Below are 72089 nucleotides of genomic sequence, written 5' to 3' on the forward strand. Positions count from 1 at the left end.
GAAAAAAGGAAAAATAAAGATAAATAGAAGAAAATGGGGGGGGGGGGTGTCAATCAAGACAAAAAGGCAAAAATAAACAAAGGAAGATAGATAAAAATGAGTGGGGGAAAAAAAAGGGGGGGGGAATGGGGAAAGGACAGTATTAAAGATATGGGAGCCACATGTTAGAAAAATATGGAACTGCACTAAGATCGTTAACTAAGTTAGAACTGTTCCTCAAAATATGAAAGGATTCCCAAAAGTCAAGATCTGATGAATTGGGGCATTTTTGGATAATCTGAAAAGAGTTAAAATCAAAAGAGTGATTCGAATCCCAACAATGTTGAGCAATACTAGACAGTTTATTCTTTACTTTGACATGTCATTAGTTTTTCCAAAATATTATTTCAGTTTGTTAAGCTCTAACAGTCGAAAATTGCAGAAAAACTTCAGTGAGAAAGCTTTTTTTTTGAGCAATCACGATTGCTTTTTGTTCTCATTTGACTGTTTTTGACGTTCCTTTGATTTTTCCCACCGCCACCCTCCGCACCATCACCGTCGACGGGCTCCTCACGATGCTGCTCCTATAGCGAAAACCGTCTCCAGGTTGCGTTCATGTCCTACACACACGCATACATACACAACTACACACACACATACATACACAACTACACACACACACATTCATGCCTGCACACAGACACAAACACATATGCCTACACACACATACACATACCCCCCCCCCCACACGCACATTCATACACACAACTACCCACACACTTATGCCAGCACAGACACAAACACACATGCCTACACACACACACATACCCCTACACACTAACACACATACCCCCCACACAAACACACACTCGTGATTGCGAAAAGCATAATTTGAATTCAAGATGTCAAAATTCAAATTAATTTATTATTATTATTATTATTTTTTAATGCTGCACACAAGCTTTTGCATTAAAGTTAATATTAGTTTAATACAGTAAAACCTGTCTACAATGATACTGTTGGGATCTAAAAAAGTATCGTAATAGACAGGTTATCGTTATAGACAGTTTGATTATTCATGCTGACATTTTGCTGGGGCCAAAAAAAAATATTGTTATAGACAAGTTATCGTTATAGACAGGTTATCGTCATAGACAGTTTGATTATTCATGCTGACATTTTGCTGGGGCCAAAAAAAAAAAAATTGTTATAGACAAGTTATCGTTATAGACAGTTTGATTATTCTTGCTGACATTTTGCTGGGGCCAAAAAAATATATATATTGTTATAGACAGGTTATCGTTATAGACAGTTTGATTATTCTTGCTGACATTTTGCTGGGGCCAAAAAAATATATATATTGTTATAGACAGGTTATCGTTATAGACAGTTTGATTATTCTTGCTGACATTTTGCTGGGGCCAAAAAAATATATATATTGTTATAGATAGGTTATCGTTATAGACAGTTTGATTATTCATGCTGACATTTTGCTGGGGCCAAAAAAATATATATATTGTTATAGACAGGTTATTGTTATAGACAGTTTGATTATTCATGCTGACATTTTGCTGAGGCCAAAAAAAAATATTGTTGTAGACAGGTTATCGTTATAGACAGTATCGTTATATACAGGTTTCACTGTATACATTTTCTTCCTTTGGCGTATGAATTTTTCCCCAATGGGAGGAATTTAACCCATAAAACCCTCTCATTAGACAAGGCCCTGACGTTTGATTGCTGCATTTCTTTTCTATGATTGAATCTAGTTTTATGTTCTTTCAATTACAAAATAAAATGGTGTGTATGTATATTAATATCTGTTTACATTTACATTGTATAAAATATTTTAGCTAAGCTTCCTATTCGTTGGATGGCCCCAGAAAGCATCAACGATGGCTTGTTTTCCCCTATGTCTGACGTATGGAGCTTTGGAGTGGTTTTATATGAAATAATAACATTTGGAGCTTATCCTTACCAAGGCCTGTCAAATAACGAAATTTTGGAGCTGATGAAGCAGCATTGCACTTTACGTATTCCAGAAGGAGTCAAACCAGAACTGTAAGTTGTCTTAGTAATAAAATAGATGCTATTACCACTCTTATGCTTTTAAAGTTGTTTCAATATGCAGTCAAACCTTGTTAATGCAAAATTCACTAGATCATGATAATTATTTCATGTTAATCCGATTTCATTTTTATCATTTTATCCAATAAATTATTAAGTAATACTGATAGGACCAAACAAGTATTTTGTGTAAAGCGATATTTCGGGTTGCGGTTTGACTATATATAGAAAATTCAACAGTGTAACTTTTAGTGTGTTTCAATCGTGTTTTATCAGCAAACAATTTTTGCTGTTGATTTTCAACCGCTGAGCTGGTCATATGAACACTATGGTTATGAATAAAAAAAAAAGAAACCTATAGTTGAAATTAATGAATTGTTTGATACATAATCAGAAAACTACAATTAACGTAAAATTCTTAAAAAACAATGGCATTAAAAATTCTTAAACCTTCTCAGAGTGAAGTTGAAATAAACTTCAGGTTCAAATATTCATGTTTTGTATTCTCAATACAGTTCTGCTGTTGATTTCACCTCTCAAATAGTAAAAATTTCTGTCCTCAATCCTCAATGTGTCAATACAAGTTAAAAGTAATGTATGGCTGCAGAGCAATTTAGTTTTAAAATTTTATTCATAAAAATCATCCTTCCTGTCATGTATTTGAAATAAAGACATACAATATTTACAGTGATATCCTCTGCTTAGGAATGAAGAAATGCAAAACAAGATCATATCACTGCACAGGGATTCAAACTCACATCGTGAACAAGAAAATAGTTCCCTCCATTCAATTACAGACTATGCACCAGTTTCTTTAAGAGTTTCTTTGTACATCCACTTTAAAAATTTCAATTAAGTTTTTAGGCAAGAAGAAAAACGTTTTCTAACAAGCACAGTTAAGCTTTTGTTCACAGTAACATAACCAGGATGTCATTGCATAGGAGGTCCAATGGAATTTGTATGAACTCAAATTCAAGTTTTCATACCAAGATGAAAATTATGTGTGAGGAAATGGGACATCTTCATCTTTGAATTTTCTTACTCATTTCAAGAAGGGTTCAGACCCCATCGACACTAAGCCACTGTTTGTTCAGTTTTATTTAGGCAACAGTTTGTTACTGAGAGCATAAGAGTTTTTAGAAATAGTATCTGAAGATAATCTTGTTTAGTCATGTGTTAAGACTATTGTCAATGTGTAAACGGATAGAGTTTGTTAACTCTCAAAATTCCTTTAATAAGTAACCCTAACCAAGTGTCACTCATTGATTAAATACAACTTTGCACATTGACAGAACACTTTAAAATATTGAAGTCATGTTTTTTATTGGCAATAAACACTTTTAACGAGATGGAATTTACCCCTAAATAAAGAGTTACTGGGACATTAGAGGATTCAATGTATTTTTTGTCTTAAATTTTGACTTCAAAAATTCAGTTACATAGCTGCCAAGTGCTCCGTTTTTCCCGGAGTTTCTCCGATTTTTATTGCGTACTCCGAAAATCTGATTTATTCCAATATACTCCGATTTTTCGACTTTTCTTCACTTATCGATTTCAGAAGAAATTTTCTTATCCTTAAAGGCAGGAATTATGTACAAACTCAACAAAAGAGAAGACAATTTGATGTTTTGGAAGCATTAGTATCAGGATAAACACTGAGGGGAGCGCCGATCGGAGAACATCAGTTTTTGATCGAGCATATCAGCTGCACGCGTGTAAAACATCGCCGCCATGTTTGGTCATTCACAAGATGGAAGTCGACGATGCTAAGTGCCTAAGTTTTCAAAGACGAAGCAGATTTGGGTGTTTTTCTTAACTGAAAAATCATTAAAGTAAAGTAAAATGTGCTACAATTTTTTTTAAAAAATATTTTAAATAATTTTCTTGAGAAATGAAAAAAATCATACTATTTAATTTCATCTTATCCTCACTGCTTTGGAAGCTATTGTGCTAAATATTTTCAATTAAATTGTAGTTTCATGAGGATTTTAAGTTACTTGTATGCAACAAGTTCAAACATTTATATCCTAATTTTTGACTTAGTCGCCATATTTGGTCATTTTGTGAGATTTAAGTACTTAAGTCTCTTTTAATGACCTAGTTTCCAAAAACAGAATAAGATGTTTATTGCAATGCAAACTATTGAAAATAATTGAAAATGGGCCTTTTTTTTCAGAAAATTCTTAATTATTTTCTTGAAATATGCAAATTTTTTTCTCTAGAATATTATTTTATCCTCATTGTTTTAGATGCTAACTACTAAATACTGATTATATATTTTGTCTAAATTATAGTTTTTAAGGATTATTAATTATTTGTAATTACTTTTATACAACTAATTCAAAAATCTATTACCTTAATTTTTTGCGTAGTCGCCATGTTTGGTCATCCGCAAGATGCAAGTAGACGAGATTATTAATTGCCTAAATTTCTGAAAACAGAATTGGATATTTATCTCAATACAAACTATTAAAAATAACATACAATGCAAAAAAAAAAAAAAATGTTTTTTTTTTAAGGGAAATTTCATCTGTATTTGATCCTCATTGTCTTGGAGGTTTTGCTATAAACTGAAACTGTTTTATTTGAACTGCCGTTTCCTGTTGACTTCTCATTTATTTCTTCTTTTTTTTTTTGCAAAAAGATCAGAAACCTATTTTAACTTAAATTTTCCGTGTGTAAAAAAGAGTATTGAATAATACTCTTTTAGAATGTGCAAAGTCCTATTCATTTATTTACTTGTGAAAGTTGTAAAAACTCCCCCCCCCCCCGTTTGTATTTCAAAATTTAGCGATAGTGTTGGCCACTAAAACTTTGGGGTCTAGTAGCCACTTCGAAAATTCCTGAGAATTGACCTTTACTATGAAGTTACATAAGAGCTTTACTTCCAAGCATGACAAGTATATTGTGTGTTTTATTCTTCAATATGTTCTTATGCAATGCATTTTTAATACACGTATATGCATTAAAAAATATTTAAAAAGAGGTTGCAGTTTTATTAAATCAAACATTTATGTTTTTTTACTTCTCAATATGTAGCTACGTAACGATGCTTTTTTTTTTGGGGGGGGGGGGGGGTAAAATAATTTTATTTTAATCTTGGTTGTAGTTTTGCTGAAAATCAAACATGAAAATTCAAAAAAGCATTATAATGGTGCTTAAAACTTAAAGAAGCTTATGGTACAGAAGGAAGGCTTAGCACGGGCCACAATTTCTTGCTCCTATTTTAACCCTCGTTGCTCCTATTTTTTTCCTTCAGTGCTCCTATTTTTTTTATCTTGAGGTTGGCAGCTTATGATTAAAAATTCAAAAACAAAATTACAATAAAAAAACGAAATAAATTTGACGACTATAGGATTTTTCTGAAAAATTATTTTCCTTTCATCCAAAGGGTTTGATTATGAGAGATGATTTACCCCTGTAAATAGTATTTAAAAAAAGTCCTATGTGACATCAACTTAAGTTTTTTTTATATCCTAAAATGAATTTTTTTTCTAATTTTTAATCATTGTTTGAATTTTTGTAATTAAAATATAAAATCAAAAAAATATATTGCACCCTATAATATTTTCCCAAAAACCCAATACATTGGGGCGAATTTCACCCTGTTGAAAGTATTTATTGCTAATTAAAAAAAAGGGGGGGGGCAGTATTTTTAAATGTTTGATTGATGTACAACCTACTTGTCCTTTGAAAAAATGTATAAGTCAAGAAGATTTATACTCTATTTTATTCCTTTTTTTTTTCAACAGTTTAGCTAATTAATGCATTTATTTTCTTTTAGATGCAGCCTATTAAGACGTTGTTGGGCAAGGGTACCTCAAGCTCGCCCGCAAGCAGCAGATATTGTCGAAATACTAGGAACTAATTCTGAGCTTTTATCACCATGCCTTGAGACCTCTACAAAGGACAAGGAAGCTAAATGCTCGGGTGAGCATAAAAGTGAATGCCCTAAGCATGAGTTCCCTTCATCTCCTCACCTTGTTGAGAGCAAGCCTAAAGCGCAAGTCAAGTCGCAAGTCAAACTTGTCAAGTCGCAAGAGAGCCAAATGTCACGAGTGAATGTCAGTCCAGTGCGTCAAGTACCTTACAACAACTTGATGAAAGCTCATGCCAATTTCACTAGCGAAGTTCATATCGGATATCATCGCTCGAGAGTTAATTCTTTGTCTTCGACGTGGCAAAGCAGGAAAAATACTGCATCACTGGTGCAAAATTTGTTCGGAAACATGGAAGCGTTGCAAATGATGTCCAAAGTGAAAAAGAGTACAAATAATACCGAACTTCCTGAACTTAAATGTTCAAATAAAATTAGTTTTCATCAAAGCTTCGAGAATATCACAAAAGCTAACCTGAAATCAGAGTTTATAAATAAGACTACATGCTTGTAAGCTAGCAAGAGAAGCTATGTTTTATGTTTGAAATTTTTTTTTTTTTTCTGTACCTGAAAATCCAAAATTTTAATATTGATATATTTTCATATGATCTTAATTTTATCTTATACAATAAGTTGATCTATTAATAATTGTATTATTTTTTTCTCAAAGTTGTCTGCCATAATTTTAACGGCACTCTTGATTATGAAAATATTTATGCAAGTATTATCTGAAACTTCTAGTCTTTTGTATTTTGCATATCATAATTCAATGGATTGATAATGGTGCCGTTATATAATGTTCAAATGTGTACTAAATGTATTTATAGTTTCTACATTTCTTGGACAGTTTAAACTTAAGTTTCATTTATTCACAATTTTTCTCCAAATATGGCAGAAGCAATGTTTGATATTGTTATTAATTACTTTTATAACAACATACATCAGTGTAAATAGTGCGTTTCCATGTTATAAAAAAACTTACTCAGGCATAACATTGTCTGTGGTGTGCGATTTGAGTTCCTAAAGATATAAATAATTAAAACTACTAAGATTTTAACTGTGATAAATTTTGCTCTTACTGCTACATTTTACTAATCATTAATACAATAAAGTAATTTTCGTAAAGTAATAAATGTTGCGCAGTATCATGAGAGCTGTATTCATTTACTTTATTTATTTTTGAAATCCATTATTGGGAAGACAAAGATAATTATGAAGTAAGGAAACATTCCCAATATTTGTATTTTAATTTGTATATTATTGCATGTGATATTTTTTTAATTGCTCTTGTCAATTGTTCTTTATTAATTTATTTATGTGTGTGGTTCTTAAATGCACAAAAATTTACTTTTGTTACTACAGCTGTTAAGCAGGGGTTTTGCAAAACACTTATTGATTTTAAATAAAATAAATTAAAACATTCTTGTTTGGTTTTGTTTGAGTTAAATGTACATAAAAATGCTTCATTTTTCATTTTCCAGTTAATAAGTAAGAAAATATTTAGATTTTTCTAAATTATAATTTAATTTCTGATTTGATATCCTAAAAAGAAAATCCGTGAGTATGAGTTTTATTCTGTGGAAAATGCTTCATTATTTATTTACCAGTCAATAACTTAGAAATATCTAGTTTTCTTCAAATCCTAACTTAATTTCTGATTTGATATTTCTGATTTGATTCTGAAAAAAAAAAGGATTCTTGAGTATGAATTGTATCCTGTTAAAAATGCTAATTTTTTCATTTGCCAATTAATAATTAATAAGTATTTAGTTTTTTTCAAATCCTAACTTAATTTCTAATTTGATATTCTGAAAAAAGGATCCTTGAGTATGAGTTATATCCTGTTAAAAATGCTTCATTTTTCATTAGCCAGTTAACAATTGAGAATATATATATATATTCAAATCCCAACTTAATTTCTGATTTGATATCCTGAAAAGAAAATCCTTGAGTGTGAATTGTACCTTGTTAGAGTGACTTCTGTACCTGCTCATGGAATGACAAAAACAAGAAATTAATGAACTCAAAATTGAACTCTCTCTTAATGATATCCAAAACCAATGTTGGATTTATCTGTAAACCAAAAAATTGCATTGTCGGTTCCTAAAAAAATTTTTAAGTACTTGGAAAAAAAAATTACTTTCAAGTGCTCAAAAACCTGGAAAATGTGCCAAATTCATTTCTTTGCTATATCCTGCAACAAAAATGTAAAAACATCATGGCTGTCAAATTTTTCAATCATATTGCTTGATATAAATTATTGCGACTACTGCATATTGTCAATCTATTTAGTATGAAAAAATTACACTACCTCGATTTGTTTTCATTTCCATTTTTGAATTCTACCAAAAGGAAAAACTCTAACTTTTTCCTCCATACTCGCCCTATGAATCAAATGCTTGAATAACTGAAACTGAGGCTGAACTGTCTCTAAAAGGCTCTATTCAACCAGTAAACCACATCTCTGGTAGGTACAGGGGACCCTGGGGTATAATGTAATGTAATATTTGTTTTTGTTTCCTACACTACTTGTAGTTGGGGGAAAAAATGTTATGAGAAATTTATCATTATTTTTTCAACTTAAAGTAAGTGTATTTCAGTAAGTTACCGACCATTAGCCCGGGCTAAGGCAGAAATACTTATTTTAGGTTTACTTTAATAGGTAATTTACTGAAAGTACCACAGCCTTGCCTTCAATCTTCGAGTTGAACCAAACCATTGCTTCAGTCACTTGCCTGGTCAGTGCTAATTCTTATATTAGCTACCAGTTTGTTTGGCACTATAGGCTTCCTTAACATGTTTTCCACCTTCAGCTCAGTCACTTCCTATGCCGGGCTGATGAGTGCTAATAAGCACGAGACATCAGTCCTCGGCTGGAATGACTGAGCTGGCGGTGTATTTCATGTATTAAAGTAAGTGTCCCTAACAAAATTAAAACAATTTTTTTCTATATGACAATACAATCAAGTATTAAAATGTCAGAATGTGGGAAGTGCTGATACGATAACTGACACAAAGTATATGCTTTTATTTAAATTTTTAAATCAAGTTACAGGCAAAAGTGCTCAGCCAGTACTCTATAAAAGTACTGCTTTAAAGGTCCTAGATTTTTCAACAAAAAAACACCCGCCAAACATAAAATACACCGCCAGCTCAGTCATTTCATCCGAGGACTGCAGTTTCGTGCTTTTTAGTACTCATCAGCCTCGGAATAGGAAGTATCTGAGTTGGAGTTTTTTGACACTTTTGGCTCTTTTAATAGGTTTTTCTCCTCCAGTTCCGTCACTTCCTATTCCAGGCTGATGAGTTCTAAAAAGCACGAAACTGCAGTCCTTGGATGGAATGACTGAGCTGGCGGTGTATTTTATGTATTTCTGCCTTAGCCCTGGCTTAGGGCGGTAACTTACTGCAAAAAGAAACAATAGTTGAGGCAAAGCTAACTCGGCAGCAGATCCTAATCATACTATTATGATGCTGTCAGGTTAGGTTTGTTCCAACTATAGTTATTGCAACAGAAGACCTTAGAATTCTTTGCATTAATAAATGGGCTCAATAGCATCCTTGAAATAGCTATTTGCAGTATTTTCTTTATAATTTATGCTTTATTTTTGTTGATTTTTTCAGGGTTCGTACGGGTCATGGAAATCCTGGAAAAAAGATAAGAGATTCAAACCTGGAAAAGTCATGGAAAATTGAAGTTTTTATTGAAAGTCTTGAAGATTTATTTCAAGTCACGGAAAAATGTCTTGGATAAAGAGAAAATAACAGTAACTGAAGGAGCATTAGAAATCTTGAGTGATTTAACAGTATAGCACATAAAAGCTATTAAAAGTGGAAAATTGAAGGATCCAAAAATCAAATCTGAATTTTGAAATCTCATTGCATCCACTTCTGTCGCAGATGCTTGCCTGTTTTTGCAATGAGATTTTACAGCTTGGACATCACTTATTTTTAATTTTCTGTTATTTTCAACACTTGTTATGTTTCATATTCTGAGTAGCAAAATTTCACATTCTTAGTTTTGCCACACATACTCAAAAAAAGCAATTCAATTGCATCCGAATTCGATTCTATCACTCGTAAGAACTTTATTAATAAATTTATTAGAGTTTATCTTAATTTGTTGAAGGTTGTAGAAAATAAAGATCTTTAGTCAGGCAATAGAATACAGAAAAAGAGGAATTCTAATACTCTAAAACAGTAGTGCCCAACATACAGGCCACAAAACTTATCTATGCAACCCACTGCTACGTTCAATGTCAGGAATCAAACGTGTTCTGGAATTTCTGAACCTATTAATTTATATGCATTTGAAAAAGTGCAAATTTGTAAACAAAACAAGTATACTTTTGAGTCAGTAGATTGATTCATTACTGAATGGTTTTTTCAAAAAAGATATGGTTTAGAAACATAAAAACTAAACTATGTGGCTTTACTTTAAAGAACCGAAATACTGTCAAGTTACATGAATGATTAAAGGCACTGTTGACACTAAAAGGCAACTTTTGAAGCAAATTTATTGAAACTTAAGTGATGACTCATTCAACCATTGTCCCATTCAATATCATTCTGCCTGTTTTTAAAAAAATATTAGACATTTAAACATCATCATATTCGTTTTATTGAATTTTTATTTTACTTAAATTTATATGATGAAGACAAATAAGAATAGTTTGTTTTTTCATTGTACACTTATATTTTTTTCCATTACAAGTAAGTGCTTCAGTGAGGCTGTGGCATTCATGTAGACGTTTTGCTAATGCTCATTACCAAAAAATTAGCAAGTTTGAGAATAAATAGTGCTATTGTCTTTGTGTAACGAGGCCATGAAAATTTTTATTGAAGTCATGAAAAAATCTTGGAAAAGTCATGGAATTTTTTCATCCAAATAGAGTATGAACCCTGTTTTTTTCTTCTATTCGCATTAAAATAGTTCAGATTATGAGTAATATAAAACTTGGGGGGAAAGAGAGCATTAAATTTGAAGATAAATTGAATTGTTCAGTGAACAAAAATAATAATATTTGAATGCTTTTGCTCTTATCATGGAGGAGGGGAAAAAAACCACTCCTTCATTTGAATAAGTTGTAGTATATTATTATTAGTTTGTATTTACATCATAAGCAAAACAAATTTCAACTTTTTACAACTGTATCATTTTCAACTACACGATTTATTCAATACGACATTTATTTAATCATATGGATGTAAATTCCTCGCAATTTTTTACATTTCTTTGGGTAATTTTTTTGAGACATTTTTACGCTACTTTTGCTATTTTTTTATTGCATTTTTTTTTGTGGCAGCCCTGAAGAAAGGTTCTTTGTAACTCCGATACTCTTCTCTGCGATTCTAAATAATGCCATTTATGCAATTTCAACGTTCATTTGTTCTTAAAGAAATGTCCAAGAGTAAACATTTTATTTGCATGTATTTATTACGTTTTAGAAAGTAAAATTTGTAAAAATCTTAAAGGGATATAAAAAAAAACTTCTCTTTTTTTATTGCTTTCATTTTTACAAAGACCTTAACTTAATTTTCCTCGGTATTATGCTATAACCCCTCTCCCCCCATATCAGCTAACTAGATTTTAATGAGTTTGAAAGTTTACTTGGCAATTAAAACAAATTGCTATTGAAAAAGAAAAAGTGATCTTATTTTCTCTACTTTTTTTAAAAACAAGATACATGTTCAAAAATATTTATTCCTTTGTCATTTGTGAATTCAGCCGCCAGTCTTTTGAATGAAGCTCACATTAATTGTAACATAAAACATGAGTTGCCAAGAGATGATTCATCTATATATCGCTCATTTCGAAGAAGGATACCACAATGCAAAGAAATGAAATTTTACAGGAGAAGCGTTTGTAGATGAACTCTTCTGGCAATTTGCATTAAGAAAAATAAGTTTGCTGTGTTCTCCAGTGATTAAAATTGGAACAAAAGACCTGTCATTATTTTCCAATGAAGATAACCTCCTTTGAAGGCCTTTAAGCGAAAAAAAAAAGAAAATTTAAAATTTCATATTGTGACACTCTTTTTCCAACACCCATCCCGCAAAAAGTACGAAAGATTTCTCTGAAAGTTTAGTATGTAGTAGTCAAAACATTTCACCCTCTTCAGAAAAAAAAAGTTTTCAAAAACATGCAATAGCTTTTTTTTATATATATATAATTTTTTTAATAAAATTTTGAAGAGAAAAAAACCCCATCTTTTTCGCTTTTTCTTGGTTTTAATTCTTTCTAAACGCAGCCTACTAAAAGTATGAGAGATTTCTTTCCGAAAATTTAGCATGTAGTCCTCAAAACATTTCACCCTCTTCAGAAGATCTTTTTTTTTTACTATTTTTAAAATTCAGATCAACACGTCGTATCTTCTATCACTGGCCCATCGGGAGGAAAAAAGCTTTTTTCGGAACTGCTGCGACGTCACAACCCGGATCGAATCTTATTCCCTAAATGGTTTTTTTTTTTTTTTTTTTTTGCTATTGCTAACAGTAGAACTTTCTTTTTTCTTTACTTTTTTTTTTGTTTAGGAATTTCATTTCTTTCTCTTTTCGATCCCCCCTCCCCCGCCGGACGTTTCGCTGTAACTATTTTACGTTACATATTTTTGCGCACTTAATTTAATTAAAATAGTGAGAGTTTTTTTTTTTGAAATCGCTGCTTTTTGCACACTAGGGGAACAAGGAGGGAGCTTTTTTTTGGGGGGGGGGGGGCTATTTACAAGAATAAAGCGCACAGTTTTTTGAAAATGATCTTTGTTTAGACTAGGAAATGGGCGGGGAGGTTAAAATAAATAGAGACGGACAAAAAAATTAGAGATAGATCGTATAAGGTAGATAGCAGCCAAAGGCGGCAATTTTGGCGTAAAAAGGTGAATGACACAAAACGCAACTGGAAATAGGTATAGAAAATATGAAAAAGATAGATATTATATAGATCGTAGCGGCTGTATAACGGATCGTATGGATGTTATACGCCAGTTATACGGCTACAAAGAAAAAAAAAAGTTTTAGAACTGCGTGTTTTAAATTCGTAAAGATTATGAAAGCAGCGACAGAAGCCAAATTGGGTTCGCATGCATCTTCCTTCAAATTTTACCACAAGCAAAGCCATGGCGGGTATCTCTAGTATTTAACAAAGGGATGGAATGAAAAGTTAAAAGACACAGGCAGCGTTATTGATTTTCTCAGAAGTCTGGGAGAAGTCCTTTCTTCTGGCGTTATATCAAGGGTAGAGACAATTGCCGTACAAATCGCTGACGCTCAAGAACTAAACTGCACTGTGTCTTGTGCAGAAGAAGGCTCTAGCACACTTGGGGGGGGGGGGGGGGGGACTGAAATATCGCTTAGACATCCTCCCAGCTACCAAGTGGGCTACAGTTGAAATTTACTCAATTAAGTGGTCTCATAAAAAAACGTGTAACTACAGTTGGCTCTCTGCGTAACGACGCTCCATTTAACAACTTTCTCTATTTAAAGTTGGCTTTTCACGGTCCCAGATGGTCCACTATAGTTTTAAAAGCATTCTATTTAAAGACGCTTTCTACTTAACGACCCTTGAAAGTCGTTAAACAGACAGCCAACTGCTATCTAAACAAAACTATGTGATAACAATGTAGTTAAACAACCATATGCTATAACATTGTAAACAAACATATTCAGAATAGTTTAAGCACAATAAATATTCAAAAAAGGGAACAGACTTTTGGATCACCCGGTATTTACCAATCCGTTTATTATTTCTGGACATGGGAAAACGGATAGCGAGAAATTTCATATTACCTTTTGATTACCAGCATGTTGTCTCATGTGATTTCTAAGTAAAAACTTTTACGCAACAGTCTCACGAAAGCGGTTTTTTATCAGTATGGACTTTCATATGTGACTTTAAGCCTGATGGTTTAAAAAATGTTTCTGAGCAATGTTCACATGCATAGGGCTTTTTGCGAGTATGGACAATATAGTGTTCTTTTAAGTTTGCAGCTCTAGAAAATGCCTTCAAGCAATATTCACAGATATATGGTTTCTCACCAGTATGGAGTTTTAAATGCGTCTTTAAGTTTCCAGATTGAGTAAACCTCTTTGAACAATGTTCACACGCATAGGGCTTTTCGCCAGTATGGACAACCAAGTGTTCTTTTAGTCTTGAAGCAGTAGAAAATGCCTTTGAGCAGCGTTCACACGAATACCGTTTTTCGCCAGTGTGCGATACAATATGTAACTTCAGGCTTAGAGCATTTGAAAATGCCGTTGAGCAATGTTCACACACATAGGGTTTTTCGCCAGAATGAATTCGTACATGCGACTTTAAGCTTGAAAAGGTAGAAAATGACTTTGAGCATTGATCACAAGAATATGCTTTTTTTGTCAGTATGAACTTTAACATGTGCTTTTAAGCTTGCAGAATTAGTAAATGCTTTTGAGCATTGTTCACATGTATATGGTCTTTCCCCGGTATGAACTCTCATATGCGAAAGCAATCGCGAAAAGACAGGAAATGACTTTGGGCATTGTTCACACTTATACTCACCAGTATGCACTTTCATATGTGACTTTAAAAGTGACGGGTGAGAAAACGTCTTCGAGCAATGTTCACACGAAAAGGGCTTTTTGCCAGTGTGAACAATATAATGTCTCTTTAGGTTTACAACTCTAGCAAATGCCTTCGAGCAATGCTCACAGGTAAATGGTTTCTCGCCAGTATGCAGTTTCAAATGCGTCTTTAAACCTCCAGATTGAGTAAACTTCTTTGAACAATATTCACACGAATAGCGCTTTTCGCCAGTATGGACAACCAAGTGTTCTTTCAGTCTTGAAGCTGTAGGAAATGCCTTTAAGCACTGTTCACATGAGTACGGTTTCTCGCCAGTGTGCGATACCATATGTAACTTTAAGCTTAGAGCATGTGAATATGCCATTGGGCAATGCTCACACACATAGGGCTTTTCGCCGGTATGGATTCTACCATGCTCTTTCAAGCCATAAAATGTAGAAAATGACCTTGAACATTGATCACACGTATATGATTTCTGATCAGTATGGAGTTTGACATGTGCTTTTAAGGTTGCAGGATTAGAAAAAAGTTTTGAGCAATGACCACAGGAATATGGTTTTTCGCCAGTATGTGCTTTCATATGAGAAACCAATTGTGAAAACTGAGAAAACGACTTTGAGCATTGCTCACACGTATACTCACCAGTATGGACTTTCATATGTGACTTTAAACGTGAAGGCAGAGAAAATATCTTAAAGCAATGCTCACAGGCATAGGGCTTTTCGCCAGTATGAAAAATATAATGTTCTTTTAGGTGTGCAGCTCTAACAAATGTCTTTAAGCAATATTTACAGCAATATGGTCTTTCACCAGTATGAACTCTCAAGTGTGCTTTTAAAGTTGAAGACTGAGAAAATGTCTTTGAACAATGATCACACGAATACAGTTTTTTTCCATCATGGATATCTAAACCCGATGCCATTGCTGAAAAGCATGAAAGCGCACAATATTCAAATTTGGATTCCTAATTGTTTAGAGTGTGAAAATGCCATGAATGAAAGACCGCAAAGGTGTCGTTTTCTTAGAAGGATTCCCCGAATTCGTTGTTACAGAATACGTTAGTAAAAAAGTGAACAAGAACAAACCTGGCGACTATGATTTGCCATTTAAAAATTTTGAAGACAGCAAAGGCGGGTACGTTTTCTGCAAGAAACAACTTATTCCAAGAAGGTTTTTTCCAAGCTCTAAAAAATTTTTTTATGTAGGTCACAAAAATGTTTTTTTTTTTTTTTTTTTTTTTTTTTTTTTTTTTTTAGCTTGTGAGTTCTTTACTTCCTGTGATGATGCAGTTCTGTTGAAGCTTGTGACCGAAAATTAGCAAATATGAATTTCTGCTGGGTTTTGGTTTCATAATAAAATTTATAATCCCGGTTTTGTAAATAAGCTTTTCTGTATGCTTCTGCACAACATTTAAAAAAAAATATATTTAAGTTTCTGCTTTTTTATAAGCATACAAAAGGGATTGCAGTATTGCAAGGTGGTTATTTGTTAGTGGAGTGTTAAAAAATTTTGATAGTTTACATAGTTCTTCAACTATTTTGACAATCAACAGTTTTATTTTTATATGCTCAGCAAAAATCTTTTTAAAATTCACAGTAAATTCTTCTAATGTACGAAGTGTATCAACAACTCATTAATTTAATAAAGTTCAAAATCCTCTAACTGAAATGAAAAGAAATAAAGACAAACCCATATTTTCAGTTCATGGTGTTGGATGAAATCTAAAAGTCTGGGAATGCTTTACACATGAATGGTAGCCATATTGTACTTTAAATATCCTCTAATAACTTCTGCTGGTCTTAATCAGCATGGCTAAGAAACATGAAACTTCGTTTTGCAAAGAATAACTATAAAATGTACTAAAATTTTACAAGGGTTGCAGTTCTTTAACCATTCAGAAATTCCACGAAAGGACTGTGAGTAAGTATCCAGTTTGCTTCTTGAAATCCTGTATTGCAATTTCTGGTTATTACATCGTTGTCCACAGGTCACAGCTGTAAAGAAATGTGAAATTAATTTGTGTCCCTTCAAAATTTACTTTAATGGGTAAAGGACATTCAAAGTGTATACTCAAAAAAAAAAAAAAATGCAGTCTAAAACAGGGTTTGTTGATTTAAATCAGCTTGATTTTAATCGTGATTAAAACCATGATTTAAATCAAGTTTTTTTTTCCTTTTTAAATCATTGATTTAAACCAACTGATTTTTTAAACAAAATCATTGATTAAAATCAGTTGATTTTATTTTTGTAAAGTAATTTTGCATTTTTAGAATGTTTGGCTCTAAATTTAACAATACTGCATTATACAATCTTAACTCCAACTGGCAAAACTACATAGCTCCCTCTTTCCGTGTGTGCTACAGGTTTTCAAACTCTTTCAATATTGCTTTTACTCCAAAATTAGTTGTTCAGAACAAAATAAAATTTGCAGTTTCTCTCATACAGCTTGACAAATATGTTATAGGCATATCGTCGCCTCAGAGCAACAGTAAGATATCTTAGTGTTATTTCTGGGATTAGATATTTTACTGTTGCTTTGAGGTGACGATATATGTTATAGACAAATATATTATAAGACCAGAGGTTCTCAAACTTTTCCGGCTGGCGGTACCATTTAAAGAGTTAGGGTTTCTTCACTCTCGTCTATCGCTATAATGTACATATATATATATCAAAATTCTTTCCAGTGCTTGGAAGCCTTGTTGAAGCAAATGTATTACCAAAACAACATTAACGCTGACTTTATTGGAGAATGAAACTGAACAAATTTTGGTTTCCGAAATGTTCGATACATGTACCCTTATTATTGCGGCTGAAATGAAGTCTGAAGTCTAATTCTTGTTTCAGTCGCTGCGACATAACACGATTAAACCTTAGAAAATGCGATTGGGATCTTTTTGAGTAAATCTTACAAGTCACCTGGCCTATGGAGCACAAACTGACGATCTTTGATGCAACACAATAAAAAATCGTTTGGAGTTAGGTCCGGTTAGAACAGCGTCTGTGGAAGAAGGTGATTGTCGTAGTTAGAACTCCGTTTAATCTGAAAACTAGGAAGCTCGTTGTTAAAGAAATGGGGGACGTCAGTCAGATAATGTGGGGTGCCCGATCTTGTTGGAAAATGAACGACCATGATCGTAATATGGTGCAGCACGAGACAGAAGAATTAGTCTTAGGAAGGTTCACATATAGAACATTTGGGACATAAAACTTGTACATTTGCTTTCTCCAGTAAAGTCAACGTCGTTGCTGTATTAGTAGTTTGTTTATTTAACAAGTCTTCCTATCCCTGGAGGGAATTGTCACAAAACCTGAACACTTCGCGGCACCCCTTGCCAGTCTTTGCGGGACCCCAGGGTGCCGTGGCACCCAGTTTGAGAATCCCTGTTATAGACCATGACAATATGAAAATGCAAATGATGATAGAAACCTAATCGTTTAGCAAAGCGTAAAACAAAATCACATGTTATCTAAACATTATAACATATTGATAAATCTTTAAAAAATATTGGATATTTAAAGTACTTTTCCTGTTTTTAAAAGAAAGCTGAATGGTTATATTAGTTCAGATTGCTTTATTATCAATGGTTTTTTTTTTTTTTTTTTTTTTGTGTTCTTTATCCCAATTGAACAATGAATCAATTTCAGAACTTTTGTTGACTCTAAGCTAATGAACATAGAAAACTGCCAAATTTTAAGAATCTTTTTTTCTAAAACGTATGGAAATCGTAATTCTAGGAAATATAGTGGTACTACTGTTTCCTAGAATTACAGTTGAAGGATTGGTGGTTATAGCTGGGGTGGGGTGGGGGGTAAATATTAAATTTAATTTGAATCATGCATTCATGTTAAAACTGGTCTATTTAAACTATTATTAAGAAATAGCTACTGCCATGAAATAAAAATAGCTAAAAAAAGTTGCTTTTTCATCTGTAATATATTTCACACGAAATATATTATGTTAATAATATTATAGACCAAGAGCTGGTTGCACAAAAAAAGTACTCATAAGGTACTTTAAAAATTTCTGTATGGAATGAAAGTATATACATAGAAAAGCATTTATCGCTTGGTCTGCCAGGGTGGGTAAGGGACCAGGAGGGTTGGCGGGGGATCAAAGATTACCAATTTTCAGCAGAAAAACTGCAGATTTCTGCATGTAAACTGCAGTTTTTCTGAAGGTAAAGCCTCAAATCTTTATCTGCAGAATTCTCCAAAATTTCTGCAGGTGATCTTCTGCAGATTTTATGAGGAAAACGCAGCACATTTGGCTATTCCCGTTTAAAATTGGGCATTTTCGCGCAAAACAAAATGTGGTACTGATTTGATTACACTAGTTACATTGATGTGTTTAGATACATGTATTTTAGTTACAGTTATGTAATAAGATTACGTATGTGAGCGTGTACGTAGTATACGTATCTGCCAGTGTTTTTTCCTGTTTTTTAGAACAAGGAGTGATCTGGGGGGGGGGGGATTTTGAACTATAAAGGGCGCCGCTAATTAAGCTATGGATTTTAGAAAAAAATGCGGGAATGATTTTGGAGATGGTAGATGGCTAATCTCTTTTGCGCGTAGTAACAATTGGACACTTTAGCCAGATGTTTCTCTCCTCCCCCCCCCCAAGAGTGTAGAGGAGGCGTTACCCTTTCCCATAATTTGCAAAAGAAGGTGCTCGAACGACGCCTGACCTTTTCTAGCCCCAGTTATATACCAATCCCACTTCATCGCGTGGTCTCCACGTCATCCAGACGAGTTCTTTGAAAAAGTTAGAGGTGGTCATAATATGTTTTAGCTCTTCAGCAGAGCCCGATCATTCTGATAATGAACATGGGGCACATTTCTGTTTCAGGGCGCCCCTAAGATTTTTGAAGACACTGGGCATGAAATTAATTTTGAGTCTCCCCCCAACTATTCCCGCTTATTCTGAAGCTAGAAAATATTTCGATACTTATTGACACAACCATGCTAAATTTGGTGGTACCACATATCACAACATTTAAAAAGTAGAAGAGATCTAGTACACGATAATTATATAAGACGTGGTTAAAGTTTGCCAGTTTACCGCAAATATCAAAGTTATCTATGATATAACTTTTAAGAGTAAATACAGACTAAACTTGGAGTGGTTTTGAGATCTGCAAAGAGATCAAATTTTTAAGGGGAATTTTTATGAACAAATAAGAGACTTTTTCCTTGTCTTGGCATTTGCAAAAATATCAATGACATCATTGTACTCTAGATTCTGAGTGAAGTTATTATTTTTAATTAGCATAATAAATTAAGAGGATTTTAGGCCCCCTGAAATCTAAGAGAAGGGGCCTGTGCCCCGCATGCCCCTGCGGTAATAAGGCTCTGCTCTTCAGTGCATTTTAGAATTCCCAAAACGCAATTTTCGATGATGTGAGAAAGAGGGTTCCAAGGTCTTACTCCCGGAAAACTTTCGACATTGACGTTCTGTAAAAGCAAGTTTTGACGACCTTTGATGACACTAGCAAGATGAAAGGTTAGGGGGACTTCGTTTAGAAAATTTTGAAACTAGTCAAAAAATGCAAGTTTATGCCATCTTTGATAACGTCAGAGGAAGGGATCAGGTTCACAGCGGTTCCCCAGAGGCAATTTTTTGAAATTGAAGCTGTCGACTGTCTCTAATGATGTTAATGGGGGAGGGGGAGGGGTCCAGGGTGTTTAACCAAAAAAATTTCGAATTTCAGACTATATTTGATGATGTAACAGAAAGGGGGATTCTCCTCCCCCCCCCCGTAAAACTTTTGAAGTTATAGCCTTTAACAGTGCATTTTTTTCAACGATCTTTGGTGATTTTGGGCCAACTCCCCCAACTTACTTTCGTTTTTTACGTTCAAATATTGAAAACTACTGGTGAGACTTTTCATCACAGTATTAAAAAAAATCATTCTCTATATTTAAATTTATATGCAATCTGAAACAAATGAAACAAATAAAACAAATTGCCCTTGAGAGAGCTGCCAGGGAGTTGGGCTTGGCTGTAAACGAGGAAAAAACTAAGTTTTTGGTTGCAAGCACTAGAATACATGATGTGCAGCCGCTTAATATTGGAAACTATACTTTTGAAGGAGTCACCCAGTTTAAATACTTGGGTACGCTTATTACCAGTAAGAATGAGTTTAAAGTTGAAATTGGAAATGGAATTTTGATGGCAAATAGATGCTACTTTGACTTAAAGAGCCAATTAAAGTCTAAGCTCCTTTCCATTAATACAAAAATAAACCTGTACAAAACCCTCATAAGACCGTTCATTTTATACGGTAGTGAGACATGGGCAATTAATAAAACAGAGGAAAACAGATTTCTCATTTTTGAAAGAAAAATCCTTCAGTCAATTTTTGGAGCAGTAAAGGAAAATGATGCTAGGAGAAGTTTATATAACTTTGAAGTATATACCATAAATACAGACAACCCAACATCTTAAGAGTAATTAAAGCCAACAGAACCAGATGGCTGGGGCACGTATTTAGGCGTAAAGATCTGGACCCGGTTAAAAAGCTAACTTTTTCAAGGAGAAGGGAAAGACCAGCAACAAGGTGGCTGGATAGTGTTGAGAAGGAACTAGAAATTTTGGGAGTGAACAGGTGGAGAAACCTGCCAATGTGTCGTACCGCCTAGAGGAAGCAGACGGAGAAAGCCTTGGCCTGCACCAGGCTGTTGTGATGATGAAGAAGAAGAAGATTCAATCTGAAACATCTTTCACCAGCTCATTTTAATTTTCTATTCGAAACTTCAATAAACTATAGGGGGCGTTGCTGCTACTGTCTAAGGTCGAATGAAAAAGGTAAAATAAACAAATGCCGCCACTTATAACTTGCTTTGAAGCGTAGTGAATGAAAATTAAGTTTCATGGTTTTTGCGGGAAGCTTTCTTTTCTATTCCCCTGTAATTACATTACACCACAAACTGTTTGAAGCCAGTAATTTACCCCAAAGAAAACGCGTGGAACGGAATGTTTTACCCTTTTCGGTAGTATTGCTAATCAACGAAAGGTTGCGTATTCGAGCTCTGGAGTTGCGAATGCTTTGCTATGGTTTTTGCTAAGATATTTTATTTTAATTTATAAAACTAGGGGGCTCGGCCCCCTGCTCCCTAACGCTCACCAAACCCCGAAGATTGCTTCGCAATCTTATTTGATTCGCAAAGATTTAAATCGTCAATTAAAAAGAAACAGATTAAAAACACATTATGAGCTAGCTCCCTTTTGAACAAAATGCACCCCATCCCCGGGTATCAAAATAACTTGTACCAACTTGCAGAGCCGTAAGGGCTAAGGGGTTCTTGAGCATTGCAAAATTGCAATTTTTTACGTTTGAAAAGTCGCTTTCATATTCGTGCTCTCTAGTAATATAGTATTAGCTCGGGGCTTGAATTGAGTGGAGCCTAAGATTTTCCGTTAAAATCGAAACCCTTAAAGTTTGAATAAGAAAGAAGAAACATGCGAATCGAAAAGACGTAACTATGGTAACACCAAATAAAACATCAATAATTTTAATGGAGATGATATTATTTGAACTTTATTTTTAACGGTTTGTAACTTTTTTTCCTTTGGAGATAGAAATTTAGTTTTTCAACCATAGGTCGAGTTAGATCTGGAGTAAAAAATGCCACTCTTTCCAGTGGTTTCAAAAATAAGACTGTGGGACAATTCCTTCGCTTTTTACTGATAGATTTAATAAAGAAAATAGTGCCTAAATTTTAGCTAAACCTAAAAAAGTTCGAGCTAAAAACGCAAATGACTTCCGCCGTATTTAAGTTAGAGCATTGAAACAAATTGCGTAGAACGCGGAAAATTCTACCCTTTCCACCGATATATAATATTAATTTGTGCGAGTAATTTTTCATCCCTTTAGTAGGCAATAGTAGCCAATTTACGCGAAATTTGAGCTTAAAAAGTTAATTACAAAAAAAAAAAAAAAAACTAATTCAAATTAAAAAAAAAAATAAAACCTTAGGGTATAACTTTGATATACACCCCCAAAAATTACGCGCCAAATCTGGCATTCCCTACGGACTTTTTAGGGTTGCTGTTCCTTATTTTGGTGTTGCCAATTTAGGTTTTTTCAGCTTTTAGGTTTTTACTGTTGCCAAATTTAGTATTTTCATGTATTTTGTACCATTTTTTGAGTTTTTTTAAAAGTTTTGTGGCAACAATTTTTGTGGCAACAAAGTTTTGTATCAACAAAAACAAAAAAAGTCGCCAAATTTCCGATTTGGGGGGGGGGGTATATCAAAGTAGTTCCAACCTTAGGTGCACACCCTCGGGGCTCAAAGTAATTTTGTGCAAAACGTCAAGGCTGTAGGTGCTATGGGGTCTCCTGGGCGCATGTCAGCCACAGACTTCCTTCCAGAATTCCTTTGAAACCTTGCTATTATTTACTAAAAGAGACTAGAAATATAAATCTGGCAGCACGACAAAAGGCCGACCTAGAGCCGCTATATAGATAGGCCGACGCATCAGCTTAAGTTTAGCCATTTTGGATCGGATTTTTCATTGTTGCACTAATAGGGTTACCAGAGCAAAGTTTCGGTTTTCGCCAAATTTACTGAAAATAATACTTTATTTAATAAACAATTCACGTGCCCCTAATATTTGTTCGCAGTGAACAATCACCAAACGCGATTACTCGCCAGAAAATACAACCGCTCAAACACGCGCTCCGATCCAAAAAGGCTGATCTTAAGCTGATGCGCCGGCTCGTATATATAGGGGCCTTAGGCCGACCAAGCTCTGGACTAAGGTGTCACTTGGATGTAATGGAGCCTCATATTCGTTAAAAACTCAAATTCATGAAAATTGAACTTGTAATCATGACTCAATCTTTATCACTAAGATTTAAAAATGCATCTTATTTAAAAAAAAAAAATGTCAATGGCTGTGGAGCAGCGGGGAAGGTTTTGGGTTCAAAACTCCTCCCAATTTTAAAATAAACATTGCCAATCCTAATACGTTAGTTCATATGTTACTTAAAAGGGTGGTTATGATCAGAAACCATATCCAGAAAGTAAGTTCAGGCCGCGATACTAGTCACTGATCAGATTTGTACACCGTACACCCGCAACTGTTGATGAGATGCAGTTAGACTGCATCTCTCTGATGCATAATATTAATATGTGCAAGTAATTTTCACCCCTTTAATAGGCAACTCACGCGAAATTTGAGATTAAAAAATTAATTACAAAAAAACTAATTAGAAATTTAAAAAACAAAACCCCACGTGCTAACTACCGGGGCTCGAATTAACAGGACTACGAAATTTCAAGTCAGTAGGTGCTTATGGGGTCTCTTGGACAATGTGGAAAAACTTTTATGTTTTTTAAATAGCAACACTGTTGGCCAAGCAGTTCGGTATATATACCCTGTGAATTCAAGGTACGTTCTGTCATGTTATGTTCTGATTCTAACTTATGTTCGTTCATTCCACTTTTATTTTAGTTCTATGATTTTTTTCTTTAATAAATGTTATGCAGTGAATTGGTTTCATGTATCTGTTCTCACCGCATGGTAGAAATTAGTTTGAAAGTAAATTTCGCAACAACAGACGCAGGCCCGCCACAGGCTTCCTTTCAGAAATTCTTTGACCTTACTTTTTTTTAATATAAAGAAAAAAAAAAACATTGTGCACTGGTTATCTCCAGATATTTAATTTTGCCACTTACATCCCTTTGCTTTTCACTGCTTCATCTTGAGATATTAACTAGCAGTACCCGCACAGCGATGCCCGTGCTAAAAATTTAAATTTCAATATTTTAATTCACATCTCCAAGCTAGAAATTTTTTTAAAGCTTAATATTGTCATCTTACCCCACTTTCCCTTTATTACTTACTAGCAGAGTACCCGCAAAGCGATGCCCGTGCTAAAAATTTAATGGAACTCCGTTGAATAAAAAAAATTGACGCCCCCTCCCCCTCTGATGTGAAATGATAATTTTTCTTTGAATAAAATGCGTACACATCTTTTCAAAAAAAAAAAAAAAAAAAAACATTAAAGTTTCTTTGGAATTTAGAAACTTTTCGTCAAATTATTAAATTAGATTTAAAATTGTTTTTAAAGTCTATTTAGCGAATGAAGCGGTTTTTACTGCAATTTAAAATATTTCGCCAAATAAACAAAAAAAAAAAGGCATCAAATAATATCTTTCAAAAGTAAAAAAAGAATTCCGCAACTCTAATGTTTATTGCCAAACTCGCCCAGCAACCACGCTATCATAATCCATCCGTCTTACGAAAAAAAAAAAAAAGAACATCCAGTGGAACATTAAAAAATCAGCGTCAGAAAAAAAGAAGGAAATATCGTACATTTCACTCGGACAAAATCTGTTCAAAAGTTCCTTTTCTTTCAAAACAAATTACCAAAACAATGAATTACATTTACTGTTTGACCACGGATTTTATGGAATTGGCAAACATCCAGTTAAGGCGACTCCATCTAAATGAGTGGGGAAAATAAAAAAAAACATGCGCGTATTCCGGTTTTTTCAATGAGACTCTGCTTAATTTAGAGGCTAACATACATCTGCAAAACCTGACATCCCTAAAAACTAATAGATGCTTCCATTTCCGCTTGTAAACCGGATGTTTGCCTTTCCATACAATCCGTGGTTAGCCAGCACGGTTGCTTTAAAACAATAATCCTAGACTGAACAGCTCAGAGCCTATAGCCAAGCGACCTCGCGACCGGAACAAAGCCCTTTTGCGAGTGAAGCAGATGTTTTTTCTTTGGCAATAATAAATGTTTCGCCAAACAGACAAAAAAGTGTAAAATCACATTAACAGAAGCTTTCAAATCTTTATATATCAAGAGCTGAGTTGCACGGCTTTGCCTGGTCTACCTTGAGAATAAAAATTGTGTCAAGTGACATATATTCAACAATCACACACAAGCTTAAATAAAAGAAGAAGAAAAAAAAAAAAAAACATTAAAGTTTCTTTGGAATTTAAAACTTTTCGTCAAATTATTAAATTAGTTTTAAAATTGCTTTTAAAGTCTATTTAGCGAATGAAGCGGTTTTTACTGCAATTTAAAATATTTCGCCAAATAAACAAAAAAAGACATCAAATAATATCTTTCAAAAGTAAAAAAAGAATTCCGCAACTCTAATGTTTATTGCCAAACTCGCCCAGCAACCACGCTATCATAATCCATCCGTCTTACGAAAAAAAAAAAAAAAAAGAACATCCAGTGGAACATTAAAAAATCAGCGTCAGAAAAAAAGAAGGAAATGTCGTACATTTCACTCGAACAAAATCTATTCAAAAGTTCCTTTTCTTTCAAAACAAATTACCAAAACAATGAATTACATTTACTGTTTGACCACGGATTTTATGGAATTGGCAAACATCCAGTTAAGGCGACTCCATCTAAATGAGGGGGAAAATAAAAAAAAACATGCGCGTATTCCGCTTGTTTCAATGAGACTCTGCTTAATTTAGAGGCTAACATACATCTGCAAAACCTGACATCCCTAAAAACTAATAGATGCTTCCATTTCCGCTTGTAAACCGGATGTTTGCCTTTCCATACAATCCGTGGTTAGCCAGCACGGTTGCTTTAAAACAATAATCCTAGACTGAACAGCTCAGAGCCTATAGCCAAGCGACCTCGCGACCGGAACAAAGCCCTTTTGCGAGTGAAGCAGATGTTTTTTCTTTGGCAATAATAAATGTTTCGCCAAACAGACAAAAAAGTGTAAAATCACATTAACAGAAGCTTTCAAATCTTTATATACCAAGAGCTGAGTTGCACGGCTTTGCCTGGTCTACCTTAAGAATAAAAATTGTGTCAAGTGACATATATTCAACAATCACACACAAGCTTAAATAAAAGAAGAAGAAAAAAAACAAACATGCAAAATTACCCTTCCAAACAATGACGACAGATATTAAAATACTTTTAAGAAATTAAAATGCGAAAGATGGATTTTAAAAGCGTAACCATGGAAACACGAAATAAAATAAGTTTAAAAAATTAAATGCAAAATAAGGAAAGAAACAATGGATTCAAAAAGCGTCGTGGAAACGCGAAAGTAAAATGGTTGACAACCTGAATCAAAATGACGTTTTCCAATTTGATCTAAAAACGCTTGTAACTTTTTTTCCTTTGAAGATAGAAGCTAAGTTTTTCGACCATAGGTCGAGAGAGATCTGGAGTAAAAAAAGTCGCTTTTTCCAATGGTGTCAAAAAGAAAACAGAGGGACAATTCATTCACTTTTTATTGATAGATTTAATGAAGAAAGTAGTGCCTAAATTTCAGCTAAGCCTGAAAAATTTCGAGCTAAAAACGCAAATTACTCCCGCCGTAATTAAGTTAGAGCAGCGTTTCCCAAAGTGTGTTCCGTCCGCGAGTTAGCCGTAAATTTATGTTCCACTAGTATCAAGAAAAATGAAATAATCAATATCAAGGATCTAAAATGTCGCTCCAGATTGAAGTAATAGCCGTCACAATGTTTTGCATCGTCATGCCAGCATGATCAAGTAGATACCATCTGACTTGAGAAAAGTTCTTGATGAATCTTCAGAAATCTTGGAATTTTGTCAAAGCTCGTTCTCTCCAGACAAGACTATTTAGCAAGATTTATGAAGACATGGGTAGGCAGGAAAGATTACTACTTTTCCATGTGAAATCTGCTGGCTATTCAAAGTAAAAGATTTCAGAAAGTTTAAAAGGTTGTATGAACTTCCAGATGAAATGAGGGTTTTTCCACTGGAGCAAAAGGCATCAATATTTTCAGCTGTTTTCAATGTTCTACATACGGCTGATAAAAATTTTGTCAATATTTTTTGTGAACTGAATAAAGTGGCTATTTTTATTCAAAGGGAAACTGTAGTCACACTTGTTGTGAGAAACAAAATAACAGCGTTAAAATGAAAGCTTAATTTCTGTGTTCCCTGCCTAAAATGGCAGCGTAGAATATTTTGCTCTTTTAAAGGAAATTTCTGATATGAAGAAAACTCCAGTGCAACAATTATTTCGTGACATTAAAAACCATTACTGTTCATTTGAGAAACCTATGACATTGTTCCATGCCCGAGTTCAGAGTTCATCTGCTGGAAAATCAGAAACAAGATTTCTGATTCAGTTTCACTCAATAAGTTTTGGTTTGATGCTGAAAATGAATACCGTTGTTGGGTAACAAAGCTATATCTCAAAACTTCTTCTGCTCCTAACCGCTTATCAATGCAACTTATGAAGCTTTCCAGTCAATGCGCCCCCCCCCCCCCACAAAAAAAAAAATCGCTCTTGGATTCTGCTCCTGCTGTATGTACTCAACATGCCAATTTTTATGCGAATCCTTGTGTTATTGTTTGACAGACAGCAGTCACCCTAAAATTAGATATCGTTTGATTGGGTCAACCTCTAAAGAGATTAGTGCCAAAAATAAGCAACACCAGCTGATATGGCGATGCACATGTATACCAAGTTTCTTTCAGTTCCATGTGTTACGTTTCGAGTTAGATCGTCCTCAAGAAATCGGTCAACTACATGCTAAACAAAAACAGACAGACAGATGGTTCCTAAAAATGGTTAAGGTAGGTTCAGCACACCTTAAAACCTGTTAATCTATCAAAATGCGAAAATTTTGTATGCAGAAGAAAGTAAACGAATGATTCATTTGACTCCTCGGTCTTTAACATTTCGTCTTTTAGTTATCAACAAAAATGGGGTTACTTTAAGTAAAAACAAATTACTAAGGGTTCTGTGGTCTATAAAGTTTGGGAACCCCTGCTGTATAACAATCGTTGTATGGAGGAGGAGGGAATAGCGAACTCTTTCGAGTCATCTTTGGCGGGCTGTAATGGAAATGCCTATGTTCGTTTCTCTTTTGTTTGAAATTATAAAATTATTCAGAGTGGGTAATTTTGAATTTATTTCTTAACCTTTAAGAGCATAGTCGGCGTACTGAGTACGCCACTCAGCTAGAAAGCAGCTGTAAATTTCAGAATCGTCACTTGACCAACACCTGGCCGTTATTTACCCTTTTTACAAGATCTATTCAGTGACGCACTTGTGTTTTAAGTCGAAAGTTGCCTTTTTCCCGTGTTCTCTTTGAATATTTTTCATAAAAAACCACATGTGAATGTTCCAAATTTGTATGCAAAAAGCAAATAAAAATAACAAAATACAATTGTGAGAGCTGCAATAATTGACCTACAAATGCCAACGAGTTTTCTCAATAACTAAAATATGATCCTCATATAAATAATAGCCGATGTACCGAGTAACCCGCGTGTTTCAACAATGAAACTCAAGCCACGGCATGACAATTTGATAATATGTTTTGGTAATGTTTAACATGCAGGGAAAGGCTTTATCGTAACAATGCTGAACTTGATACGGTAACTTAACTGTTTTACTGGTAAGACTGTCATTTCAGGGGAATGAAGAAAAGGAAAAAGGTGTCAACAATGAACGCTATCTACTGGAGTTCAGGGTTTATCCACTAGAGTAAGGGTTACAATTTCAACTATCAAAATATCACCAAACAGGCAATGGCTTCGTTCGAATGTAGAAGCAATTTTCACCCGCCGTACCTTGAAGGGCGACTCTCTAGTTTATGTACATACAGTTTTATTTATTTATTTATTTTTAAATTTTATATTCGGGAAATTCGTAAATTAAATGTTACCATTATTTTTTACTACATTGTAACCGTATTCATTTTAATTGTGCTCGTCTGTTCGTTCAATTAGACCTTTGCAACTTCTATAACATTACAAGACATTGTATTAGATAGGGAAATCTTTAAAAATTGATAGTAAAGCTTTAAAAAATTCTCACCCGTGTTCTTGTGTTACTTAAAATCGTGGGAACCCTTGGGAAACACTAACCACTGCGCCAACAGCATGCAACTGTCTTATCCGTAACAGGAATCTAACCTTTATGATGTAAATTAAATAGGAATGAAATCAAAAATGAATGAATTCCTTGAATAGACAGTTTTTATTACATCATAACTACTATAGAAGAACAATATATTAGAGCTAATTGCACAATAGTACGATTTTCGGAAGCATAAATTATCATTTTCTCTTGGTATTACTTGGAAAAAAAAAGAATTGATACAGAATTTATAAAAACCTTTTTGCCAGAATAATACAGGGTGCACTAAGTCCTGTCCTGGCTCCCTGGCTTTTTAATTCGTTGCAAAATAACTCTTTAATAAACTAATATATTTTTTGTGACATTGCAGAGGTCAGTTTCAGTAGCTTTCTTTTGCAATTAACGGCGCGAGAGTTCCTTCAAGAGTGAATCAAGGGGAACGACCATTTGTAAGGAACACATTTTTGGCTAACACGGTGCCGATTGAACAGATAGCCCAATGTGTGCTTCAGGTTCATGAAACGATGTCGCACATCTGTGTTCACCATGCATTTCAACATTCTTATGAACGCGACAATCCCGTAGCAAAATCAATAAGCGGGACAGCATAAAAATTTAAAATAAACAGGCAGCGTTGCTAATCTTTCCAGAAATCTTGGATAAGTCCTTCTTTTGGGGTTATAACAAAAGCAAAGTCATTGGTGTACAGAGTGCTGATGTCGAAGAACTAAATTCTACGACTGAAGTTTATGTGTGTACTTCACAAAAAATTGCTCCTACACTCTTGGTGGGAACCGGAATACCACTCTCTAAGCCTAAGCTATCAAGTGGGCATATATTGAAAGTTGGGGGCGATAGAAATAGTTGTACAAAACAGTTAAGTACTTTTAATAATGTTTCCAAGAAACATACGTTGTAACTATATATCGAAACTAAACAAACATACAAGGACAAGACTTTCAGTTCACCGTGCATTTCCCAATCTGTTAAAGATTTTCCAACACAAGATCCGTAAAGAAATGTCGTCACAATACCCAATTTTCACCATCATGATGTCTCGTGTGACTTATCTTGTGTGATTTCTGAGAAAAAACTTTTAACAGACAGTTTCATTGAAGCACGAATATGGTTTTTCACCAGCATAGGCCTTTTATGAATCCTTATGGAGTTTCATATGTTTCCCTAAATTTCCAGATTGAGTAAACCTCTTTGAACAATGTTCACACGCATAGGGCTTTTCGCCAGTATGAACAACCAAGTGTTCTTTTAGCCTTGAAGCTGTAGGAAATGCCTTTAAGCAGTGTTCACACTTATATGGTTTTTGGCCGGTGTGTGATACCATATGTAACTTTAAGCTTAGAGCATGTGAAAATGCCGTTGGGCAGTGTTTACACACATAGGGCTTTTCGCCACTATGGACTCGTACATGTTCTTTCAGACCAAAAAATGTAGAAAATGACTTTGAACAGCGATCACACGAATATGCTTTTTGATTAGTATGGAGTTTAACATGTGCTTTTAAGCTTGCAGAATTAGTAAATGCTTTTGAGCAATGTTCACATGTATATGGTCTTTCCCCGGTATGAACTCTCATATGCGAAAGCAATCGCGAAAAGACAGGAAATGACTTTGGGCATTGCTCACACTTATACTCACCAGTATGCACTTTCATATGTGACTTTAGTCGTGAACTATGAGAAAATGTCTTCGAGCATTGTTCGCACGAATGGGGCTTTTCGCCAGTATGAACAATATAATGTTCTTTTAGGTTTGAAGCTCTAGCAAATGCCTTCGAGCAATATTCACAGATATGTGGTTTCTCGCCTGTATGGAGTTTCAAATGCATATTTAAACCTCCAGATTGAGAAAACGTCTTGGAACAATGTTTACACGAATAGCGCTTTTCGCCAGTATGCACAACCAAGTGTTTTTTTAGTGTCGAAGATGTTGCAAATGCTTTTGAGCAATATTCACAGGAATACCGTTTTTGGCCAGTGTGCGATACCATATGTAACTTTAAGCTTAGAGCATGTGAATATGCCATTGAGCAATGCTCACACACATAGGGCTTTTCGCCGGTATGGATCCTACCATGCTCTTTTAAGCCAAAAAATGTAGAAAACGACTTTGAACACTGATCACACGTATATGATTTCTGATCAGTATGGAGCTTGACATGAGCTTTTAAGCTTGCTGTACTAGAAAAAAATTTTGAGCAATGGTTACAGGAATATGGTTTTTGGCCAGTATGGGTTTCCGTATGCGAAACCAATAGCGAAAATTGAGAAAATGACTTTGAGCATTGCTCACACGTATACTCACCAGTATGGACTCTCATATGTGCCTTTAAACGTGACGGATGAGAAAACGCCTTCGAGCAATGCTCACACGCATAGGGCTTTTCGCCAGTATGAACAGTATAATGTTCTCTTAGGTTGGAAGCTCTAGAAAATGTCTTTAAGCAGTATTTACAGGAGTATGGTTTTCCACCAGTATGAACCCTAACATGTGCTCTTAAGCTTGAAGAATGAGAAAATGTCATTGAACAATGTTCACACGAAAACTGCTTTTCCCCAGTATCGACTTTAACGTGTGCTTTTAATTCTGAAGAATTAGAAAATGCCTTAGAGCAATGGTCATATGAATTTTGTTTTTCTCCATCATTGATTTCTAAATCAGATGCCATCGCTGAAAGGCATGAAAGCCCACAACATTCAAAGATGGGCTCCTAATTATCTAGAGTGGTAAAATGGCATACATCAAAGAATACAAACGTTGTTTTTCCAGAATGATTCGCTATTAGACAATGGTTTGCCATTTAAAATATTCAAAGAGTGCAAAACTGGGTACATTTTCTGCCAGAAACAACTTATTTTTAATAGTAGCCCTTTTCCAAACCAAGATCTAAATGATATCCTTATGCAGGCCACAAAAGTTTTTCTTTTTTTAAGTTTGTGAGTCTATTATTTCCTGTGTGAAAATGCAGTTGTGTTGAAGCTGGTGGCTTAAAATTAACAAAAATGTATTTAGTCTGGGATCTGGTTTAATAATAAAATTTAAATCTCAATTTTCAATAACCTTTTCTGCATGTTTCTATAATTTCTTTCTATATATTTGAGTTAAAGCTTCACTACAAGCACAGAAAAGGGGTTGCAGAATCTACTTTTTTCATGCACACATAATAATAAAAATTCTTACTGAGCAAGTTTGTTTCAAATACTTAAATAATTCCTTCTTGAAGAATGCACAACCACTTCTTCATGGTTTTCAACATATGCAGTGTCTGGCGTAAATATTGGTGACGCTTGAGTTTTTTAATCAGTGGGGTTTGAGCTGGTTGCCTTGTTATATTTTAAATATCCTCCAATATATCTTCTGCCGGTCTTGATTAGCACGGCTAAGCAATATGAAACTTCGTTTTGTAAAGATTAACTGTGAAATGGACTAAAATTTACATGGGTTGCATTTCTTTTCAACCATTTGGAAATTCCATGAAAGGGCTGTGAGTTAGTATTTAGTATGCTTCTTAAAATCTTGTATTGCTATTTCTGGTTATAACATCTGTGTCACCAGGTCATAGCTGTAAAGAAATGAGAAATTAGTGTATGTACCTTTAAAAGAAACTTTACGGGGTAGAGGACATTTGAAGTGCGCATTCAAAAAGAAAATAATTTGAGATAATAAAAAGATTCATAAAAGGATTTAAATCTAACAATGCATACAAACATGTGCACAATTTTACAAACAGATGTTTAAATCTTTTAATGTGCCTATTTTGTTGTTTTCTTGTTAAATTTGATATTTATATTTTCATTCAAAATTAACTTTCCTTTCTGAAGCTTTACTTGTAGGTTTATTCAGGGACGAATTTGGCTCCATGCCGCCCCAAGGCAGATTTGAAATCTGCCGCCCCCTCCCCCATAAAAGAAGCAAAGCTTCCTTGACTCAAAAACACGAAAAAAAAAGCTGATGTGTGCATCACATGACTTCCTTTTACTCCAATTTAATGTCATTTCCCCATTATTGGCAATTTTAATGTGATTCAATAGTTTACTCTCTAAGTATCACCAACAGTGGTAAAATTTAAACCAGATCTTGGCGCCAAATTTTTCGCCAAGTTGACGACTAAAAGACTGGCGATATATCGCCAAGTGTCCGCCAAATTATAACACCACTTGAGTTTACATCGAAATTAACAATGATTTCCCCCTCAAAAAAGGGCAAAAGAACCCCTTAGAAACACCCGAATGCAACCAAAAGGGGAGGTGCACAACTAGACCCCACTAGGAGTCTACGTACTAAATTTCAACTTTCTAGGACATACCGTACTTGAGTTATGCTACATACATACGCACATACATACATACAGACGTCACGAGAAAACTCATTGTAATTCACTCGGGAATCGTCAAAATGGATATTTCGCGTGTCTATACGTTCTTAGGCACTTATGCACGTGTGATCGAGTCGAAAAAAAAACTCTACATTCAGTCGGGGGTGAGTAAAATGGAAATAAATGTCGATTTTTGAGTGAAAATTTTTTTCGCGAACACAATACTTCCTTTTTTCTTTGTTTGGTTGGTAAAAAGGGTTCTCGAAATTTAAACTTTCAAGCTTATGAAGAAATGATGACGTTTCACATTTAGGGGCGAACCGATGAGAGGTCACAGTGATCTCCCTAAAAATTCCTTATTCCGCAAATTTTTGCTGACGATTCGGCAAATTCAGAGATAATATTGCAACATAGAAATCGGTAAAATTAAAATTTTCTTCCTCCAAAAAATTTTATTTCGACGCGCCTCTGTTTATATTATTTAATCTTGTACATCGGGTTGGCTCAAGTACTGCTTTTGGGCAGGTTATTAAACGATTCATATAAGACCAATTTCAATAATATTTAGAATATGTATATTTATTTACAATTATTAATTAATAGAACATGGTTATTATTTTTTCATGGCTCTATGGTTTCATAAAACGTGTTTTCTTTCATTCTTTGAAGTTGTAAAACATTTCCCTATAATGGCAACGCAGATGAGCTACTGAAAAATGATACAGACAAGAGTTAGACCTGTAAGGGAAAATACAATTATAGAAAATGGGGTAGTAAACAGAAGCCTAGATTTGCCTCGAATACTAAGCATGTTAGTATGTTTCACATAAGACAGCATCTTTATTTTCAGAATTAATTAACTAACTTCTTTGTTGTTTCATTATTTGTCATCGTTTGCTCAAAAAGAATTTTTGATTTTAGAAAGAAAAAAAGGGGGAGGGGAGAAAACGATTGTATTTCGAATCGAATTAGTTCTGTTACTTTTTTAAAAAAAAAAGTTTGGTTTTTTGTGCTCTTTTGATCAACACTGTCTTTTGAAATCGAAACTCTAGCTTAGTTATTTAACATCGAAATAGCGGAATCTTTGATGAGCACTTTAATGTCTTGTGCATTAACCATTTTATCAGTTGTCATCTTTATTTATAAAGCAGCATCTTTATCCTGTTATTTCTTTTTTCATCTACAAACCAACGAGTTGAATAATTTTCTCTGTTATTATTACGTTCATTCACTTGTGTTCTTACAACTCCTCACTGCTCGATGATATTTTATTAGTAATTGTAACTGGATTACATTTCAAAGAGTCCAAAGTTCCCGTTTTTGAAAGCTGTCCATTTGAAAAAATGGACAGTTTTCAAAAGCGTATATCACGTCTAAAAATTGAAAAAAAAAAAAAAAGTTTTTTTTTTCATAAAGTGTGAAAGTAATCATTATTAAATGGTAATAATAATGATTGCTTTAAAAATAAATAATAATAATGTAATGGTTATAAAATGGTTTCTGTGGAAAATAAAAGAATGCAAATATTTTAATTTCATGAATAAAAAATTAATTTTAAAAATGTGTGGTTAAAGCAAAATTTGTCGCTCCTGAAAATTTTACCGCCGTAGGCAGCTGCCTACTCTGTCTATAAGGAAATTGGGCCCTGGATTTATTTTCCTACTCTGTCAGCATGAAACATCGGAGTCCGTTGGCTTGAGAGGAATTGAAGAGCTAGAGCCAAGTGTTATCATGTTTTGTGTCTAATTTTAATACCAAATTCAACTAAAAAACGTTCGCTGTCTGCAAACGTCACAGCTGTTTAAAAGTCAACTTGAAAAATGGATAATCGGCCGATTTTCAAGATGCAGAAAATCATCAGCGCCTATCTCATATGATTATGTGGATTGCAAAAAAAAAAAAAAAAAGAAAGAAAAAACTTGGGTATATTCGTTTTGCTTTGTATGTTTTCGGCAAAATTAAACTTCTGGGGCAGTTTCGATGCTTTTGTATAAAATGGATATTCACAAATTTTTAATTAAAAAAATAGTGTTACACTGTCAATTCTTTGCTTTAGTGTTTTAATACTCTCGAAGATAGTTCTGAACTATTTACTACTTACGATTCAAACTTAAGCATTTAAGATAAATGATTTAATAATTAAGTAGCATATAACAAACCTAGTCACATTTTTCACACACACACACACACACACTATATATATATATATATATATATATATATATATATATATATATATATATATATATATATATATATATATATATTTATATTCATACATTGAGAATATAAATGTTACTTCAAATAATAAATATTATTTCAAATGAAAATCCATAGCAGAATGTGAAAAATATTTATTAACAAATAAATTCATTTTCCAAGACATTAAAATTTGTATCATAAATTCCTTACAAAAGCCTTCATTTACAAAATGTATATAAGGAGGTTGGTATTTTGTTTTTCCGGTGATTTTTCTTCAGCTTGTTTTCTTACAAAGGTTTTGTTAAATGGCATTCTTATTATTCTCACACAGTAATTATTCAAAGATGTACTTAAGCTTACATTGGTAGCTTCTAACTAATAAGAGGAGTTTTACAAGCATTTTAAATAATAGCATTCATTTATTTTTTTGATGTGATGTACATATTTTCCATAAAAAATCTTAGTACTCTGATCCTTGCATTAGTTAATTAACAACCACTGAGAGTATGAAGAATTTTACAAGTATCCTGCTCTTATTATCATTTCTTCAACACTCTGGAACCAAACACTAGTTCAGCATTTTCCGATTGTCTGAAAAGTTTAACGCGCAAAATAAAAATAAAAAAAAGTAATGACATAATCACTTATGAAAAAACTCAAAAATACTTATAACAAAATTATACATGTACAATGTAAATTAATAAAATTGACCCTAAATTAAAAAGCTGAAGTATTTAGTGAGATAGGTTATGGTAGTGAAGAAGTTGAACTGTATTAGATAACAACGCTAATTGATGGCGCAGTTTAAAATCACGTCAAATATTACTATGTGTTGACATTTTTTTAATACATCAAACCTTCCCCATTAAATTGTTATGCTTTAAGACCCCATACATCGATGAAAAAAATGGCCGATGCGCACTTAATTGCTTTAAATTAAATATAGGGTAAGCATAAAAAATAGCTCGGTTTTAAAAATTTATCTTTATACATAAATAGCTACTTCTGTAAGTAAATGTATGTCCGGAGTAAGCTTCAAAACTATTGGACCGATTTTAACCATTTTTTCACCGTAGATGGCTACACTATCAGGAAGATGGAAGATACATAGGCTATAATTTATTTCTAAAAAACTTAGTTGAAAAAAGTTATTATGGAAAACGGTAAATTTCATGTTATTTCCCCATTAAATGATTAAATACAAAACACATTGTTACAAAAATTCGTTGACTTACAACCATTGAGAAGGAATAGTATTCCTTTTCAATGCTTACAACAGCAATATTAATAATAATCATAATGAAAATTTTGAATCAAGGCTTCTCTGGAGCAAGCATGAAATTTATTGCTTTCTCAGGATTTTTGTCCTTATCTATGCCAATAATCGATAACGGTGCTAAGTAAAAAGACAATTGATTTTGGCAACAGTTAGAAAATAGAAAGAGTAGGCCTGAAATTCGAGTCATGAAAAAGTGATTGTACGGTAATGAGTGACTTCTAACTTCTATTTTATTATGTGCGCTGATTTCAAATATGACATCCATTTTTCTCAATCACATAAGAAATTTTCATCAATTGGGCTTTAACGTGTAGGCAGAAAAGCCTATTTTTTTCCTATTCTGGGAGAAAGAAACTCTTTTCAAAATATCTAAGTTTATTACTTACAAACGAGTTTGTGCATCAAACATACAATTTTAAATCAGTTACTAAATATATATATTAATTTCATAGTAATTAGAACAGTTACCAAAATTAATTATAACGATTCAATTATAACGTAAGGCAATTTATTCAACTGGCGCTGTTTTTGAATCCAAAGATTACGTAATAATGTTCCTCGGCTTTCACCATGTGACCAAAATATCGCCACTAAAATAATCATTAAAACTTTTACTAAAATGTAAAATGATCCGCTAACTAAATTAGGCAAATCCATAAACAGCACAAAAACTTCTATTCATTTGTCTTTGTGCTCAATTTAAAACACTCGCCAAGTTTTATTACTTATTTTGGAGACATTTCGGATGAAAATGTTTAGCATCATTTCAAAGTCACCAAAAATCAGTATTTGGCGACAATATCACTTTGACGAAAATTAATAACAGACAGTTTTACAAAGTAGGGAGGGAGAGCGTTATCCAAGGTATCCCAAAATGATTACCGTAAATTTGGTAACATTTTAAACCGCATAAGAACCCATACTAATTGAAATTTCCCAAAATAACTGAAGCAAGTATAATGGGATTACGGGAGGCTACATTTTTTTTAAACCGTGTGTATTTCAATAGCCATATAGAGAAAATTTTAGACTATGCTAAAAAAAAAAAAAAAAGCAAGTTAACTGATAAATTTTAATTTCATATTTTATAAATTCCTCAAATTTTTATAGGCTTTAACGTCAATTTCGTGTTTCTAACTGAATATTATTTGTTATTTGTACTTACTGCTATTTTACTTCCATGGGTAAGAAAGAAGCTCGATTTTTAATCACGTCAAAGCGGTGTGTTTTGAGTTCTTTTAGTTAAACCGAAAACGAATGAAAGTAGCTCACAATTATTACAAACTCAGGTATGTTTGACAGTTTAGAAATAAAGTGCATCTTTTACCAATAAGAAAATGAATTTTCAATTAGACTGGTATCACCGTCGAGAAATATTTTAAATCCGTAAAGAAAATCTGAAAAGTATCAAGCAAATTTAAAACTTATAGTATTTTCAAAGCTTTACACACCACGTTTCATAGTCAACTAATCCGGCAACTACCGAAAACGTTAGTGTTCAAGAAAAGCTACTTTTATGATCATAAGAGAATGTGATAAATCAAAGAAAGCACAACTTACCTTTTATGTGTTAAATGTAGCTAAACATAATAAAATCCAACTCTGGAACAGCATTCTTCAGTATATAATAACAAGCTTCAGCACATAATCACAAGCTAGAATATGAATCTTAGCGAAAAGCTAATTGCCTCGATGCTATGATGTAACACCTAGCAACAGATTCAGCGCGGAGGCTTTGTGTTGCGACGATAACGGTCAGACTCCTCCCTTCCCCAAGACACTACTAGGTCCAGGGGTGATTATGAGTTCATCAAAAAATACCTGAAAGTTTCAAAGCGAGAACGGGGGGCGGGGGTTAATCTTTGGCGCCCCTGTGCACCTTTGCCATAGTTTTAAATAGTTCTGAGTCAAAATATTGCGTGCACATTCAATTAAATTTTTAATGGATTACAAAGTTACTTTTGAGCTGGTGTTATACAAATTACAGTCGAACCTCCATATATCGAACTTCCACATATCGAAATTTTCTATACATCGAAATCCCAGCAAATTTCTAGGTTCATTACATAGAAAAAATGTTTCTATATATCGAAAAAATCTCCATATATCGAAATTTTTTTTGAGACATTCGTAGATTTTTTTTCCACTTTAGACTTTTTCTCATGAAAAATGAAGGTTAGGGGAGAAAACTATGTCCACTAAAGGTTGCTACGAAATTCATAACGAATCTTGGTTGAGGGGTGTGTAGATAGGTCGTTGTTTCGTTCTGGAGTTCTTCAGTTCCCTCAAGTTTATTTTAAATCTTAGCTGTAACAAGTGACACTATAAAATCAGTTTCAAGCTATCCCTTTTGTCTCTTAATTATCATTCCTAGTCTTTTTAGCTTCAGTAAAAATCATTCAAGTTAAGTAAATTGATTTTTTACTTTTCTCTCGATTATATTGTCAAAACGAAAATCCCTTAATGTTGCGGATCAAGCAGAATTGCCAAAGAGTGAATGTGTTATAAGGCACAAAAATATAATTTCTGTTATTTTTTTAATTATTAACCTTCATTTAATCCGATGCTGATATAAAATAAAAATTGGGTTTCATGCACGAAAATTAGCTGTAATTTTAATGTTTTAGGAGATTTTTATGATAAAATAAAATCGTTTCTATACATCGAAATTTCTATATATCGAATTTTTTTCTTGCAGCTACTTCGATATATGGAGGTCCGACTGTATCTTGACATTTGTCCATCTTAAGGGATAGTTGTCCATCTTAAGGCTCTTGCAGGTATATTTGATGAGTATTATATAATTTAAAATAAATTGCGGAGGCAAGGAGATAAAAGCATAACGAAAAAAGAACATAATTCCGGCATTTTCAGACATGAAAATACCGAAAATACGTCCGAAAATACCGGAATTCGGTAAAATACCGGACCACAATCACCCCTGTAGGTATTAACAAAATGAACCTCATCCTGAGTATAATATTCACTACATAACGGTGGGGGGAGGAAGGTTTCTCCCCTGGGAATTTCGTAGTCTTAAAATGCATTTTAGATGATCTTCTTCGAAAATGTTAGAGGAGAAGGGACTAGAATGCTCCCACGTTCATTTTTCGGAATTGAAACGTTAGAAACGCAAAATCTACAAGCATGTTAGGAAGAGGGAGGATCGACGGTGGTCACGCGGAAATCTTTTGAAATTGCAGCTTTTTTGAATAATCTTAAAAAGGCAATCTAGACCATCTTTGGTCTAGAGAATGTTAGGGGTTGAAAAGGTTCGCCCCCCCCCCCCAGTGATTTTCGAAGTTGAGCCTTTAAAAACGAGTTTGTTGGCCATCTTCATTAGAAACATTTAGAGGACCAACGATTTTTCGAAATAGAAGCTCTCAAAACGCAATTAAATCAACTCTTTAGAAAGCAGTGACAAAAAATGATTTAATGAATAACGACTAATTTGTGAATCTCTATTTACAGTTTTAAAGCTCTTTCTCAATAAATTGGTTACTTTGTACAATTCCAGAAATGTAAGTTACAGAACTTCAATATTTTCCCACAAATAGCATCGCCAACTTCATAAATATAATTGATTTCTTTAGTAGCATCAAGCGCTTTTATTCTCAAACTAAATTTTTAGTCAAAGAACATAATTGATCATAAACATGATTCAAAATTCATTAATCAAAATATCGAATGATATGGAATCACTAAAATATAGAGAGGAAAAAATATGAAACGGATAAACAACACACTGCAGGAAAAGGAAAATATGAGAAAATAAATCAAAAATATGTTTATCATACTTTTTCTCTTTACCAACACACACACAAATATTAGAATGGATTAAAGTCACATCCATTCCGACTTATCTTACAGTATAGGCTGGAGGCTTTAATTAAGCTTTAAATTAGGGTTTTACTTAAATTCAGAGCACAGGCACTGGCTACAGGGGGCGGATCTAGAGGGCCGTCCCCTCCCAAGGCCTTGTGATTGTAGGAATTTTTTTAAGAAAAAAAAAGAAAAAAAAAATATTGTGGGAAGATAACAAAATTTAACACATGTGTTATACTGAAAAAGAAGCATAGGCCTTAATTGGGAGATAAATTATGTCCCTACCCTCAAAACAAAACTTTTATTTCCAAAATTTTTCTCCCTCTTTTACATCATTTCTGTATTCCAACTACAGACACTTGGACGACCTCTAAATGCTACTGTTCTCAGAGTATACCTATCGTTCACAAGACCAAAGTGAGCCTAAATTTTCGTTTTTATGGCTTTAATTTCGAAACTAGGGAGAGAACCTCCTTTTCCCATGCCCTTTCACAAATGCCTTGATATGTAGCAAAAAATTGCATTATAAGTCTTTTATTTGGCAAAAATGTCAACGGAAACTAGCTTATCCAGCCCTAATCAGTTAACTTGCCTAAAAGAACTTAAATGAAATTTTTTGGGACTTCAATTACAAACGATCTTTGATAGGACCCTCTCCCTCCCTAGTTTATATCGTGATAATAGCTTTAAAAGGAGGTTTTTGGAGGAGCTCACGAATTTTCCATCCCTTTATAAAATATGTATAAAAATAGTTAAAAATCGAATTTTTAGAGCCTCAAATGCACAATACTTCCAGGAAGGAAGGATACTAAGCACCTTCACTCTTCCTTAAATATAAGCAAACATTACCTAAAGGTGCATTTTTAGGATGGACAGCTGAGGAGCTAGAAGAGCATCCATCCTCTTCTAACTTCTCAATGTATAATGACAGAATATTTTGGTTTCTAAGCTTTATTTTCAAAAAGTATTTTGGGGCCAGCACCTGAAACCTGACCTTTCTCGGTACATCATCAAAAATAGACAAAATGCGTTTTTAGTCTCCTAATTTTCAAAAATTACTCGGCAATTTAAACTTTGAAACATTTTCAAGGGAGATTCATAAATCCACCCCCTCACCTAATGTCCCGATGCAGCGAAAATTGAGTTTTTAAACTTTCATTTTAATAAAATTTTTGGGGAGTTCGGAGTTTGTTCGAAAATTTCGGATGGCCCCTCCCAAAACAATCGGCTGGATCCGCCACTGACTGGCTATAATATATCCCTGGTTCCCTCCTTAAACCATTTAACCCCATTTGTAAACACGAATCACAACTCTAAATGCTCCAAAAGAATCTAAACTAAAATAATAGACAAATCAAGTGTAAAATAAGAAATAACAACGTCAAAAAATATTAATTGCAGATTACTTCAGACACGTTTTCAGCATTTACAAGGAACGCCTCATAGAATGTCGTCTCATCCTCCCAGTCAAAAATATTCTGCCTTTAATGCTTTTGTTTATCGTGCTATTAATATTTGTTCTTCACCGGAACTCCTTAAAGCAGAACTTAATTATCTTGAAGCTGTGGCAATTGATAGAGACTATCCGCCAATTTTGATTGGTTCCATTTATAAAAAAAACTTTCTAATAAATCCCAAAGTAATGTTCTTGACCAAACTTTCATTCGAAGAGTTTGGTTGTTTTGCAATTCTCCCTATCTGTGACCTGTCAGGTTGCTAAGATTCTAAAACGTTTTCAAGAACCAAGCGGTGTTCTCTCATATCAATAACCTTTTTTTCTGTTCTCTTAAAGATCCAATTCAACTTCTTAATTGTTGTGGAATTTATAAAATGAATTGTAGTTGCAATCTTGCCTATATTGGACAGACTCGGCGTGCTTTAAAATTTTGCTTGAAAGAGAATCAAAATTATTTGATAAAACAACACCTTCATTTAGTATTGCCTAATATTGTTGGTATTCGAATCACACATTCCATTTTAACTCTTACCAAATCCAAAAATGCCCAAGATTCATTAGATCCTGACTTATGGGAATCTTTCCATGTTTTGAGGAAAGGTTTAAACTTAGTTAATGATCTTAAAGCTATTCTGTATTTTTCTAATGTCTGACTTCTATATTTATAAACTTGTCCTTTCCCCATCCATTTTTATTTATTTTACAAATTTTTATTTTTTTCAATTCATTTTTATCTGTTTTGCTTTGTATATTTTTAACTTATTTCGCTTTTGTAATGCGGTTGACATCCCCTTCCCCTTTTTTTTCCTTCTATTTATCTTATTTTTCTTTTTTCGAAATTTTTGTTTCAGGTTTGTTTCATTTGGGAGACTTTTTCTGAATTAAAGTATTTATATTTTTCAAAAACTTGCAATTCCACTTTGAGTATCAACCCCCGGACTGGTGACGCCCGGGCGCGCTTCCGCTGCCCCCTCCCCATGTACTGGAACCATTATAGTACATTAACAGTCATATCTCGATACCTCAAAGTCCCAAGGGACCAGCTAAAACGTCAGAGTAATTGGTAGTCCGAGTTATCAGAACTTTTTGCAGTCTGCTCAAGACTTTGGGACCTATTGAAAATTTCGAGATAAAGGAATTCAAGTAGTTATAAGGCTTCGAGTTATCGAATGTTGACTGTATATATACATATATATAAATATAGAAAAAATATATATAAGTAAAACCTCGTTAAGTCGTCACTTGCGGGACCAAAAAATGTTGACCACTTATGCATAGTGACTACTTATGTGGAGTGGGAAATAAAAGAAAAATACTTCTAAATACTATCATGAATAGCTGTACAATTCAGTGACAAAAACCAAAAGCTTGTGCAATCCATGTCTACAAATTAGTGGAAACTTTAAAAAAAGATGGGAAAAGCATTCATTATTGTTCACTAGTTTTATTTTCTTTTACTTATACATGACTTAATAATCATAACAACTCATTTTAATGTACTTACGGTACATGAAAGCAATCCTTCGAAGTTGACCAATGAAGTTGTTGCTTACTGAAAATAACTCTGTCTTAACATACTCCAAGCTTTAAATTCTGCGTCTGTTGTACCTTGAACAAATGTTAAGTACTGACAAACTTTCTCCAGGTATTAAATTTTGCTGTTTTGTTGGGTGGAGTTTGGTTAATATGCTTGGTACTATACAGAGTCACAGCAAGAACTATGCTTTCAATAACCAGAAGTGAGGAGCAAGATTTCAAGGAAAAATAATCACACAGCACTTTGAAAAAAAATTGTAAAAAAAAAAAAAGCAGTCGAAAACTTTGTACTGTGGAATGAGTAAAATGACAACAACGTGTATAATGTACAAATAAATTTCAACTCCATTTTAATACTTTATTTGTACTTTATACACGTCGTTGTCGTTTTACTCACACAGCACTTCAACTAAGTCTAACGCTATTTTCTAAGATCGAATAAGAAAAGGGAATTTCAGAAAACAATTTTTGAGTGACTAGTTAACCGGGGTAAATTAAATTTGGTGACCAGTAAAAGAGGATCATTTTACATTACTGTGAATGAGACCTTGTCGGGACCAAAGGAAAACAACTACTTAAACAGAGCGACCACTTAACCGGTTGACTACTTATTGAGGTTTTGTTATTGTTGAGACTATTATTATTAATCATTTGAACAATAACAGTATTCATTTGTAAGAAACTAATAGCCACTGCGCCAACAGCAACTGACTTATGCGTAACAGGAGTCAAATCATTATCATATACGTTAAATGGAACAGTAATGTTGTCACTGTTGCAACAAAAATGAATGAATTCCTTAAATAGATTTTTTATTATATATATCAAAATTATTACAGGTGAAAATTACCTTAAGGCAAATTTCATAGTACTATGATTTACAGGAGTATTAAATTATCATTTTCTCTTTTTACAAGTTCAAAAAGAAGATACAGAATTTGCAATAAAACTTTTTGCCAGAATATACAGGGTGAACTAAGTCATGTCCTGATTCCCCGACTGTTAAATTCGTTGCAAAATAACTGTTGAATACTTTAATGTAATTTTTGTGTCATTGCAGAGGTCAATTTTAGCAGTTTTCTTTTGCAATTAATGGCTTTAGAGCTACTTCAAGAGTGCCTCAAGGGGACCATTTGTAAAGAAGACATCTTGAGCCAAAATGCTGCTGATGAAACAGATAGCCCAATGTGTGTTTTGGGTACATGAAACGGTATTGCACATGTATGTTCACCGCGCATTTCGATGTTTTTATGAACACAGCGAAATCAATAAAAGGGACGGCATAAAGAGTTTAAATAAACAGGCAGCACTGTTGACCTTTCTAGAAAACCATGATAAATCTTTCTTTTGGACAAAGGCTTCACATGAGCAAAGTCTTTGATGTAGAGATATCGGACTTCGAAGTTCTACGATTCTACGACTGAAGCTGATGTGTATACTTCACAAAAGAATGCTCCTACGTTCTTGGTGGCAACTGGAACACCAAGTGGGCACACATTAAAATTTAGAGAGGCATAAATAAGCTTTATGAAACATTCAATACTATACAATAATCAAACTGTATCTAAACTAAACAAATATATTTATAACGATTTGAGCATAATAAATATTCATAAATGAGGCAAGACTTTAGTTTCACCCTGCATTCGCCAATCTGTTAAAGATTTTCTAACACGAGAGAGATAAAAAATTCCAATATAATTCCTGTTTTTCACCAGCGTACTGTCTCATGTGTCTTGTCTTGTACGATTTCTGAGGAAAAACTTTTACACAATAATTGAATGAAAACACGAATAGTTTTTCACTAGCGTTGATCATTTATGAATCCTCATGCTTGAAGCTTGTGAAAATGCTTTTTAACAGTAATCACAGGAATATGATAATTAGCCTGCTGTTGTTTCGTATATTTCTTTAAATTTTCAGAGTGAAAAAACACCTCATAATCTCAAGGGCAGAGACTTTGCCGGACCGAATGCTGACGTCGAAGAACTAAAATGCACTGTGTCTTGTGCAGAAGAATGCTCTAGCATACTTGGCAGGAACTGAAACATCGCTTTGATTCTTCAAGCTATCAAGTTGGCTCAAGTTGAAAATTAATTAACTAGTGGTCTCATAAAAAATTTGATGCATCATAACAAGGTATCGAAACAAAATGTGATAACAATGTATCTAAACAATCATATTCATAATAGTTTGACACAATAAATATTCTTAAGCAGAACTACACTTTTGGTTCACCTGGTATTTACCAATCTGGTTTTTTCCCCCAGACATATTAAAAACAAATATCAAGAAAGCTCATTATACTTCCCGATGTTCACCAGCATGTTGTCTCATGTGATTTCCGAGTAAAAACTTGGAAACAATTGTCTCACGAATGTGGTTTTTCACCAGCATGGACTTTCATATGGGTCTTTAAACCTGAAGGTTTAAAAAATGATTTTGAGCATTGTTCACATGCATAGGGCTTTTTGCGAGTATGGACAATATAATGTTCTTTTAAGTTTGCAGCTTTGGAAAATGCCTTTGAGCAATACTCACAGATATGTGGTTTCTCACCAGTATGGAGTTTTAAATGCGTCTTTAAATTTCCAGATTGAGTAAACGCCTTCTCACAATATTCACATGCATAGGGCTTTTCGCCAGTATGGACAACCAAGTGTTCTTTTAGTCTTGATGCTGTAGGAAATGCCTTTGAGCAGCATTCGCACGAATACCGTTTTTCGCCAGTGTGCGATACAATATGTAACTTCAGGCTTAGAGCATTTGAAAATGCCGTTGAGCAATGTTCACACACATAGGGTTTTTCGCCAGAATGAATTCGTACATGCGACTTTAAGCTTGAAAATGTAGAAAATGACTTTGAGCATTGATCACAAGAATATGCTTTTTTGTCAGTATGAACTTTAACATGTGCTTTTAAGCCTGCAGAAGCACAAAATGTTTTTGAGCAATGATCACAAGAATATGGTCTTTCCCCGGTATGAACTCTCATATGAGTATGCAATTTCGAAGAGGTTGAAAATGACTTTGAGCATTGCTCACACGAATACTCACCAGTGTGGACTTTCATATGTGCTTTTAAATGTGAGGGAAGAGAAAAGGTCTTAAAACATAGCTCACACGAATAAGGTTTTTCGCCAGTATGAACAATATAATGTTCTTTAAGGTGAGCAGCTCTAGCAAATGCCTTGGAGCAATGCTTACAAGTAAATGGTTTCTCACCAGTATGGAGTTTTAAATGCGTTTTTAAATTTCCAGACTGTGTAAACGTCTTTGAACAATGTTCGCACGCATAGGGCTTTTCGCCAGTATGGACAACTAAGTGTATTTTTAGTCCTGAAGCTGTAGGAAATGCTTTTAAGCAGAATTCACACTTATACGGATTTTGGCCAGTATGTGATACCATATGTATCTTCAGGCTTAGAGCATTTGAAAATGCCATTGTGCAATGTTCACACACATAGGGTTTCTCGCCAGTATGGACTCGGACATGCGACTTTAAGCTTGAAAATGTAGAAAATGACTTTGAGCAGCGATCACAAGAATATGCTTTTTTGTCAGTATGAACTTTAACATGTACTTTTAAGACTGCAGAACTACAAAATGTTTTCGAGCAATGATCACAAGAATATGGCCTTTCCCCGGTATGAACTCTCACATGCGCAAGCAATCTCGAGGAGGATAAAAATGACTTTGAGCATCGCTCACACGAATACTCACCAGTATGGATTTTCATATGTGCCTTTAAATGTGAAGGTTGAGAAAAGGTCTTAAAGCATAGTTCACACGAATAAGGTTTTTCACCAGTATGGGCAATATAATGTTCTTTAAGGTAAGCAGCTTTAGCAAATGCCTTTAAGCAATATTTACAGGAATATGGCTTTTCACCACCATGAAGTCTCAAATGTGCCTTTAAATTTGAAGACTGAGAAAATGTCATTGAACAATGGTCACACGAAAACGGTTTTTCACCAGTATGAACCCTAACATGTTTTTTTAAGCTTGAAGAATGAGAAAATGCCATTGAACAATGTTTACATGAAAACGGTTTTTCACCAGTATGAACCCTAACATGTGCCTTTAATTTTGAAGAATAAGGAAATGTCATTGAACAATGTTCACACGAAAACAGCTTTTCCCCAGTATCGACTTTAACGTGCGCTTTTAAGCCTGAAGAATTAGAAAATGCCTGAGAGCAATGATCATATGAATTTTGTTTTTCTCCAGCATTGATTTCTAAATCAGATTCCATTGCTGAAAAGCATGAAAGCGCACAAGAGTGGGAAAATGGCACACATCAAAAAATACAAGAGTTGTTTTTCTAGAATGATTTACCAAATTTTTTGTCGCAGAAAAACTTTTTAAAAAAAGTGAACAAGAACAAAACCTGATGACTATGGTTTGCCATTTAAAAAAAATCGATGAGTGCAAAACTCAGGTTTTTTTCCCACAAACAACTTATTCAACGTCGGGTTTTACCAAGCCAAGCTCTAAAAACTCTCTTCTTTTTAACTTGTGAGTCTATTATTCACTGTGATAATACAGTTGTGTTGAAGCTCGTGACCTATAATTAAGAAAAATGTATTTCTATTGGGACCTGGTTTTATAGTAAAACTTTCACTCACAGTTTCTTTAATAAACATTTCTGTATGCTTTAACTTCTTTCCACATATTTGAGTTCACTAATAGAATAGAGAAGGGAATGCAGTGTAGCAAGGTGGATGGTTATTTGTTAGTGGAGCATTTAAAAAATTTGATTGTTCATATAGTTCTTTAACTATGTTAACAATCAACGTTTCTGTTTCGCTATGTTCACAGAAAGTTCTTCTGATGTATGAAGTGTATGAATGGTGTTGATGGTATCTCTAAGTCTAGGAATGCTTTATAGGACTCAAATGCAAAGCTAAATGTTGGATTGTAGGATGATATTTTGACTTTTTTTATTAGCTACAGCTAGTTATGAAATGTATTGTTCTGCTTAATCTATCATCATTTTTTCTGGACATTACATCTTTGTTCAATAATGAAGAACCAATTAAAATACATGAGTTATGCAAGAATTCTAATGATCTTTAAAAGACCATTTACTCACAATCTATTTTTTTTTATGTATACATAATATTGGAAGTTCTTACTGAACAAGTTTCTTTCAATAATAAAATTTAAATAAATGTATCCTTCTTGAAACAAGCATAACCACTAAGCAACTTTCAATGTATATAGTGTCTGACGTATTTATTGATGACATTTCAGTTTCTTAATCAGTGAGGCTTGTGCTGGTTACCTAATATTACTTCAAATATCCTCTAATGTCTTCCACTGGTCTTTATTAGCATGGCTTACAAACATGAAACTTCGCTTTCGAAAAAATCAACTTTAAAATGTACTAAAACTCTACAACGACTGCAGTTCTTGAACACCACCATTCAGAATTTCCATGAAAGGACTGTGAATTAGTATTTAGCATGCTTCTTGAAATCCCGTATTGCTATTTCTGGTTATAACATCTCTGTCCAGATCATGGCTGTAAAGAAATGAGAAATTAGTGTACGTACCTTTAAAAAAACTTTAAGGGACATTTCAAGTCCATACTCAAAACGGAAAATAATTTGATAGCATTAAAAAATGCGCAAAAGGATTTGAACCTAACAATGCATACACACATGTGCACATATGCTGGTAAAAATTTCAGAAATAGATGTTTCATGTTTTTATGTGCTTATTTTGTTGTAATAGTGTTAAATTTGGTGGTTTTATTTTCCTTCAAAATTACCCTTCTTTCAGTGGGACTATTACATTTTTTGTTTCATTTAAAAATAACATAATTAAAAATTGGAGATGGCTCGTTTTAGGACAAAAACATTTTTAAAAAATGTTTTCATCACCTATAACAAGGTAAAGGGATGATAATTCTTCATTGAAAACTAAAAATAAAACTTAGTATTATACAGACAACTCTTAATAACTCAATTATTCCATATTCTCGAAGTTTTTGTGGATCCCAAACTGTTGGGGCCGAAAGAAGGCGGTGGTAACTTCCCACAACTGGAACTACCAAAAACTCAAAGATTTTATCCAGCCCCTTGAAACTTTGTGTTATTGACAATTGACTGCCTTAGGAATAGGATATTATTGCATTCCTACTGAACCCCCCCCCCCCCTCCCCGCAAAAGTTCTGACACTGCTACTGAATTGTTACATTTGTGCAGTGATACTTTCTTTTCTGCACACTAATAATGAAGCCTGTAAGCTTTCGTGGGTGCAATAAAAGTACTTTCATTGTACATTAACATAACAAGTTACCAAGATTGCTAAAAAGTCTAAAATGCAGAGTTTCAGGGCATTAACTCACACACTCTCCTCTATGCTGTGCCCCTTACAACATTTTTTAAACTGTCAAGCAGGATTTGAATAAATTGTGGTCGGCTGGTCCAGGACCACAAAAAGGTCAATGGAACCAAAAGAATATAAACTTTAGTGGTCTGTGGTACCAATGAAGTTTTATTTATGTTTTCCTTTAAAATATTTCAACCTCATTATCTTTTAGGACTGTAGAAAACTCCAACTTTATTTAAAGCGTTTAGGTTCTTTTTTTGCTAGGATTATGAAATCTGCAGCATTATAACATAACTATTGCAGGGGCCAATCCAGGATATTTTTCTCGCTACCTATTTTTGTGAAAGTATTGCATCATTCTATTTTTGTGAAAGTTTTTTTGATCAGCAGTGTTTTTGTGAACTTTTAGAGGCATCCTAATTTTTGTAAAAGAGAAGTAGAACAAGTGAAATTTTAGTTTGAAAAGTGTAAATATCATCTAGTATTATTTTTAACAGGTTTCGTTTTTTGGGGAGGGGGGGGGGGAGATAAAAACATAAGAAGTACCAAAAATACCATCGTAATTTCAGCTTAATGGGCTATGTACTGTGTACAATATTGGAAATTATGAGAAAAACGGTTCCCCAAAACATGTTAAAAGATTGCGATAATATTGCATAAATACACTTTGGCGAGAAACAGCTAAAAATTAGTTAAAATACCACCAAAAAGGTTGCTATTTAAGCGATTGTTCATATAAACCTGCTTAGGATTTTATTTTATAAGTAAATTTTGTTTTAAACAGAGAAACAAATTTTATATTTTAAAATGCTAATTTTTGTGAAATTTTCGATGTTTTTGTGAAGCTACTGATTTTATTACTTGATTTTTGTGAAGGTACCGAAAAACGGTAGCAAAATCAGCCTGTATTGGGCCCTGTATTGTAACATAACATATTTATTTTGAAAATATCATGGTATTTTGATATTTATTTTTTGAGCTACTATATTATATAAGTATTATACGAATTAATCATATTAAAATTTTTCATTTAATATTTAAAATAAATAAAAAGCATAATACTATGTTTATATCTAGTATACTAGAAAGTCGCCCGTCAAGATATGACGGGTGAAAATTCCTTCTACATTCGAACGAAGCCACTGCCTGTTTGGTGACATTTTGACAGTTGAAATGGTAACCCTAACTCCAGTGGATTAACCCTAAACTCCAGTAGGTTGCGTTCAAAGTTGACCGCTTTTTCGTTTCTTCATTCCCCTGAAATGACACAGCCTTACCAATAAAACAGTTGAGTTACCGAATCCAGTTCAGCCTTGTCACAATGAAGCCTTTCCCTGGATGCTAAACACTACCAAAACATATTATCAAATTATCATGCCGTGGTGCAGGTTTCATTGTTGAAACTCGCGGGTCACTCAATCATCGCTCATCGGCTGTTATATATATGAGGATGATTTTGTCACCCCATTGCAAGAGAAAGTAGTTGTGGTCATAAGGGGTCATGACACAAATTATGCCCAAAAATGTGTCCTAAACTCCTCATTTGCAACTTTGCCCCCCTCCTACCCTTTTCCTTTGCGATAATGAATCGGTCCGAAACCAGAAGCTGGCTCCACCCTTGCTTATTACCTTCCTCTCAAAACAACAACACAGGAAAGATTAACTTAACTCATTTACATGCATAGGTGGACACTTCCTCCTCTTTCCCAGTCCCTGAGACATGTTAACTGGAAAATGTTGATTTTGTTTTGTATTTGTCTTTTTTCTAATTTTTCATTACAGTAGAATACCTATCGCCGATCTAATAAACGCACAACTTTTCATCAGTAAACAATAAGTTTTTCAGTTTAAAAAAGTACAGTCGGACCTTGATTTAACAAACCTCTATGAAAAGGATTTCCCCGATTTAACAAATTTTTCTCCTTTCCCAACTAAAATGAAGGCAAAAACTCCTATTTACCTAATAATGAACCACGAATTAACGAATTATTTTAATGGTCGGAAATTTTTTTTCTGTTAGTTTGAGTTAAGAAATATTTGATTGTTCTCCAAATGTTGTATCCATATTGTCCGAAATAGATAGAGACTTTTCTGTGAATCAGCAGTTTTTGACAAGCGAGGGAGCAACTAACGAATATTGATTTGAAGCAGAAAAAATAAGGAAACTTCCATTAAAACTTGCTTTTTCAAATGCTTTACATGGCCTGGAAACTAAAAACATATCTCATGCAGCAGGCTGCAAATGATAGTTTTTTCTACTTTCCATAAAGTTGAAAGAGAATTATTTCGAGTCAAGTATTAAGGAAATTAATTATCATACATCTCTTACTCAGTAGTTTCCCAGTAAGCAAAATATCTTGACTCAGTATTGCATAAAGGTTGACATGCAAGAAAAATCATCTTGCATTAATGCTGCCTCAATGTTGTTACGTTACTCCATTTATGCTGTCAGCAGGCTGCCACAATATTGACTGACAAGGTGTATGCAGCATAATATCAGGAAAATATCAAGGTAAGCTGCTTTTGTAATATTGCATACGTATTGATATGACAGGATAATATCAAGATGTTGTCATGACAGCATAAAATCAAGGTCTAGGCAACATGATCTTGCTTTTGTAATCTTGCATGCGTATTGATATGACAGGATAATATCAAGATGTTGTCATGACAGCATAAAATCAAGGTCTAGACAACATGATCTTGCTTTTGTAATCTTGCATACGTAGTGATATGACAGGATAATATCAAGATGTTGTCATGACAGCATGAAATCAAGGTCTAGGCAAGATGATCTTGCTTTTGTAATATTGCATACGTATTGATATGACAGGATAATATCAAGATGTTGTCATGACAGCATGAAATCAAGGTCTAGGCAAGATGATCTTGCTTTTGTAATATTGCATACGTATTGATATGACAGGAAAATGTCTGGATACATTGACATAACAGTAAGAAATCAGCACGTTTGCAAGGTGTTTTATCTCTTTATTTATTTGTATTATTTTCACTTTAAACTCGAGAATTAAATTTCATTCTCTAATTATTTCTGTTATTCTTCAAAATAGTTTTCTAGCCTAAGAATATTTCCTTAAAGCTGACATCTGATCGGAAATTCATATAAAGGTATTAATAGTACTCGAAATTTAATTTAAAAAATGAAAGTTTCTTCGTTTTGCGTAATACTTGACTTATTTTTTAAATTCATGCTCCTAATTGTATTATAAAGACATAAAATGCCTGGTTAGGAATAATTGCAGAAGTTTTTATAACACATTTAAGAGTAAAGAAAGCAAAATAATAAATAAGTAAATAAATACAATAAAGTACATTTCTAAATGGATGTCAGCATTGAAAATATCCCATGGACAAAACACATGAATTTATCTTAAAGAATAACATAAATAACCATTAAATAAAATTAAGCTTACTCATGAGATTGAAGTGATAATACGAAATTCTGGGCTTCATGTTCTTTGTTTCAAAGTCTAGGGACGAAAAAATTTATTTTCGGCCATTTCTAACATAGATCGCACATCGTCTGCGATATGACTTGTTTAGTACTATATTAATAAACCAATGCAGTTATCAGTCATTCATAAATTATTCCTAAAACAATACTATTCCACACTAATAATAAGCAACCAACTTAACGAAGCCTAAAGAATGCAACGCCAAAGCCATGTGCAGCTCCTCTGAACCGACTGAATCGTACGTCGAATGAGGAAGATGTGCCAGCAATGCGAGGGACGCTGGGTAGAAAGAACTGTGCGCATGCGCAAGTATCAATGAAGGTCCACCTGTTCTATTGTGTACTAATTACCTTGACGGCGACAGCACAAAATCAGTACATCTTAACGGCATCAACATGTATGCAATGTTGTTATTGTAAGGTAATATCAATATTGATATTTTAAGATGAATGCAATGTTGCATACGTGTTGTTATTGTAATATGGCTTTTTAATCTTTATGCAAGCTTTATGCAGTATGAAACACGTCAATATTGACGCCGTCAGTATAATATCAAGATCTGTCAAGATTGATGCAAGAAATTTTGCTAGTAGGGTTAAAATTTCAAATTAAGTAGTATGTAATAAGTCGTGAGATGATGAATAAAAGTGTACACTTTCGAATTATGGATATTTTTGTGCAGTTGCTTATTAGGGCTTTTAGATATGGTAAGTGCAGTTTTTTAAAAAAATTTGACACCCCGATAGTACAAATAACCTCGATTTCGCGTATAAAAGTTTTGGTCTCGATGAATTTGTTAAATCGGGGTCTGACTGTATTCGTAAATACAGAAAGAAGTTAAAAGTATGTTTTGGAAATTATAACATTCGCTTCAACAAATATAAAATTTTTAAAATGATCCTCTGCTCCACAAATTTCCAAAAAAAATGCAGTGTCATCACTTGTTCTCAGGATTTATGTCTTGATGATGATGATGTCATGTCTATGATAATGTGCATTTATATGGCTCCAAAGCTGTCGTAGACAGCCTCTGCAACTTCGACAGCCTGGGTCTTCTAAGCCGATGTTGAAAAGTTTGCCCTGGATTGCTGGACAGCTGAAGATGTGTTGACGAGACAGTGGGATGTCATCTGGGCAATGAGGACAAAAGTTGGTGCAACTGCGCTGTCCGTCCGCGGAAATCTTCATCCCCTTTAAGTGATTTGTCCTAAGTCTGGTTATAATAGTCGATATGGCTCTGTCACAGTTCAAATCCGGAATGGAGTTTCTTTTCGTTTGTTGACCGATTCGTCTTCGGCCAGCAACAGCGTTGGCGTCAACGAGGGTTTGGGAATTGGATGGTTGAGGAGCATTATGGAATGCCTCTGCGAGCTCATCGGTCTTCTCGTTGCCAAAAATAATTACATGAGCTGGTATCCATTGTAAAATGCAGGATCTTTTTGCCGCAATGATTTTGTTTGTGAGCTCAATGATCTGATGGCTAAGTTGACACTTGCCCTTCTGGATGGCCAGCAATGCTGATCTGCAATCAGAGAAAATGATGATGCCTCTGGAACTCTGGTCCTCCCTAGAATGATAAATCTCCAGAGCGCTTTTGATGGCGACAAGTTCGCAGGTGTAGTTCGAGGCGATTTTCCTAACAGTAATACCGTCACATTCCTGCGCTCCGTCTGGTCCAATGAAAAAGACTCTTGCTCCTCCTCTATCCAGATTAGAGTTGGAAGAGCCATCTGTGTAGGCGATCGTCAGATCTTGAATTGAGGTCCTGAGTTTTTCAATGGTATGGTCGCCTTTTTCTTTGATTATTGCTGTGGGTTCTTTCTTGGTGCAAGGCCGTAAGAGATTAAAATATATTTTTTGTTTGGGGGAGAGAGCACATCTAACTTTTGGTTGAATTCAAAATGTTGATGGACTTTTTCCAAAAATGAAATAATCTTTTTTGAGGAGAAAATCAACAGAAATTTTATGAATTATAAAAAATATTGCTTGCTTCATGCAAGATTTGCTTGTTAAAAGCAAGTGACGTTTCCTTAGACTTAACATTTCACCAACGAAATCTTATCAATTTCCTCACTAAATCCGAGTTATCTTTAAAACAGGGCTCATTATAAGCAAGTTCAACTGTATAACAGTCTTCTACTGTATTTAAAACCAGGGCGCAAGAATGAACTAGCAAAATTTTGTAGCAACTGTTCAAGCATTTGAAAATATTTTTCAGGCGTTTTTAAAGCTTTTGTTTAAAAAACTTACTCATAATGTTATATTTACAATTAAAAAAAAAAAGAAAATGAACTACTTTTGTTCAGACTTTATATTCTTCAGATCTTATGGAATTTGTCTCTCAAGCAAGTTTAATTTGCTCTTACTTTTGGTTTGGGCCTGTTAAAAAACAATCGAAGTAACTTCTGCGCTGTATACATTATAGACAAAAGTTAAGTACTGATATAGATCAGAGATTCTCAAACGGTGGTCCAACGGTATGGCGCCACTCCAGGAAAAAAGTATATTCGCTCAAAATAAATAAATAAATGAAACAAATAAAATACAGAAATAAAAAGGACATAGAACATAGTAATACTTATACCACATTTCAATTTTTTATGGGAATTTTGTGTCATGATTTTCTATGATTTCTCACAAATAAGTGATTACTTAAGTATGATTATTACACTGCCCTCCTAAGCCTAATGAGCGCATCTCAACTTTTTAGCAATTGCATTTTTTCGTTGCTAAGGAATGTTTGAGAGGTAACAGGCCATATCTCAAATATAAACTGTCAAAAATCACTAACACAATTTGACGTATCTCAAAAATATAATTATTTCCTAAGCTAAAAAGCAGTATCTCAATTTTCTTACTGTAAAGTTCCATAATTAAAGTTTTACATTAAAAGTGTGTGCGAAATTCAATTTTATTAATTGTCAATTTGCCAAAAGTTACTCTCTCTTGAGAGGCGCCCATTAGGCTTAGGAGGGCAGTACAAGTAAGTACTTGACTTTACATTAAAAAATATTTGTGAGTTTTTTATGAGCAAGTAAAGTTTTATTTATTTATTGTTTTGTAAACTATTAGTATTAAAGAAAAATAAATAAATTTTTCACTGGTTCGTAAGATTTTTTTAAAAGCTTTTGTAGATCTGCGGGTCAAAAAAGATTGAGAAATGCTGATATAGATGATTTATTGTCAAGTGAGACACATTGAATCACTTCATAGTCAGAGAAACACTGGCAAGCGTAATAAGAACAACACCTTTGACAGTTGGAAATGGGAGTTAAAATGTATTTAAAATCACTTTTCCTCCTTACAAAAAATAGAAATAGGAGCATAAGTAAAACAAAAAGAAAATTTAAGTTCTAAGAAACACATCCTACACCTCTAAATGTTTTGTAGGTTTCCACATTCTCGTTGAGTGGTGAACTAGCAAGTGATGAGTCTTCTTAGGGAAGACAATTCCTGTCTGTACAGTTAGTATGTTTCAGGATCTTCAATGTTCCTGAATCACAGAGCTGGGGTAACAATGTTTGAAGACTAACTACATTAACATCGATGACTGAAGGAAAAACTGTTTTTTTACTTGGTGAGGTACAAAATTTAGAGTACCTTTGGATACATCTTGCATAGGCAGTGAAGGTAGGGAACTAGATACACATTGGTATATCTTTTGTGCACTTGTCTACATGCCGAACCATTATTCCCTTACAAAGTTTTCACCATTAGCTTGTCCTTCCAAATTTTGTCTTCATCCAAACTGGATCATGGACTTGAAATGCAGTTGAACTTTTTTATGTACCCAGTTCGGAGTGTCTGGAAAATGTCTTCTGTTTCAAGACATTATCAGTCGTTGTGAAATCATGAGAAGATGCATTTGAGCGATGCTTACTCGAATAAGGTTTATTTTGTTATGGTCGCTGCTGGGTGCCTAAGTTGGAAGCATTAGAGAATATCTTTAAATTATTCACATGACATAGGATTTTTGCTCATTTGGATTTTCAAATGCTTTTTTTTAGGTACTGAATCACAGGATGTTTTAAATTATTAAGTTCAAAGGAAGAGGAAATGACCTTAAACAACATTCAAACGAATAGTTTTTCCATCAGTATGTTCTTTGTAATGTCTCTTTAACTGATTAGGTCCAAGGAATGACTTTGAACAGTGGTTACATGAATAAAATTTTTCACCAGTATGTATTTTGTTATGCACCTTTAACTGATAAGGGTCGGAAAATGCTTTGGAGCAACGATCACAAGTATAAGGTTTCTCGCCAGTATGTACTCTGAAATGTCTCTTTAACTGAAAAGGGTCGGAAAAGGCCTTGGAACAATGATCACAAGTATGAGGTTTTCCACCAGTATGTATCACATAATGTTTGTTTAACTGACATCGGTGAGAAAATGCCTTGGAACAGAGATCGCACGCATAGGGTTTCTCACCAGTATGTATTCTGTAATGAGTTTTTAGATGATAAGGATCAGAAAATGCTTTTGAGCAGTGACCACAAGAATAGAGTTTTTCTCCGGTGTGGACTCTCGAGTGCTTTTTCAAGTGAGAAGCGTTAGAGAATGTCTTCGAACAACATTCACACGAGTATGGTTTCTCACCAGTATGAACCCTCACATGTGCCTTCAAATTTGAAGCTGCTGAAAATGCTTTTGAACAGGATTCGCACTTAAAGGGTTTCTCACCAGTGTGCACCTTCAAGTGCACCTTTAACTGCGTAGCGTTGGAGAACGTCTTCCAGCAACATTCACACGTATAAGGTTTCTCACCAGTATGAACTCTTGTATGCCTCTTGACATGTGAAGCTGTTGAAAATGTTTTTGAACAAGATTCACATTTAAATGGTTTTTCGCCAGTATGTATTCTCATGTGTACCTTCAGGAGTGAAGGTTTGGAAAACGTCTTCAGGCAACATTCACACGAGTACTGTTTTTGACCAGTGTGGACTCGAACATGTGTCTTTAATTGTAAAGCTGTAGAAAATGCTTTAGAACAGCATTCACATGAATATTGTTTCTCACTGTTTTTCAAATGACGTGCCATTGCAAAGGAATAGGCAAGGGCAGAATGTTCAAGACAGAGAAAACTTGAAAGAGATGGATTCTTAAGTTCGGGAAAGATGGAGCTTTATGTCCGGGTTATCACCCCCATTAAAGGTTTTAAAACGCCTTGACCCAGAAACCTATTATTTGAGTATGATGAATTTCCAGATTTGTCAGAACTTAAACAACCGAACAAAAAATCTGCCAAGAACGGTTCAGGCGATTTCAGATTTTCAATAATAAAACTAGGCAAATGGTAATTGAATAAATCAAATAGAGACGAAAATCTAAATCAGAGTACTTATTATTTGATTTTTTTGCAGACAGTAAGATTTGAAAAAAAGTCTTTAAACACGAGAAATAAAAGTTTGCAATCTTTCTTAACTTGCATGCAAATCACCATACATTGCTTTAAAAATAATTAAAGCAAACTGAAATCTCTAGTCGAAAAAATATACAAAGAGAGAAATAAATCCTAATTCTTCAGGAACTTATGATTAATAAGGAAAGATATAAAAAAATGTAATTTAGGTAAAATATATGTGTGTACGAAAAAGCATCTTGGTCAATTGTAGAGGAAGACGGGATAATTTTCCTGCATTGAAAGTATTTTTAAAACTTAACAGAGTATAGTGTGATGATTTTTATGACCCTTATAAGTTCAATAAAACTACTCGATTTTTTGTCACAATAAGTAAGCTTATGTTCAGTAAATTAAATGTTGCACATGATCTCTTTAACTATAGTGCAAAGAAGTAAAGATGATTAGAAACATTAATTTTAATTTCAATGATATTGATGAAAAGTTAACTTGTTGAAATGTCACACTCAAAAAGACAAAATCTTGTGTAAGTGTATTTACTTGTTGATCTTTTGATTGGCACATAAACCAGATTTTGGAGGCAGGGGAAATAGAGCTTCAGAATCAGAACAAAATTACAGATTCTGATATTGTTGGTTTCATCAACGAACTAACTGTTCCATAACTTGTAACAAATTGAAAGACATGAGGCACCAATAAGAAATAACCTAAGGTTCATTAAATAAGCACTTACTATGAGAAGTTTCAAAGTATCTTCTGTTGGTACACCTGATGAACTCTTCAAATTAGGAGCAAAGCTTGCTTTCCTTAGTATTCATAGGATGAACCTTACATTAAGCAAGCAGGATCACTGATTCAGAAGGCAGCATTTAAGAGAATTTGTAGCACCACTTGATGGCCTGTAGCAGCCTATATTGCATGCATCCACAAAAGCACAATTCGCTGGTTGCTGTTGGTTGGCTTAGTGAAGATATAGTCCCAAATCTTAAACTTAAAACTAAGGAATACTTCACTTAGTTTATATTTTTAACTTTCAATTATAAATTCTTTAGATGAATGTCCACATGCAGCTAAATATCTAGCATTGTTCTTGATAAAATCTGACCAGGGTATTTCTGAAAAAAATAAAAGAAAAGAAAGAATAAGTAAAAAAAAAAAATACATGCTTTACAGCAGTTAATTCGACTGGTGCATCCATTGTGGCTGACTTGCAAGAACTACAGGGTGTGTAAGACTTCATTGAGGTTTAGGAGTCCCCCCCCCTCCCCGTGAAGGGAAGAGATCTGGAAATATTTAAATTTTTGTACTTTGAAAATGCCATTTTACATATTTTCTAGTGCATATGACTTGCACAAACCAGTAATATGTGACAAGGTGTTTTCAAGTTAAAATAATCTAAAATTGGTATAAAATTTCTTGCTTCAATTAGATCTAGCCACTTCTCTTAAAGGACATTTTTATAGCTCTTTTTTTTTTTGTGGTAAGCAGTGCAGCAGATATATACACTGCATGTGGCAGTAAATCTAAAACCAACTTTTAAAGCTCACAAAATGTCCTCCTCTTTTTTGACGCATAGTCATAACCTCTCAAATCTTGAAAAGGCATGTACAGGCATACAAGAACATCTTTTAGTATATTACATAGGAACTTTGCCTCAATATCTAAGTTTAAAATAGGTCTACAAATTCGTCAAAAAATTCACAATTAAGGCAGTAATACCTTTCTTCCCACCCTACCTTCAGAATTACAAATACAAATGTGACGACCAGCAACAGGCTCTGGGCCCAGCTAGGCTGTGCTTAAGGATTGTCTTACAATTTTCAAAAAGACAAAAGGCCTGTATCGAATGGCTATTAATAGTGAAAAAGTAGATACTGAACTTAAAAAAATTCCAATAGCCAACAGTCTACCAATTAAATATTTGAATATTCATACCAAACAACAGAACATAATTGTATTAACAATAATGAGAAAATAGGCTATAATCTGTTTCAGACATACCACTTTAATTGAGCCTGCAGGAGGAATAGTTTCTCAGCCTATATTCAGGGAACACATTTTTAAATCCCCCTTTAATAATAATCAGTCAATTTGTTTCATGGGTACCTTCTTACTTATTATTTTTTAGACATGTTTCAAAATAACAAGCGGCAGTTAGGAACATTCCAATCCAATGAGAAAGGGATTCATGTTTTCATTCCTATTCAAAGACAAATATCTTATATAATTAAAACTGAGCGTATATACCTATGTATGTCCAAGTTTCTTCTCCCGAACGACAGTAAACTGACCATTGAACCAGGTATCAATGGATTTGTAATTTTCCCGTCTTTATGTTTGGCTATTTGACATAATCTTCCGATAATAATTAACAGAGAGAGAGAGACATATTAATTAAAAACTATTAATTATGACACTTAGATTTTGGCATAAAATCCCTATTTTTGAAGGTTTTCCTCCATTCAAAGTATTATTCAGTTAAGAAAATTATTGAGACGAAAGATTTATTGCCATGAACAAGTAAAATTCTTGCTTTTTTTTAAAAAAAAGGCTTTTCCTGTAATCGGAGGATTTAAAATGTTTTTTTTTTTTTTCTGCAATCTGCCACAAAATTTTATTGATTTTACTTATTTGTTTTTTTGATTCAAGCCTGAGTGTTGAACACACGTTACTGTACATAACTTTTACTTTTAAGGTGGACCGTGCAAAGCCGGGCGACGTATAGCTAGTCTTATACAGTAAAACCTGTGAAGTTGACCGCTTTTTTCAGGCACGAAATTAGCCCTTATCATATAAATCAACCTCTGTAAAGTGACCACCTGTTTAAGTTGACCACTAAAGTAGCGCACTGCAAGTGGTCAACTTATACAGGTTTCACAGTACCTAAAACATATTGAGCTACAATTCTGAAAATAATTTTAGAGCAGAATAAAATTACCATACTACCCCGCATTAACCAGCATGCCGCAAAATTCGGGGGTCACCAGATTTTCAGTAATACTTGTCTGGTCCTTTCTGGCATGCCGGAAAAGTTGAGGTTAGGAAAAAAATTAATACAGTAGAAGATCGTTATAATGCCGACCTGTATAACACAATTCTCTATAAACCGCACTACTTTTCAGAAGTAAACAATAGGTTTTGAAGTTTCAAAAATCCTTCAGTTTTGCTTTGCAAAAATAAAAATTGTTAGGCAAATTAAATTTTGAAAGTTTTTCATCTTTCCATCTTATTTCAAAGCTTTTAAATTGAAAATTAGTACTTATAGTAAACAGAAAATACCAGATGGTTCTTGAAAATGCAGCTGTTATGCAAACCATGAAGCTAGCAGAAGTGCAGGATTATGATTGTGAAACATATTTATTTGTGAATAACTAATTGTAATATTGGTGCTTTAATACTCATTGCAGATAAAACTCATTCTGAAGTGCTGATATATAGATATATTCTGAATTTTAGTTTCAAAATTTGTGAAATGATCTAACGCAAAAACCTGTATAACGCAAAAGCTCTGGTCCCAAGGTGTGCGTTATAACGGTCTTCCACTGTAATATAAAAAATATATGTTAAGCTTAAAAATTAATATAAGTTAGTTAAAAATTAATACTATTTATTATTAGTATTAATAAATAGTTTAATTTTATAAAATATTTACAAATAATGTCATTTGTTATTTTAACAAGAAAAATATTATTTAATAATGAATAATTTTCTAACAATTAAATTAAAACAACTAAGCAAACATTTAAGCAGTAAGTTACCACCGCCCCTAAGCCAGTGCTGAAGAATTTACCATAGCTATTCGATAAATAAAAATTAAACTTGCCTCTCTAAAAGGAACCAAAAATAATTTATTTAACAAAATTATGAACCAATCAGAGTTTTAACGGTTTGCTTTTGGATTGGAACTGAATGGGGAAATTTACTTTGGTTTCGTTGCAAACTAAACCTCAAATTATCGGGCATGCCGGAAAATTTGAATTTTCCTGCATGCTGGTCAAGTTTGCTTTTTCCGGCACGCCAGATAATGCGGGGTAATACGGAAGGTATTTCTGATAAAAGCAACCAGTTGCATTTTTTATTCTTGGTCATTTTAATCCATTTATCACTGTGAAAAATAAAAATTTCGTAGTTGAGGGACAGTCAACAACTTTCATTTCTTCAAATTCTATTGCAACAGTTCCCAACCAGTGGTTTGCGAACCCTGGGGGTTTGTGAGAGGTTTTCAGGGGGATTGCGAAAAAAATATTGTAAAGGCAAAGTTTCAACATGTTCTGTTTCTGATGAAGTCTCATGTTTAAGCGGTTTCGAGCAAATTCTGCTCCTTTTTTAATCATTTGCCTCTCGCACATTCTATACTCTACTCTCAGCAAGAAAACGTTACTTGATGAAAACATGACATGAAGCATATATGCGAGCATCTCGAATATTTTTATGTTTAGTTCTTTTACCATTTGAGTCTGACGAAGAACTATTGCTCTTCCCTTGTGTTGAGTCCAAAATGTATTAGGACTGAGATCATGCTGTTGTTTGTTGCTATAATTTTCACACTGCATAGACTCCAATTTACACCAAGTTTTATTGTCGAAATAGAGAAAGAATGGCTAGCAACCAAAAAAACACCACAGGAAGTATAAAAAATTAATTACTTTTGAAAATTTTCGTTTGAAAGTTTGGCAACGTGAGATTTATGCAGTTAAAAAAAAAAATCAATGGAATTTATCCTGAAACTTAATTTGAGCTGTATGTAAATAAGGAATTGATGAAATTTGTGTAGAAAATTTCTTTTGTAGTAAGTGAGCTTAAAAATATTTGTTTCATTAAAATTACCTTCTGTGTAAAAATTAGAATAAATGCGTATATTGAAAAATAGATGTTTTTATTATTTCTTCATATACGCATTTTACTCCGCACTTATAGCATAGTTACAAAAAATTCTTCAGCAATCAAACGATTAATGTGCACAGTATACATCCTTATCAAACAGCTAGGCTTGTAGTCCTTTTCAAGAAGACTTAAAGATCTTTCTGATTTTACTGGAAGAAAAAAATTCATTTAGTTAATCTGAGACAGTTCACTGAAAGGTATTTTAAAGATCATTCTTTAATTGACTTCTGATTTAGTGATAGAGATTAATGTACCCTCGTCAAAAAAATTTCAGCCAAATTTTTGTGCCTCTTTGTTCTACAAATATCCCATTTTCAAATTTTTTTCAAAGTTAATTGAAGCTCAACACAGAATAATCAGTGTTTATTTTTCAATGAATTTGTTTTGCATTCATTTTTTAGAAAATTTTAGTTTGTAGCATTATTTGTAATTCTGTGTTTTGCAATTATGTTTTCGTTCTTGTTATCAAACTGAAAAAAAATCTCCCAAATTTTATTTTCAATGCATGTGTGAGTGTGTGTGCGCTTTTTTTTTTTTTTTTTTGCTTGTTACCTATTATCTAACACTCAAAGGATTTGCCAACTTCTTTCTGAGTTGGGAAGGGGTTCGCAAGGGGGAAAGGTTGAGAATCGCAGTTCAAGAGTGTACCTTATACCTGTATATATCACCAACTGCTTTAAGCAATTTTTCCATTGTCACCACAGTAGAAAGTAACCAAGTGACATACTTTAAACCAGTTGCGCAGCAAAGGGGGCGTTTTGGGGTTAAAACACAACCCCAGAGCCATTGGTTTTAACATAAATGCAAATTCTAATACAGCAGTTTATGTACATGAAAGGGCTGTTGTGATTTAAAAAAAAAAAAAACTCCCATAGAAGATATTTTTCATCGAAACAAAAAGCCTCCAGAAAGTACTTTCAATTAAAAAAAAACCCTCCAGAAGGTATCTGGCAGTGCTAGTGCCTTAAACAGCTAGTGCCTAAAAATTATATCAAAACTTCTAGTTACGAAATTTGCTATTTCAACCTTTCATTAATGTTTATATGTTTTGATATTTATGCACAAAATTGATCTTAAAAATTGGCAGTACTAATATCTAGAAGGGAGCTTAAGCCACCCTTATATTAGTCCATGTAAACAGTAGAGAGCTTTATTCAGTGGTATTGCAGAGTGAAGGAGAAAGAAGGATCATAACCCCCTTCCATAATGCACTAATGTAGAGGCATGAAAATACATTGCATACATATGCGCTATTAGTGAGACCTCACTAAATATTTCTCAACAAGCCACTGGTTTGCTCATATGTGCACCACTTTAGAGACAAAAGTTTCAATAAAATCTTCAAATTGAAACCTCCATATCACCTTTGTGAGAAGCCAAAAGCTGTAAATCTTAGGTGCAGACCATGAAGTTTTTTTTTTTTTTTTTTTTGGGGGGGGGGGGGGGGGGGAGTTGCAAATAAGGAATCAAAAAACAAAGTAAGAAAAAAATCACTTAAAAAAAGTAGGAAAAAATAGGAAGAGATAGGACTACACACACACATCAAGAGGAAATAAATTTAGCGTAAATTTCATTTCTAATGTAAAACAAAGTAACAGTATTTTTGATTTAAAACTGTCCAAAAATAAACTAACTGTACTTTTGAAGCATTAAATGGATATCATGAAAGACCGAGTCGCAAAACCAAAACGAAAGAAACAAGCTGACAATCATCAGTATGAAAAATAAACTAGTGGAAACAAAGATATTAATGACAAAAATATGAAAATAAAATCTAAACAAAGAAACACCTTTCAACCAATCAAACTCACAAATTTCTTTCCAATTCTTAAATATGCAAGTAATATTTCAGGATGATGCCCTCCTTGTGATGCACACCAGGCAACGCTTTGTCGGCTGAATAGTCTACACTTTTGGCAATGGCCTGTTATTGGGAGGCTAGGGCCCTAATGGGCTAAATAAGTTCTTTTGTAACATTCTTTGTTTTTCATTTTCATTTCTAAGTTTGTGTTCTTATTTTTTCTTAATTGCAGCTCGTCATTGTTAATATATATTTCATGATGAGCACACCTACGGGAAGGATATAAGAGCTAAAATGGTTTCAATACAGCGCGACATCATCATCACTCAGCATTTCCAGAGCTGAATTAATTCTTTTAAGGGGAACTTAGAAAGAAGAAGTCTAAAACACTGGATTTTCTGAGGTTCCTTCCCAATTCTCATTGATAGATCGAAACCATTATTAGCAACATTTGACATGCATAAAGATATTGATCTATTTGAAGAGGAGGTTTTAAATGATTTCTCAGAAAAAAAAAACTGAATATAAATACAAAAGTGACGACCAGCAACAGGCTCTGGGCCCAGCTAGAATGGTCCTAGTCAATTTACAATCCCCAGTGAAGATCAATGGCCCTCTTAAAACTATCTACTCCCTTGCTCATTACGACCTCTTCCAGTAAGCTGTTCCAAGGTTCCACTACCCTGCTAAAATAATAATTTTTCCTAATACCCATGCTAGCCTGAGATTTAAATAGCTTAAAACAATGACATCTTGCCCTGTTTTCAATGCTAAATTTCAGCCCGTAACATCTTTCATTTTAATAAATTTAAGCAACTGAATCATGTCCCCTCGGTCTCTTCTTTGCTCAAGACAGTACACTTTTAGCCTTCTAAGCCTGGAATCATAGTCTAAATGTGAAAGTCCATTTATTAGCCTTGTAGCCAGCCTTTGAATCTTTTCCAATACATTAATATCAGATTCATGTAAAACAAATGATAAATACACTTAGTTTCCCACTTTCTTCTTTGTTTAAAGTTGTAGTGATATCAATAGGAATTATTGATTTTATGTTTAAGCGAGTATTTCAATCAATAATTACTAATCCATAGAAACTCTTGGATGAATGAATATTTTCGCATTATAAATGAATGCGAAAGAAAGCAACAGTTTTCGATCTTGCAGACCCCACCCAGAAAAATCTTCTGGCTGCGCCATTGTTGACAAATAAAGAAGAAATAGCTTCGTACCTTGTTAAATCGTTTCAAGTAGGTCCGATTTCAAATAATTATGTTCAAGCCAGAATACTTGCATTTAACTATACAGAAAACTTTTTACAGAAACAGTTTCCTAACGCTTGGAAAAGAAATAGAATGGCTGTTGTCAACAGATGAAGGAAGACAAACATAAGTGTAAAAAGTATTGAATCGTAAAAAGCATTGTTGAAAAATATGGAAATGGAAAAAAAGATAAAATGTGAACAATCAAAACTTACTTTTAAATTCCTCTAAATAATTTCCATTTTTCAAAACTTCTTACTTCCCGGTTCACAAGAATCGAAGTTTTATTATAACTCGGCAGAATTTTAAATCAATTCTACGCTTTTCGTTCGAAACGATTACAAGAAAGATGAAAATTTCAAGTTAAACTCAAGAATGACGGCATTCACTAAACATGAAATTTGAAATTAATTTCAAAATTTGATGATCGCTGCATATCACACACAGGAAACAGAGAGTAATCACAGTACGTGTACTCTGTGACGCAACATAATATTGGCTTCCGCTGGTGCGGTTCAATAGCCGTTTGTTGAGCGCGCCATCTAGGTCGGCTGTCAAAAAATTCAGAAATTAGTCGGCCAAATAGCATGGTGTGCTGTTGTAATAACACTCGACGTTAAATCCCGGTTATCACAAATTTGCCATTTCAACTGCGCTTGCGCACGGACTTAGCTGATTTCAAAAATCTTGCTAAAATTAATTACAAACATTTAAGTTTGGTAATTAATATGAGATGGCAACACATAAAAATTAGAAATCACAAAATTTTCTCTGATTTAGTTTTTAGGCCTCAGTAAAGATTGAATTTTGCGTCTTAATTTAGTTTTTAGGCCTCGGTAAAGATTGAATTTTGCGTCTTAATTATTAATGGATTAGGTGTCTGATTTGTCTGTCCCTTTCCAAGACCAAATTTTTAACCTCAGAAGAGCGTACTAGAATTGCAGCATCACTTCTAATACAAAGCCGAACCCTCAACCTAAATAAAAATGTATAATAATAAGTTATTTACGCCTAACGAAAAATATCCGCAAAAGACGGATTTCTGTACTAATATTCCAATCATTTTTGAAGTACGCAACGTATTTTACATTTATGATAAATAAATATTTCCAAACTAATAAATATTGAAGTGTCACTTTTCTATTAAGATTATCAGTTATTCATATCCGTAGTTTCATATAATATATCACGAAATCGCTTATAATATATCACGAAAATATTCTAACGCATTCATTAATTTGGTTGAACTCTCGCTCAGCCTAAATATAAACAAGCAACACGAAATCTTAAAACAGAAAGCCCAAAAAGCTAAGTCCGTGCGCAAGCGCAGTTGAAATGGCAAATTTGTGATAACCGGGATTTAACGTCGATTTGTTGTAACGGCTAAGATAACCTGCTAACCGCTACCTAATGAAGCCGATGTTTCAAAGTGAAAATAGAGATTTTCTGTATATATTGACGTCTATTACGATTTTTTCAGCCAGTCAGTTGCTCCTCTTATTTTCTGAATGAGGGTGTTGCAACCATGGGCGGATTTATGGGGGGCAGAGGGGGCAATGCCCCCCCCCCCAGTTTTGGGAGGACTTTATGTAGTAACAACACATTTTCCAAAAATTAAATATATATATATATATATTTTTCTTTTTTGAATAGTTCAGAAGGGCATGGGTGGATTTATAGGGGGGGGGGCATAGGGGGCAATGCTTCCCAGTTTTGGGAGGACTTTATGTAGTACAGTAAAACCTGTAAAGTTGACCACCCTTGTAAGTTGACCACCTGTCTATATTGACCGCTTTTGTCAGGAACGGAATTAGTCCTATCTCATATAATGCAAGAAAACCTCTGTAACTTGACCACCTCTCTATCTTGACCACCTGTCTATCTTGACCACTAATGTACACCAAATTTGGGTTGGAGCATTGTAAAAAACTCTTTGTAAGTTGACCACTTGGTTTATTTTCTTAAACTTTCTTCAGCAAATTATTTTATTTTATTATTTATTTAATTTTTTTTATTATTATTATTTTTCATAGCTTTCCAAGAATGTTTCTAATGCTTTGATGATGGAACAGCATTTTACTAACTAAACCAGCAGCATAAAGCTTAACGCTGCTCTTTATTCTCCAAACTTGTTTTTCATTTGTTATTCTATTTGAGATAGCTTTTTGTACTCTGTTCAATGAAAATAGGTGTCAGTAGAAAAGTTCAAAGTCTTTTCTTTCAGTTGCAATATGTTGTGGCAACACAGGAATTGTGCTACAAAGAGCAGGCCCGTATCTATACATTTTGGGCCCCCCTGCTACAAAATATGTAGGGCCCCTTCCTAGGGGCCATCAGTGTCTATTTGTAAAGTAAATAAGTCTTAGTGCTATTTTTTTCTATTTTTTCTTCAATTTCCAGGGCCGTTAGCCCCTTTAAGGACACGGGCCCCTCGCACAGCGGATACGCAGATCTGGGCCTGCTAATGAGTAAAGTTATATATGTCTGGTGCAAGGGTTAAGAGATAGGACATTTTAATTGTGCCTTTATGAACTGGGAGAGTCAAGCTTGTTGCTCTTGTGCTATAAGTTTTACATAAAAAGGCTTCAAAAAGAAAGTTAGTTGAACTTGAGATTAATTAAAAGTATGAAATATTAAAATTGATTTAAAATGGAGAAAGCCAGAGAAAATTAGCTGGCACATATGGAATTTCTAAAACTACAAATACAAATACAAATACAAAAGTGACAACCAGCAACAGGCTCTGGGCCCAGCTAGACTGGTCCTAGTCAATTTACAATCCCCAGTGAAGATCAATGGCCCTCTTAAAACTATCTACTCCCTTGCTCATTACCACCTCTTCCGGTAAACTGTTCCAAGGTTCCACTACCTTGCTATAATAATAATTTTTCCTAATATCCATGTTAGCCTGGGATTTAAATAGCTTAAAACAATGACCCCTTGTCCTGTTTTCAGTGCTAAACTTCAGCCCCGTAACATCTTTCATTTTAATAAATTTAAACAATTGAATCATGTCCCCTCGGTCTCTTCTTTGCTCAAGACTGTACATTTTTAGCCTTCTAAGCCTAGAATCATAGTCTAAGTGAGAAAGTCCATTTATTAGCCTTGTAGCTCGCCTTTGAACCCTTTCCAATACATTAATGTCTTACTTAAGATAAGCAGACCAAAACTGAACAGCATACTCCAAATGAGGTCTTACCAAACTTCTATATAAGGGCAGAAGAACTTCTTTAGATTTGTTTGAAATAGATCTATTGATAAACCCAAGCATCTTATTGACCTTGTTACTAGCAATGCTGCACTGTTGGCTAAACTTTAAATCCTGACTTATTAAGACCCCCAGATCAGTAACTTTGTCTGCCTGACTAATGACTGAACCTTGCAAATAATAACTGGTACACTTATTTCCATGCCCTAAATGTAGCACTTGACATTTCCCAACATTAACAGCCATACCCCATTCATCAGCCCACTCCGTAATATGATCTAGATCCTCTTGCAGCTGATTTGCTTGTTCTTCATTTTCTACAGTCCCCATAACTTTGACATCATCAGCAAAACAACTCATGTTCCCAGAAATATTTTTGTGAATATCGTTCATAAAAACAATGAACAAAACAGACCCTAACACGTATCCTTGAGGAACCCCGCTTAAAACCTCACTCCAATTAGAATAATTTCCCCTTAAAACTACCCTTTGCTTCCTTCCGGTCAGCCAGTTTTTTTCCCAAATGAAAGTTTTCCCTCCTATTCCTATATCAGCTAATTTGCTAAGTAGAGCAACATGCGGTACCTTATCGAAAGCTTTTTGAAAATCAATGTAAACAACATCTACAGGCTTCTTATTGTCCAAAGCCATGTTAACTTTGTCATAGAAATGTAATAAATTAGTTGCACAAGAATTACCTTTCCTGAAACCGTACTGAAAACTACAGTGTCTAATATAGTTAAAAACAAGGAAAAAGTAAAAAAATTATTTGGATAGTATTTTTAATAATTGCTTCACTTTCAATGATGTTAAACAATGAAAGTGAATTGAACAGAAAGAGTAAGGGTGAATTACTCAAAAAATGAATACATGGTGCAAGAAATGACAAAAAAAAACATTACCACCCTTTATAAGTTGACCACCTAAGTTGCCCGCCAAAGTTCTGCACCGCGAGTGGTCAACTTACACAGGTTTCACTGTAACAACACATCTTCCAAAATCTTAAAACAAAAAGATCATGAGTTTTTCTTTTTTGAATAGTTCAATGAAAATGAAGAGAAAAGCAAATGTCCTTTTCTGATAAGAGAAAAGAAAAGGAAAAAAAACCGAACATCAAATACAAATAGTACAGCTGTCACTGGGGTGCTGAAAATGTGTCTAAATTCACTATTTTGGACTGAAAACCATTTGGGCAAGTAAATGAATGAAAATATAGGCTAAACGAGCTATACATTAAGCTGCAACACTTATAATAATTGACGATTCTTTTAACAAATTAGAACCCCCCCCCCCTAAAGCAAAAGGGAAAAACTCTCCCCTCCCCCATTCGTGCTAACAGAACGATCTACTTGTTATGATTTGTGTCCACATTTCAAGTATTTATTTGTGCATAATATTTATGTTCTTAGTATATTAATTGGCCCTTTTAGAAATTCTAAAAAACTTGTTTTTTTTTCTTTCTCTCTCTTTTTTAAAAGAAAGATAGAGAGAGAAAGGAAATAAATACTATCGCAAACTGAATAAATTTCAGTTATCTGAGTGTTCTGATTAAATGAATCTTTTTACCTAGAGGGAGAGTACAATTTTACTTACTTTATAAATATTGTTTAAAAACTAAGGTAAGTCATAATCATCTAAGTGAGTCGGTCCTTGTCATTATTGAAATCTAATCTAAATAATTGAGTCATCAAAAGTTTTGGAAAAATTTGCTGAAATTTTATAAAAGTCTATAAAAACCGAACAAAGATTGGTAAAATCGTAAAAATCCTTTAACCGTAAAAACTGACGAATTTTCGTAAA

General features: G+C 33.9%; 2 protein-coding genes across 2 annotated transcripts; both read right to left on the reverse strand.

The window, feature by feature from the left end:
• Positions 1 to 16202: 16202 nt before the first annotated feature.
• On the reverse strand, positions 16203 to 31812 carry LOC129227686 (zinc finger protein 271-like). Its single transcript, XM_054862278.1, has 2 exons — positions 29589 to 31812; positions 16203 to 16474 (listed from the first exon to the last, which is right to left on the reverse strand). Exon 1 carries the CDS (start codon positions 31666 to 31668, stop codon positions 30481 to 30483), a length of 1188 nt encoding a protein of 395 aa, XP_054718253.1. The 5' UTR covers positions 31669 to 31812; the 3' UTR covers positions 16203 to 16474; positions 29589 to 30480.
• A 12953-nt stretch (positions 31813 to 44765) lies between these two features.
• On the reverse strand, positions 44766 to 47603 carry LOC129227687 (zinc finger protein 271-like). The gene has a single exon (XM_054862279.1). The coding sequence runs from the start codon at positions 47404 to 47406 to the stop codon at positions 46333 to 46335; it is 1074 nt and encodes a 357-aa protein (XP_054718254.1). The 5' UTR covers positions 47407 to 47603; the 3' UTR covers positions 44766 to 46332.
• Positions 47604 to 72089: the final 24486 nt, after the last annotated feature.

This window comes from Uloborus diversus, chromosome 8 (genome assembly GCF_026930045.1).
Source record: "Uloborus diversus isolate 005 chromosome 8, Udiv.v.3.1, whole genome shotgun sequence".
NCBI classification, from domain to species: Eukaryota; Metazoa; Arthropoda; class Arachnida; order Araneae; family Uloboridae; genus Uloborus; species Uloborus diversus.

Coding starts and splice junctions, on each gene's coding strand:
- LOC129227687 (XM_054862279.1), bottom strand. CDS start 47,406: ATGGCATTTTCAAATGCTCTAAGCCTGAAGATACATATGGTATCACAT.
- LOC129227686 (XM_054862278.1), bottom strand. CDS start 31,668: ATGAGAGTCCATACTGGTGAGTATACGTGTGAGCAATGCTCAAAGTCA.